Below are 72,089 nucleotides of genomic sequence, written 5' to 3' on the forward strand. Positions count from 1 at the left end.
TGTTCCCCAAACACCAAAGAGCGTCATCAGAATAAGCAATGAATTCTTGAAGAAGTTGAGGAGTACAACTACTTGGGACAAATACTAAAATTAACGAAAGATCATGATAGCGAAATAAAAAGACGCATTACAATTAGTTGGAAATCTTTCGGTAAACATAGAGACATTATGAAAAGTAGCTTGCCAGTTTGTATGAAACGAAAAGTATATAACGAATGTATAATTCCAGCTATGACTTATGGTTGTGAGACCTGGAAACTGACAAATTCAATGAAAAATAAATTAATCCGTTCCCAGAGAGCAATGGAAAGGTCAATGTTAGGAATATCTTTAAGAGACAGGAAAAGATCAACTTGGGTGAGAGAGCAGACTAAAGTCAAAGATATTGTGGAGGTTATAAAGGAACAGAAATGGAGTTGGGCAGGCCATATAGCAAGAATAAGGCATAACCGATGAAGCAAGAGGCTGACTGACTGGACACCAAGAGAATGTAAGCGAAGCAGAAAAAGGCCAGACAGGAGATGGAGAGATGAGATAGAGAAATTTGCAGGGAAAACGTGGCAAAGATTGGCTCAGTCAAGGAATTCGTGGAAAAGGTTGGGGAGGCCTTTGTTCAGCAGTGGACTAGTTATGGCTGATGATGGGGATGATGATATATATATATATATATATATATATATATATATATATATATATATATATATATAGAGAGAGAGAGAGAGAGAGAGAGAGAGAGAGAGCAGGGCAGTACTCCCAAGGTGGATGGAAAGCTGATGACAGGGAGTGCTGGAGCTCCCGTTTCATCAGCCCTCAGGAGTAGTTCCCGACCATCCCCCTTTGCTGAACTTTTTCAGTGTCTCAGTTACACAGAGAGTAGGCAAGCATGCTCTCCAGTACAAATTTCTCTAACTATCTTCACCAAACTACATGCACAGTACACACTACACTTCCTATTCAAAATTCACCAAAAATGGCGTCGATTCATCAAGCCTCGGAGTCCCCAGGTGGGGGGACCATAAATGCCCCCGCCATCTGCCCCTCTCCCGGTGATGACTCGAGGTGCCTGGAACCACTGTCTGACTTCTTCTTCATTTCTGCAACATTCGCGGCCTTTCATCTAACTTTCGCTCTGTTGAGCACCACCTCTCCTCCTCTAAACCTCACCTTCTTTTTCTAACGGAGACTCAGCTGTCTGAGACAAATGACAGCAAACCCTTTTCTGTATCCTCCTACTTTCTCTATACTCATTTCAAAGCCAAAGGTGGTTGTTGTGTATACATATGCAACGACTTATCTTGCTCTCGTGTTCCTGAACTTGATTCTTCTGAATTCTCCACACTCTGGCTTCGGCTTTCCTGTCATTCTCTGACTAAATATATCTGTGCTGTTTACTTATCCCCTAATTCTAATGACTATCAAAAATTCTTCGACTATCTTACTTCTACGATGGAACACATTCTGTCCATTTCTTCTTTCTCTGAAATCTCCATTCTTGGAGATTTAAATGTTCACCACCACCTTTGGCTCTCCTCTCCTTTCACAGATCCACCTGGTGAACAAGCCTACATCTTTTCTATCCTTAATGACCTAGAGCAGCTTGTACAGCACCCTACCCGTATCCCTGACCGCCTTGGAGAGAGCTCCAACATACTTGACCTCTTCCTCAAATCTAATCCTTCTGCTTACTCTGTTAATCTTTTCTCTCCTTTGAGCTCCTCCGATCACAACCTTATTACCTTAACCTGTCCTATCACTCCGGTACGGCCTGTGGACCCTCCAGGGAAACGTCGTCTGTGGCATTTTGGAGCCGCGGACTGGGAGGCCCTCAGGCAGTACTTCTTTGATTTTCCCTGGAATGATTATTGCTTCCATGGCCGTGAGCCATCTCAGTGTGCCTTGCGCATTACGGAGGTTATTCTCTCGGGCATGGAAGCATACATTCCTTTCTCATATCCTTTGACTAATGCAAGAAAGCCTTGGTTTAATCACGCTTGTTCTAATGCTGTCTGCAACAAGGAGAAGACCTACAAAAGGTACCGGAGCCAACCCACCCCTGAATCACATCATCTTTAAGTTTCTGCCCGGAATCGTGCAAAGTCTGTTCTTCACTCTACTAAAAATAATTTCATCCATACTATATGCTCTCAACTCTCCAACTCGAATTCTTCCCGCTCCTTCTGGCACCTTGCCAAAAATCTTTCTAACAACTTTACCTCATCATCCTTCCCTCCTCTTTTCTACTCTGATGATTCTGTAGGTATTTCTTCTACTGATAAAGCAGATCTCTTCGCACAGACTTTCTCCTCCAATTCCACCTTAGACGATTCCGGTGCTGTTCCTCCATCACTTCCCCCCTCTGACTTCCTCATGGCTGACATTAAAATTTCTTCATTGGATGTATTTTCTGCCATCACTGGCCTCAGTACTAACAAGGCATATGGGCCTGATGGGGTCCCTCCTGTTGTTCTCAAGAACTGTGCTTCTGTGCTTACACCCTGCCTAGGCAAACTCTTTCACCTTTGTCTGTCAACTTGTACCTTTCCTTCTTGCTGGAAGTTTGCTCTCATTCAGCAAGTCCCAAAGAAGGGTGACCACTCCCAACCCTCCAACTATCGTCCAATTGCTTTAAAGTCCTGTATTTCAAAAGTTTTCGAGTCAATTCTTAATAGAAAAATTTTAAGGCATCTTTCCTATCACAACCTTCTTTCCGATCATCAGTATGGGTTCCGTCAGGGATGCTCCACTGGCGATCTTCTCACCTACCTTTCAGACTCCTGGTCATCCTCCTTTCGGCACTTTGGCGAAAGCTTTGCTATTGCACTTGACATCTCAAAGGCTTTCGATCGAGTCTGACATAAATCTTTAATTTCCAAACTGCCCTCCTACGGTTTCTATCCTTCTATCTGTGCCTTCATCGCTAGCTTCCTTTCTGGTCGTTCTATAGCCGCTGTTGTAGACGGCCATCGTTCTTCTAGATCTATCAACAATGGTGTTCCTCAGGGCTCTGTCCTATCACCAACTCTCTTCCTTTTATTCATCAATGATCTTCTAAGCTGTACATCTAACCCTATCCACTCATACGCTGATGACTCCACCCGTCACCTTTCCATTCGGTTCCCGCAACGCCCATCTCAGCAGTAACTTCAACAAACAAGGGATGAGGCTATGGCACACCTAATGTCTGACTTGGCTTGTATCTCTGACTGGGGTAAAAATAATATGGTTGTCTTTAATGCATCTAAGACTCAGTTCTTACACCTATCAACTCGACAGAATCTTCCACAGGTATACCCACTAATGTTTAATAATATTCAACTTAATTCTGCATCATCCTTGAACATGCTTGGAGTTTCGTTTACTCGGGACTTATCTTGGAAAGATCATATTACATCTCTTGTAAAATCTGCTTCCAAGAGATTGGGTGTGCTAAGCCGACTCCGCTCTTTCTTTACCCCTGCACAACTGTTGACTCTATACAGGGGTTTTATCCGCCCCTGTGTGGAGTACAACTCTCATCTGTGGGGACGCTCCGCACATACAGCTCTTCTCAATAGGGTGGAGTCAAAGGCTTTTCGTCTCATTAACGCTCCTCCTCTTACTGACTCCCTTCAACCTCTGTCTCTTCGCCGCACTGTTGCATCTTTATCTCTTTTCTATCGCTACTTTAATGGTCACTGCTCCTCTGAACTATCTGCTTGCATTCCTCCACCTCTACGACGGGCGCGTAGCACCCGTCTGGCAGCAAACTCTCATCCCTTTTCTGTCCAACTCTCTAATGCAAGAGTTAACCGTTACTCCCAGTCTTTCATTTATGCAACAGGTCAGCTCTGGAACTGTCTCTCTCTGTCTTTATTTCCTGCTGCCTATGATCTCCAGTCTTTGAAACGCAGTTTGTTCAGGGATCTCAAAATGATCGAATCTTGAATTTGGCTCTCTATTGTATTTTGGTTTTCTCTTGGAGGGAACTGTTACTGCGGGCTCATAGCCTTTGGTTCCTTCTTCCTCGCATAAAAAAAAAAAAAATATTAGGGTTGTCCTTAGCTATAGGGGCAAAAGTAAGTTTTGATTTTTTCCATCTCCCACTCCTCATTTTTTTTCTTTTAGGGATGAAATTGATGTGTGTAAAATATTGTACGAATCAAATAATATTTAGAGGTTGCACAATGACCTTTAACCCCTACACCGCGGGCTTGTTTACCAATGACTTGCGTGTGCCGCGGGGTTATTTGGGCTCCGACAGACTCTCAAAAAATATTTGCCAAAAATCAGTTATTAGTCCTAGAATAATACAATTACATATGCTTATGGCACATACCTTCAGCTTTCTCCTGGAATGTTTGTTGAGCCTTCGTCGGTTACCGTAGGACTTGTGGAGACCTCTGAAGTAGGGTAACGAAGTCTCCACTTTACACTTCCCGACAACCCGTAATATGATTACCACAGCCAGATACAAACACTATAAACACTATTCTACAATTTTCAAGTAGTTTGGGAAACATACTAAAAAAAAAAAACACTGTGAAAGCAATGGAAATTACGAGCGCGTCTGATCGTCGCACTGGCACTAGTTCGCTCTTGGTACTCTGTCATTTATTATTCATAAAACCCCTCACACTTTATATTTCTATTACTATATAACACTTACATATATCTACAGTCTTTATCCATAAGTTTCCTTCAGTAGTATTAGTTTATTGTCACTGTAGGGATTCAATTTTTTTCAGTAAAATACGTAGCATTCACTTTCTCGTCCTGTATACTGGCATTGAGAGTGAATGTCACTTTCATCTTCACTCTCATAACTCATAGCATTCAGAGATGCTAGAGTGAAACTTTCACTTTCATTACTCCTAGGGTATATACTCGTATTCTTATAATACTACTCATTTACATTTCTATTTACGTTCTCTATTTTATTTACGTTATTTACATTTCTATTTTATTTACACTGTGTTGTGCACTGTCACTTGAAATAACTTATAAAACTATTTTCCATTGTTCACCTATATTTACATTCATTACTTTCACTTGCTGTTTACACATTATTTACACATTATTTACAATTCCACTTGCACTGTTTTACTCAATAGAAAGATCGTAGTCACTCTTTTATCAATTTTCAGCCCTTTACCTCTTTCCACACGAGGTTTAGTAGGGGGTAAAGGTCACAGGGCCATTTGCATGGGGGTGAAAAAAGGCCTTGAAGTCAGCAAGAAGAAACATACGTACCCTCGCTTCGGAAGATGAGAGTAAACTGATAACGGAGGGCCAGCGTGGAGGCATGGTTAGGGGTTATTCAGAGTTACCAATATTAGTTCTTGAAACAGCTAAGTCTAGCACTGAAATGATTGGCAGGAAATCTAGACAATACATTATAAATTTGGTAGTTCCAGGTGAATGTAAATATCACTTAGGCTTCTCCCTTCCCTCCTTACATGTATATTTATTACGGAAATAGATTAGAGGCCTACTTAGGGGATATATATTCAGAGCTACCAATGTTAGATCTCGAAACAACTTTGTCTAGCACTGAAATGATTGGCAGGAAATCTAGACAATACATTATAAATCAGGTAGTTCCAGGTGAATGTAAATATCACTTAGGCTTCTCCCTTCCCTCCTTACATGTATATTTATTACGAAAGTAGATTATACGGCATATTTCAAGGGGAAAAAAACAGCGAAAATTAGCGAACGAGTGCACGTGAGGTGTTGTCAGGTGATAATTAGCCAGTTCCAGGTGTATGGCACTCTCACTTACCTTATTTCTTTCTTGTATATATTATTTGGTATAAGAATAGGACATAGGGCTTATTTCAATGGATGAAATCAGTGAAAAATTCCAGGTAAGATTTACTTAGCTTAGCACGGCCGGGCAGGCGAGAGGATAGGGTAATGGAGGGAGGGTAGGGAGGGGAGTCAAGAACGGGGAGAAATGGCTAAATTGTCAACAATGGATGGGAGTACAGATGAGATTAGGAGTGCTGACTAGTGTTGGACATTGGCAGTACTGACAGATGATACAAGCCCCCACTTGGAAGCCCGGGTGAATTCAAAATAACACAGAATCACAAAAGCAACGCCCCACGGTATGATCCCTTGCTCCCAAGCCTCACGAAAGTGACGCCCCGCGGTTAAGGGGTTAAGTTTCACCCTATTATCAATTTCCGCATACACATTTAAATATAGGCAAACCTTACTAATAGCTATCAAACTTTATATAAACTGTTAAACAAAATTACTAAAAGTATTTCTAGGAGTTTTAGCCACAGATAATTGTGATTTTAAGATATTACACTACATAAAGAACATAATTATGCTTTATTGTACAGGTTATAAAGCCATAAATAAATCAATAACATTCTTTAGTAAACTTAATTATCTGTGTTACCAGGGTACTGGACGAGGACCCAACTCTCGTACCCCACCAACCTCGCTCTGCATTGTCATTGGTAACTTTAATTCCTTGAACAATACTAAATGCCATCTGAAAGTCATCTCGTGAGCTCCAGGAGTCAGGGGATTCACAAAGGTATCCAATCGGGAGACTCATCTTCTTGAAGAAAGCCAGTGGTCACAAAGTCTTCCAAACCATGTTCCTTGATAGCTTCAGCTGCGACTGTCACTCGTTTTGGCGGGTCTTCAGTTGCAGGTTGCTCACTCATGGCCTTTGCTATCAAGCTCTTGGTAGTAGATGGAACAAACCAAGTGCAACTAGTTCTCCTGAAAAAATACCATTGGTGGGAGCTGAATTTTTCCAATGTGGCTTATGAGACTTCGTTATCAATATTTCTATAGGCATGGAGAGTTTACAGAAGCTCCAAGTCATTTCGGAGCAGACATGGGAAGGGGAGCCTCAATCCAGTATTTCACATACACAGTAGGAACAAAGATTGACATCCTATGCAAGCCCTGCTCCTCTCTTTGAGTTAACTTGAATTGTCCACGGAACACCCACACTTTCAGCGAGCATATTTCCTTTGCCATCCACTGAGCATGATGCATTGGTCCAGGACGAATAAAGTGAACTCCTCTAGATGGAGTTCCTCCAAGGAAAATCAATGAGAGCTCCAGAAGTTCTCAGTAGTCATCCCTCAGATCATGTAGCTCTTCCAAATCCTTTTCAACCCAGGAAATCACTTTGGTGTGGGTATCTTTGATGAGAAGTGCGACCTCTTCATAATCAGAGCCGGTTTCATATTTTGGTTGATGGACTCCCATTTTGCCTGGAAACATTTAAATAGCAGCTCATCCGGGCCTTTTGTTGGTGTCATCAGTTTTTATAAGCAACTTTGGCAACCAGTTCCAGCATATGGTGTCTGCAGGCAAAGTACACGAGATTCTTTTCAAATTTCTGCTCTATGAGTGTACACACAGCAAAAAAACTATCGTTACAGGGGGGTCCGATGTGTTTCATACTGAACAACCTGGCTGTCTCGCTAGGGTTGGTAAGCCTGACAGTGGGTGAGTTGCCAAATAGGACGAGGTAGAAATATGCATGGGAGAAGCAATGGATATAGCTTATAATAAATACGCAACAAATACACGCAGGGATACCAATGGAGGAGGCTGTTATCAAAAACCTTCATTCGTGTGTCATTTTATATAGTGCAGAAGGTGTAATGATAGTTTTTTGTTGTGTTTACATGCACCATTGATACGGCTTGTATTAGATGCTGTAGTATCAAAAACCATGCCAACTACTTTTTCAACTAGACCCCACTCTTCTAATGCTTCAACAACTGCCTTGGCTTGTTCCTTTCCAGTGCCATTTGTGATTTTGCAACTTTGAGAAGCTGGCTGACTCCATTGCCCGATACAAGGATGGGAAGTTGATCAACATGTTCCTGTGTTGTCAGATCCTTCATTAGTTTACCATCCCAGTGTACACTTAATGGTATGTCAGCAGAAGATTCTACTTTCAAAAACAACGTAATTTTCTTTCTTTGCAGCTGTCTTTGCCGTCGGATGGAGGATCGATTGATGTTGAGCTCATCAAGGTTTTGCCCAAAAGACCGTGCAACTTCTGCAAGTATAAGCGTTGCCTTACGGTCTGTTACTTTTGACCTATCCAGAACTGCTGCAAGGGATGGAGTTACAATGTTCTTTGTCACCCTTCGACGTTTAGAAGAACCAGGAGTGGCTTCCTCATCTGCACTTGTTCTCACTCTACCTTCATCATGTTCAATGGACACGTCTTGACTACTGCTACTTCCTGTACTTGACGGCTCCATCTGCTGAACTTGGAAAGAGGCTGATGCTGCCTGTTCAGATCGAATATTCCTTTCTTCTTGTAGTGTCTTTTGCTTGGACTCTCTATTTTCTTTCTTAGTCAGGGAGACTTCCAATGGACCTATAGTTCTTCTGCGGCCTGGTTCTCTTTGGGCAAGTAGAAAATCTTTGTCCTCCTGAATACGCATGGTTGATAGAGCATCAGCAGCAGCTACATCAAACAAGTCATTTAATGTTTTCTTGAAAGCCTCTTCTTTCTCAATTTAGGGAGCCGATCTGCGACTTTTTCCCTTCTTCAGCTGCTGATATTCTGAATACAGTTTCTCTACTTTAGCAATGGAATCATCTTTTCTAATCATCGGGATGCGGGCTTTCGCCCAAAACTTCACTCCATCAACTGCGGCAGCAGCATTAGAACGAATTATTAGCTTTTTCTTTTGATGGTAGTAAAGGAAGTTGCTGAGGACTTCCACCTTTTGATGCCAGCTTGGATCCTGTCAGGTCTTCTTTAGTACTGACTAGGTCAATATTACGTCTACTTTTCATAGCCATGTTGTCACTCATTCAGTGCGTAGTCCTAATCACTCGTACACTTTTAGTCTTATGCACATACTACTCGTACTCCATGCACCAATACTCTTCACTTTCCAGTTTCAAAACACTATTATTGTATGTTCTCAAGGATGTGTGATTGATAACCTGCAAGAAAAGAATGACTCATCAGTAAGTGCGATTTTTTGATATTTGACAACAAATTAGCAAAAATTCATGGTCTATGTGCAACATCTAAATATTGTTCCATTTTTTGATATTTTTTCCTTGGGAGTTAAGAACCGAAAGGCACACTTCTGAGGGGTGGGAGCACAATATATTAAAAAAAAATATATATATATATATGTGTGTGTGTGTGTGTGTGTGTGCGTGTATGAATGTATGTATTTATATAATTAACCATTACAAGGCTGCATTCTCAGGCCGTATTTTATAGGTGACCATGTACCTGAGCTATACCTTCTATATTGTCTTAGGTTCAGTGATTTTTTTATGACATTTTCATAATGAACTCATTTTCAGTCCTTGGTAGAAAAATAATTGACATCAGAGAATATAAATATTTTTGGCGAACATTTTCTGAGAAAGTAAAAGAGCTTTTATGAAATAGTAAAACAAAAAAATAGTAACCCTCAGAATTTCTATGAAGGCAATCTACCAACACAGCAGATAAGCCTGCTGAGTAAGTTTACATCCATGTTCTGTAAATCCACAACAAAACTTGCCCTACAACTAACTTTTACTGTAAGAATATGTAAATTGCGTGAAATCGAGGCTAAAAAATACCTGTTAACATAGAAAAACCTTTGTATTTCTGAAACTATTGGGAGTAACTTCCAAATCTGGACAGCTTCAGTATGAGCTATAAACAGTGAATTGCTCCAAGTTACACTCTTTATTTCTGCCTCTTCCTTCCCCCCGTCTCTCTCTCTCTCTCTCTCTCTCTCTCTCTCTCTCAGCCAGTGAGAACTGAGGATATCCATCATAATCAGGCAATCACTGAACAAAGTATTCCTATTCTCTGAACAGCAAGCATAAGAGAAAACTTCTGTACATGAGTTTTTTGGGGGATATAGGTAAAATATGGAAGCTGTCCATATCAGTCGCCTGCCACACGATATTTTTTCGCTTACGTCATATGATTGCAAATGAATACTAAAACAACCTATTTGCACATATATAAGGCATTTAATGGTAGATTTAGCTAAACATTACGGCGGATATAATGCAATAATATCTGAATACACTGCTCCAAAATATCTTCAAGCCACAGATTTTATTTCTGAAGTCGCATACGAGGCACACCAGGTAAGACGCTGTCAGAGCGTAACTTTAAAAACCGAAATAAATTATATGGAGTTTTGATTTCAGCTATTTTGATGGTAGGAAATGGAAATATAGGAATTAAACTTGAGAGATAGTTCAAAACCTGAATTTCGAAAATATGATAGAAATACGACCCAGAACCTTCTCTTACAAGTCCACTACTGAACAGAGGCCTCCCCCAGCCCTCTCCACGAATTCCTTGACTGACCCAATCTTTGCCACCTTTTCCCTGCAAAGTTCTCTATCTCATCGCTCCATCTCCTGTTTGGCCTTTACTGCTACGCTTACAATCTGTTGGTGTCCAATCAGTCAGCCTCTTGCTCCATCGGTTATCCCTTATCCTTGCTACACGGCCTGCCCACCCCCATTTCTGTTCCATTATAACTCCTGTAATATCTTTGACTTTAGTCTGCTCTCTCACCCAAGTTGATCTTTTCCTGTTTCTTGAAGATATTCCCATTATTGATGAAGAAATAGAAACACTCTATGACATCTCCCAGATCATGGAAGAAGAAAAGACAACATATACTATACTCATGGGAGACTTCAATGCAAAAGTTGGGATACCGAAAAATGGAAAAGCACGCATGGGAAAATTTGGAGTGGGAGAAAGGAATGCAAGAGGAGAAATAGTGGTAAATTTTGCCGAAATGTACAGTATAACATGAGAATAATGAGCACATTTTCACAGAAGAACAGGGAGAAAGTGGACCTGGAGAAACCCACGTGGAGAAAACAAGAACGAAATCGACTTTATTATTGAAGATAAGAAGAAAGAGATAAAAGATGTCACAGTTATCAACGAAGTAAATATAGGAGTGGCCACAGAATGATGGGTTGCACAGCCAGATTCATTTTCAGAGGTGAAAGAAAGAAGATGATTAAAGGTAAAAAGATATGCCAAATGAAAGTGAACGAAAACAAAGCAACCTTCGCGTTGGAAAAAAAAAAAAAAAAAACAGATATCAGGCTTTAAGTAATGCTGATTGTGACAATGATCAGCTGAATGACAGACTAACAAACGTGCTAAGAGCATCAGCGGAGGTAGTAGGAAAACCTAATATATCCAAAACCAAGAAGTATTCAGAAAAGTAATTCGAGCTTATGAAAGAAAAAAAAATGAAAGTAAAAACAAAGACGAAATAGAACGAGCGGGATTAAATAAGCTTATCAACAAGAGACAAAGAAAAGAAAAAAGAAAGAGAAACATGGCTAAATTAAATGGCACGAGGAAAGCAATAAATTACATCACTGGAAGACAAAAACGGTGAAGTCATTAAATGCAAAGATAAGATAGTAAAGAAACTTGAAGAATTCTTACAAAGAACTGTATGTATCAAAGACAGTAGTACCAATAGCTAAATTTTCAGCTGACAGAGATGAAACACTTGAGGTAACACCAGGCGAATTAAATATTTCACTTAAAAATATGAGGAAAGGCTCCAGGAGAAGAAGGAATAGTAGCAGATTTACTGTTGGAATCAGCAGTAGAAGTACGAAACAGGCTTGCTTACTTGTTTACTCAATGTATGAAAAAGAAGAAAACTCCTACATCATGGTGGAATGCGAGTTATTTTACTTTACAAATAATTTACTCAAAAGATATTAGTAACTATCGACCCATTAGCTTATTAAGTCTCGGACCATCACTTACTGATGGCAAAGATAAAGCTGCAAAGAAAATGGTTGATGACACGAAGGAGAAGACAGGAGGAAACAGCTCCTGTGAGAAGAGTGGAGAAGTTGCAAGATCGTGAGAAAATAGCAGAGTATAAGAGCATAGTGGAAGAAAGATTGGGAAGATATGAGTTAGAGCAGATGGAAGGGGTGGAAGACGTATGTAAGATATTCACGGAAGAGATAGGCGCAGCGTGTGAGGTGGTTTGTGGAGTGAGGAGGAGATGCAGGGGTGTGCAAGGGACAGCATAGTGGAATGATGTGGTGAAACGACTGTGGAACAAAAGAAGAAGGCATGTGGTGAATGGCTAGTGAGTAGAGGTAGGAGAGAAGATTAGAGAGAGAGAGGAGAGAGGTATATGTAAGCAGGAGAGGGGAGGTGAAGAGACTGGTGAAGGAGAGTAAGAAGATGGATGAATAATTTTATTTTTTTTATGCGAGGAAGAAGGAACCAAAGGCCATGAGCCAGCAGTAACAGTTCCCTCCAAGAGAAAAACAAAATACAATAGAGAGCCAAATTCAAGATCCGATCATTTTGAGATGCCTGGACACACTGCGCTTGAAAGACTGGAGATCATAGGCAGCAGGAAATACAGACAGAGGGAGACAGTTCCAGAGTTGACCTGTTGCATAAATGAAAGACTGGGAGTAACGGTTAACTCTTGCATTAGAGAGTTGGACAGAAAAGGGATGAGAGTTTGCTGCCAGACGGGTGCTACGCGCCCGTCGTAGAGGTGGAGGAATGCAAGCAGACAGTTCAGAGGAGCAGTGACCATTAAAGTAGCGATAGAAAAGAGATAAAGATGCAACAGTGCGGCGAAGGGACAGAGGTTGAAGGGAGTCAGTAAGAGGAGCAGAGTTAATGAGACGAAAAGCCTTTGACTCCACCCTATTGAGAAGAGCTGTATGTGGGGAGCCTCCCCACACATGAGAGTTGTACTCCACACAGGGGCGGATAAAACCCCTGTATAGAGTCAACAGTTGTGCAGGGGTAAAGAAAGAGAGGAGTCGGCTTAGCACACCCAATCTCTTGGAAGCAGATTTTACAAGAGATGTAATATGATCTTTCCAAGATAAGTCCCGAGTAAATGAAACCCCAAGCATGTTCAAGGATGATGCAGGATTAAGCTGAACATTATTAAACATTAATGGGTATACCTGTGGAAGATTTTGTCTGGTTGATAGGTGTAAGAACTGAGTCTTAGATGCATTAAAAACAACCATATTATTTTTACCCCAGTCAGAGATACGAGCCAAGTCAGACATTAGGTGTGCCATAGCCTCATCCCTTGTTTGTTGAAGTAACTGTTGAGATGGGCGTTGCGGGAACCGAATGGAAAGGTGAAGGGTGGAGTCATCAGCATATGAGTGGATAGGGTTAGATGTACAGCTTAGAAGATCATTGATGAATAAAAGGAAGAGAGTTGGTTATAGGACAGAGCCCTGAGGAACACCACTGTTGAAAGATCTAGGAGAAGAACGATGGCTGTCTACAACAGTGGCTATAGAACGACCAGAAAGGAAGCTAGCGATGAAGGCACAGATAGAAGGAGAGAAACCGTGGGAGGGCAGTTTGGAAATTAAAGATTTATGCCAGACTCGATCGAAAGCCTTTGAGATGTCAAGTGCAATGGCAAAGCTTTCGCCAAAGTGCCGAAAGGAGGATAACCAGGTGTCTGAAAGGTAGGTAAGAAGATCGCCAATGGAGCGTCCCTGACGGAACCCGTACTGACGATCAGAAAGAAGGTCGTGAAAGGAAAGATGCCTTAAAATTTTTCTATTGAGAATTGACTCGAAAACTTTTAAAATACAGGACGTTAAAGCAATTGGACGATAGTTGGAGGGTTGGGAGTGGTCACCCTTCTTTGGGACTGGCTGAATGAGAGCAAACTTCCAGCAAGAAGGAAAGGTACAAGTTGAGAGACAAAGGCGAAAGAGTTTACCTAGGCAGGGTGTAAGAAGAGAAGCACAGTTCTTGAGAACAACAGGAGGGACCCCATCAGGCCCATATGCCTTGTTAGTACTGAGGCCAATGATGGCAGAATATACATCAGCTGAAGAAATTTTAATGTCAGCCATGAGGAACTCAGAGGGGGGAAGTGATGGAGGAACAGCACCAGAATCGTCTAAGGTGGAATTGGAGGAGAAAGTCTGTGTGAAGAGATCTTCTTTATCAGTAGAAGAAATAGCTACAGAACCATCAGAGTAGAAAAGAGGAGGGAAGGATGATGAGGTAAAGTTGTTAGAAAGGTTTTTGGCAAGGTGCCAGAAGGAGCAGGAAGAATTCGAGTTGGAGAGTTGAGAACATTTAGTACAGATGAAATTATTTTTAGCAGAGCGAAGAACAGACTTAGCACGATTCCGGGCAGAAACGTAAAGATGATGTGATTCAGGGGTGGATTGGCTCCGGTACCTTTTGTAGGCCCTCTCCTTGTTGCGGACAGCATTAGAACAAACATGTTTAAACCAAGGCTTTCTTGCATTAGTCAAAGGATATGAGAAAGGAATGTATGCTTCCATGCCCGAGAGAATAACCTCCGTAATGTGCAAGGCACACTGAGATGGCTCACGGCCATGGGAGCAATAATCATTCCAGGGAAAATGAAAGAAGTAGTGCTGGGGCCTCCCAGTCTGCGGCTCCAAAATGCCACAGACGACGTTTCCCTGGAAGGTCCACGGGCCGTACCGGAGTGATAGGACAGGTTAAGGTGAGAAGGTTGTGATTGGAGGAGCCCAACGGAGAGAAAAGATTAACAGAGTAAGCAGAAGGATTAGATTTGAGGAAGAGGTCAAGTATGTTGGAGCTCTCTCCAAGGCGGTCAGGGATACGGGTAGGGTGCTGTACAAGCTGCTCTAGGTCATTAAGGATAGAAAAGATGTAGGCTTGTTCACCAGGTGGATCAGTGAAAGGAGAGGAGAGCCAAAGGTGGTGGTGAACATTGAAATCTCCTAGAATGGAGATTTCTGAGAAAGGAGAAATGGATAGAATGTGATCCATCGTAGACGTAAGATAGTCGAATAGTCAGTAGAATTAGGGGATAAGTAAACAGCACAGATATATTTAGTCAGAGAATGACAGGAAAGCCAAAGCCAGAGTGTAGAGAATTCAGAAGAATCGAATTCAGGAACACGAGAGCAAGATAAGTCGTTGCGTATACATACACAACAGCCACCTTTGGCTTTGAAATGAGTACAGAGAAAGTAGGTGGATACAGAAAAGGGTTTGCTGTCAGTTGCCTCAGACAGCTGAGTCTCAGTTAGAAAAAAATGAGGTTTAGAGGAGGAGAGGTGGTGCTCAACAGAGCGAAAGTTAGAGGAAAGGCCGCGAATGTTGCAGAAATGAAGAAGTGAGTCAGACAGTGGTTCCAGGCACCTCGAGTCGTCACCGGGAGAGGGGCGGATGGTGGGGGCATTTATGGCCCCCCCCCCTGGGGACTCCGAGGCTTCGTGAAGAGACGCCATAATTTTTTACATTTTGGAAAGGGAAGTGTAGTGTGTACTGTGCATGTAGTTTGGTGTAGATATTTAGAGAAATTTGTACAGGAGAGCTTGCTGGCCTACTCTCTATGTAATTGAGACACTGAAAAAGTTCAGCAAAGGGGGATGGTCAGGAACTAGTCCCGAGGGCTGATGAAACGGGAGCTCCAGCACTCCCTGTCAGCTTTCCATCCACCTCGGGAGTACTGCCCTGCTCGACAGGTGCTACAGTCTACTCCTCCGGGAGCAATCTGAGTGTGAAATGGAGGGAGAGTGAGAAATTGTTTTGGAAGGAGGTAAAGAAAGTTAGGCAGTGTGAAAGGGGAAATAGTAGGGGAGTGAAAGGTAGGAATAATAGATTGCTGGTGGAGAAGAGAGAGAAATTGAGGAGATGGAAGGAGCACATTGAGGATTTGCTGAATGTAGAGAGTGACAGCAGTGCAAGTATAAGTGGTTGGGTAACGGCTGGGAAAAGAAGAGATGAGAGGAGGGAGGAAGAGATCAGTAGGGCGGAAGTAGTGGAAGCAATGAAGAAGATAAAGATGGGAAAGGCCCCAGAAATTAATGGAGTGTGTGATGAAATGCTGAGGTATGGGAGTGAGATTGCTGTGGAGTGGATATGAAAGTTGTGTAGATTGGCTTGGGAGGAGGGAAGGGTTCCAGAGGACTGGAAATCAGGTATAATTGTTCCTTTATACAAAGGAAAAGGAGAGAGAGAAGTATGTGGTAACCATAGGGGTTTTTGCCTTCTTAGTGTGACTGGAAAAATATATGGTAGAATACTCATTGATAGGGTTAGGCATATGACAGAGGAGCTAGTTGGAGAAGAACAAGGGGGATTTAGGAAGGGAAAAGGGTGTGTAGATCAGATATTTGTTCTAAGATGTTTAGTGGAGAAGTATCTAGAGAAGGGAAACAGAGTGTATGTTGCTTTCATGGACTTGGAGAAAGCTTATGACAGAATAGATATGCAAGGTATGTGGAAAGTAATAAGGATATATGGAGAGGAGGGAAAATTGTTGAGTGCTGTGAAGAGTACTGTATGTTCGAAGGAGCTAGGGCTACGGTGCAAGTAGATGGCGAGCTGAGTGAGTTCTTTGATCTCAATGCGGGACTGAAACAGGGTTGTGTGATGTTTCCATGGCTGTTCAATATTTACATGGATGGGGTTGTAAAGGAGGTGCAAGGTAGGGCAGTGGATGTGGGGGTGGCTCTAATGAATGAGGGTGAGATTTGGAAGATTCCGGTGTTGCTGTTTGCTGATGATACAGTATTGTTGAGTGAAAATGAATGGAGTTGCAAGGTTTGGTGAGTGAATTTGGGACAGTCTGTAGGAAGAGGAATCTGAAAGTAGATGTAAACAAGTGTAAAGTTGTGGTGTTTGAGAGGAATGAAGTCACGGTATGTACAGTGAGGTTGGATGGTGAGGATATGGAGAATGTGAGTGCATTCATGTACTTGGGTAGTGTGATGAGTAAGGATGGAACTCTGGGGGATGAAGTGCGTGAAAGGGTACAGCAGGTAAGGAAGGTTGTTGGTTCACTGAAAACAGTGATGAGAAATAGGGAGGTGAGTATGAAAGTTAAGAAGTCACTGAATGATAGTATTGTAATCCGTACCCTGACGTATGGAAATGAGGCGTGGACCTTGCAAGAGGGGAACAAGTCAAGAGTGAGAGCAGTGGAAATGAGTTACTTGAGGGGAGCATATGGAGTGACATGGAGGGACAAGTTGACGAATGAAAAAGTGAAGGAATGTTGTGGGGTGGATGTGGATGTGGTTGAGAAGATTAGGAGAAATACACTGAGGTGGTTTGGACATGTGGAGAGAATGGAGAATGAAAGATTGACTAAGAGGGTGTATGTAGGTGAGGTGGAGAGAGGGAGGGAGAGGGGTAGACCAAGGATGAGGTGGAGGGATGGAGTTGAGAGGTATATGAGGAAGGGGGGAGTGAGTTGGGGGTAGGGTAGTCAAATGGTGGGTGACAGAGCGACTTGGAGGCGTTTTGTCTGCGGCCACCCATTGCGGGATTAGGAAGTCGGGCTATAGATAGGTAGATAGATAAACTTCAGTAAAGTCCTTACGAACAGAATAACAAAAAAAATGGGGGAAAACCAACCTCATGAACATGGAGGATTACGAATCGGGTATTCTACTACGGTTTTACGGTAACCATTAGGCCTAGGGGACAGATTGGCATTTTCAGGTACGTAAATTCAAGCTCGCCAAATCTGTAAGAAAAATTTTACCTTGGTAAAAGTTGAACAATCGACCCCGAATTGCTGCTGGAGTGAAATACTGCTTCAGAAATAATGTGGTCTTTAGGGGATAGTGATGTCTTCATTTCCCGGGATTGTCTTCGTGACCAGTGAACAGAACAGAGTATTCTCATGTTGCAAACTGTTGGGCTGTTCGTCCACGGTGTAGAAGGGAGCAGAGGAAGGGGAGTGGGGACTTGGAAATGAAGAACAGAAAGGAAACTCAAGATAAAGTACAACAGGAAGACGTAGAGAAAGTTAAACAGAGGCGACAGTAAGAGGAAATGCAGGGAAGGAAAGAGAAAGAAAACAGGACCGGCTAATGGAAGGCATAAAATTCGGGAGAATTGCAAGGGAGAGCTTACATCAGTGATAATGAGGCCATCTGTATTCTACCCTTCCAGACTATTTTTTTTTCTGTCTCCCATTTTCTGTTTTTCATAATATCTTTTAACTTCTGTGCTTTGTGTTTTTAGGCTGATTTTATATGAGTTGATGTTCTTCCCTGAGCAGCTGCCAATTTGTTATCCATTTGGAAATTTATTGAGAACTTACCTTGTATGAATTTGCTGTACTGTTTTTGTATTACCACACCTTATCCTCAGACAGAAAAAAAAAAATAGTGATGATGCTTGTGATGATGATAATGATGATGATGATGGTTTCACATTACTAAAGAGAAACTCTATATCAAAGAGTGAAATTCAATTATCGTAAAACTGCGGCTCGTTTTTGTGAAGCTGATAAGAACAGACGGTGAGGCTTAATTATAGTCTGAAAAAGAATATACAGTGCAGTGCTTTACTGTCGCCCATATAGTAAGGCGATAATGTAATCACCTGCGTCTGTGTGTGTATGTGTCTGTGAGTCTGGCTGTTACCAAAATATCTCAAAATCAAGAAGGCAAATTGTATCCAAACTTTATAGGATGTACCCTGGGATACATGGCTTCCCTGACAATAATTTTAGTGAAGCTGCGATGATATGGCTATGATTGCCAAAGGACTTTGCAAGAAAAAATACATTCTATTTTCTTCTTTTAACTTGAGCTGCGATGATATGCCTACGATTGGCCAACGATTTTGCAAGAAAAATACCCTCTGATTTTCTTCCTTTAACTTGCTTTTCATTTTCAATCATACCCTCACCGCAGGGAATGGCTAGTTAAAGGCTATCTATTAGATAATCTTCAAAGGACTGTTATGCATAATGACCTTCACCAACATAATACCCGTAAATTCTACCTTCTGAATGCAAGTGTGATATTTAACGTAGTAGGATTATATAGCAAAATCCTAAGATTTTTTTTTTTTTTTCGGTTTTGGCAAACCTACAATAATATGGCTCTGATTGCCAGAGGATAACCGATTTTTTTTTTTTTTAGTAATGGCAGGGAATACTTATTCGAGGGCGAATGCTTTTTTTTTTTTTTTCATTTGATATAAACTTTAATATTGATGTATTATGCTGCTGTTGTAAAACTGCTGTAAGATATAATGTATATTATTAGTACAATAGTAGCATCAGTTTTCTCTGTAGCATATATGTACAGTATACATATATGCTACAGATAAAACCAACGGGGGGCGGTTGCTGAATCGACAGAGTAGTGGTCTGGAGTCCAATGGACCCAGGTTCGAATCCCGGCTGGGGCAGGGATCAGTTTAAGGATCTGAATGTCATAAAAGCAGACTTTACTGATCTACCATAAGACCCGCAGACTTGTCATATGATCTATCTATCTATCTATATACCTAGGCTGCTTCCCCCAAGGAAATGGAGGTAGCCGAGACAGGACGACACACTCCCCATTTACTCATCCATTCAAACACATTCATTCGCATCTTAGCCCCAAAGGGGAGAACGGACAGATCTTCTCCGCACCACACCGCACAAGGGTCAACTGCGCAATGCAATCAGTGACATCCGCAGCAGGGCCCGACAGCAGAACTGGTTTACCCCTGCCACATCATAACAGACCCATCCCCTTACCCGCACCTGACCTGACTAGCTGATCAGACCAAATGCGGGAGAATATCCCCTGAGGGCTGCGTCATCACTTATTCATTCACAATTTCTCTCCATTTATTTCTGTCACGCACAGCCACTCTTCCTTGCTCAACAGACATCCCTCTCGCATCCAGCGCTCTCTTCACAATGTCCATTCATCCTATTCGTGGTCTTCCTCTCAGCCTTACACCTCTCACATCAGATCTAGTTATCTTTTTCACCAATCGCTCATTATCCATTCTCTCCATAAGCCCAAACCATCGCAACACCCTCTGCTCAACTCTACCAGCCATCTCCCGAACAACTCCAGTTCTCCTTCGCACTTCATCATTTGGCACCCGATCCATATGCGTCACTCCACACAAACTCCTCAGACACCTCATCTCCATTACATTCAAACTTATCCTCTCTGCTACACCCATATTCCATGTTTCATCCCCATATAATGCAGTCGGTACCACAACACCCTCATACAGCCTTCTCTTTACATCCATTCTAAGTGAACGACATTTAAACACTTTTTTCATTCCTCCCAGCACCTTTACCCCCTGTGGCGGGGGGGGATACAACCTGGCCACACTATGGGGTGGTACTACTACTCTGCGGCCAGGTTGTGTTAGGAAGAATACTGCCACCATATTCCCTGCGTGTCGTAAAAGACGACTAAAAGGGGCGGGGTGAGGGAACTAGGGACCCCCTCCTCTGTTTTTTAGGTCCTAAAAAGAGACAGGCCAGACAGGACAGGTCATATGATACCCCTGCTAATAACAATACACCATTTCGGTGTGAGATAGACACTACGCTTGGTGTTAGCGCCGAAGTGTGACGTGTGGAGGTGTATGAAATGTAGGAGGACCACTTGGCCCGAGGAACAGGCTCTGAACTCTATGCACAGAACCAGAACCAGAATCGGCCATATTATATATATATATATATGAGGTGTCTGAGGAGTATGTTTGGAGTGACGCGTATGGATCGAGTGCGAAATGAAGTGCAAAGGAGAACTGGAGTTGTTCGGGAGATGGCTGATAGAGTTGAGCAGAGGGTGTTGCGATGGTTTGGTCATATGGAGAGAATGGATAATGAGTGATTGGTGAAAAAGATAACTAGGTCTGATGTGAGAGGTGCAAGGCTGAGAGGGAGACCACGAATAGGATGGATGGACAATGTGAAGAGAGCGCTGGTTGTGAGAGGGATGTCTGTTGAGCAAGGAAGAGTGGCTGTGCGTGACAGAAATATGGAGAGAAATTGTGAGTGAATAAATGATGATGCAGCCCTGAGGGGATATTCTCCCGCATTTGGTCTGATCAGCTAGTCAGGTCAGGTGCGGGTAAGGGGATGGGTCTATTATGATGTGGCAGGGGTAAAGCAGCTCTGCTGTCGGGCCCTGATGCGGATGTCACTGATTGCACTGCGCAGGTGACCCTTGTGGGGTGTGGTGCAGTGAGGATCTGTCCCTTCTACCCTTTGGGGCTAAGATGCGAATGAATGTGTTTGAATCGATGTGTAAATGGGGAGTGTGTCGTCCTGTCTCGGCTACCTCCCTTTCCTTGGGGGAAGCAGCCTAGGTATATATATATATATATATATATATATATATATATATATATATATATATATAGATATATATATATATATATATATATATATATATAACGCAAGTCAAGAGTGAGGGCAGTGGAAATGAGTTATTTAAGAGGAGCCTGTGGAGTCACATGGAGAGACAAGCTGATGAATGAGGATATAAAGAAGCGTTGTGGTGTCGATGTGGATGTGATAGGAAGCGTTATAAGGAACACACTGAGGTGGTTTGGCCATGTGGAGAGGATGGAGGGTGAAAAACTGACGAAGAGAGTGTATGTGAGTGAGATGTAGGGGGGAAGAGGGAGTGGGAGGCCGAGGATGAGATGGAGGGATGGGGTGGAGAGGTATATGAGAGAGGGGGTGTGTGAGTTGGGAGCAGGGCAGTGAAATGGCGGGGGACAGGGCGACATGGAGGCTATTTGTTTGTGGCCACCCCAAACGGGATTGAGGCGTCTGGCAATAAATATATACAGTATATATATATATATATATATATATATATATATATATATATATATATATATATATATATATATATATATATATATATATAGATAGATAGATAGATAGATATAGATATATATAATATCATCAGCCATTACAAGGCTCCATCTTCGGGCCGTGTTTTACAGGTGACACATACCTTCTATATCGTCTTAGATTCAGAGATTTTTTATGGCATTTTCATAATGAACTAATTTTCAGTCCTTGGTAGAAAAATAAGTGACATCAGAGAATATAAATATTTTTGGTGAATATTTTCTGAGAAAGTAAAAGAGTTTTTATGAAATATTCAGAAGAAAAGAATAACCTCTTAAATTTCTATAAAGGATACCTACCAACACAGCAAACAAGTCTGCTGAGTAACTTTATATCCATGCTTTGTAAATCCACCACAAAACTTGCCCTACAACTAACTTTCACTGTAAGAATATGTAAATTGCATGAAATCGAGGCTAAAAAATAAACATAGAACAACCTCTGTATTTCTGAAACTATTGGGAATAACTGTACCAAATTTGAACAGCTTCAGTATGAGCCATAAACAGTGAATTTCTCCAAGTTACACTCTTTATTCCTGCCTCTTCCCCCCCCCCTCCTCTCTCTCTCTCTCTCTCTCTCTCTCTCTCTCTCTCTCTCTCTCTCTCTCTCTCTCTCTCTCTCAGCCAGTGAGAATTGAGGATATCCATCAGAATCAGCCAATCAGTGAACAGAGTATTCCCATTCTCTGAACACTAAGCATTAGAGAAAACTTCTCTATCTGAGTTTTTTTTCGTGGATATAGGTAAAACATGGAAGCTGTCCTTATCAGTCGCCTGCCGCACGGTATTTTTTCGCTCACGTCATATGACTGCAAATGAATACTAAACCAGCCTATGTATACATATATAAGGCATTTTATGGTAGATCTAGCTAAATATGACAGCAAAACTAACAGAATAATATCTGAGTAAACTGCTCCAAATTACCCTCTAGCCACAGAATTGATTTTTTTTTTTTTAAGTCCCATCCGACGCACATCAGGAAAGACGCTGTCAAAGCATAACTTTAAATATCGAAAAAAAAAAAAAAAATGACTTTTATTTCAGCTATTTTGATGGTAGGAAATGGAATAGGAATTAAACTTGATACTTCAATAACTGAAATTCGAATATTTGACCAAAATATGAAAGAATCTTCCCTTACAATTCTACTGCTGAGCAATGGCCTCCCCCAGTCTTCTCCACGAAGTCCTTGACTGAGCCAATCTTTGTCACGTTGTCCCTGCAAAGTTCTCTGTTTCATCTCTACACCTTTTGTTTGGCCTTTTCTGCTATGCATACAATCTGTTGGTGTCCAATCAGTCAGCCTCTTGCTCCATCAGTTATCCCTTATCCTTTCTACACAGACTGTCCATCCCAATTTCTGTTCTTTTATAACTTCTATAATATCTTTGATTTTAATCTGTTTTCTCACCCAAGTTGATCGTTTCCTGTTTCTTGAAGATATTCCCATCATTGATGAAGAAATAGAAACACTCTATGACGACATCTCCCAGATCACGGAAAGAGAAAAGACCACATATACTATGCTCATGAGAGACTTCAATGCAAAAGTTGTAAAGTCGAAAAATGGAGAAGCATGCATGGGAAAATTTGGAGTGGGAGAAAGGAATGAATGAGGAGAAATAGTGGTAAATTTAGCTGAAATGTATAACATGAGTATAATGAGAACATTCTTTCACAAAAGAACGAGGAGAAAGTGGACCTGGAGAAGCACAAGTGGGGAAACAAAGAACGAAATCGACTTCATTATAGCAGATAAGAATAACACTATCACAAATGTCACAGCTATCAACGATGAAAGTATAGAAAGTGACCATAGAATGGTGAGTTGCACAACCAGATTCAGAAGTGAAAGAAATAAGACCATTAAAGATAAAAAGATATGCCAAATAAAATCGAATGAAAACAAAGCAGCCTTCGAGCTGGAAGTAAAGAACAAATTTCAGGCTTTAAGTAATGCTGAATGTGACATTGATGAGTTGAATGACAGACTAACAAACGTGCTAAGAGAATCAGCGGAGGTAGTAGGAAAACCTAATGCAACCAAAGCCAAGGAGTATTCAGAAAAGACGCTCGAGCTTGTGAAAAAAAAAAAAAAAATAGCAATGAAAATAAAAACAAAGATGCACTAGAACGAGCGGGATTAAATAAGCTTATCAACAAGAGACAAAGAGAAGAAAATAGAAAGAGAAACATGGCTCAGATAAAAGAAACCATCAAAAAAGGATAACGTCTGAAAAAGGCCTGAAGTAAAATGGCACGAGGAAAGCAACAGATTACATCACTGAAAGACGAAAACGGTGATTCATTAAATGCAGACATAAGATGGTGAAGAGATTTGAAGAATTCTTACAAAGAACTGTATGCATCAAGGACAGGAGTACCAATAGCTAACTTTTCAGTTGACACAAGACTAGTAAAATATCCTGAGGTAACACCAGACGAATTAAATATTTTGCTTAAAAATATGAAAAGAGGAAAGGCTCCGGGAGAAGAAGGAATAGTAGCAGATTTACTGTTGAAATCATAGGAAGTACAAAACAGCCTTCCTCAGTTATTACCTTAATGTATAAAAAAAAAAAAAAATCCCAAAACATGGTGTAATGCAGTAGTTATTATATTTTATAACAAAAGTGACTCAAAAGATGTTAGTAACTATCGACCCATTAGCTTATTAACAGTCATTTATATGGTCCAGTAAAGTCAGTACGAACAGAATAACAACAAATCTGAAGGAAAACCAATCTCGTGAACAGGCAGGAATACGAAGTGGGTATTGGACTACGGTTTTCCGGTAACAATTAGGCCTTGGGGACTGAGATAGACATTTTCAGGTATGTAAATTCAAGCCCTCCAAATCTGTAAGAAAAATTTTACCTTGGTAAAAGTTGAAAAATGTACACCGAATTGCTGCTGGGGTGAAATATTGCTTCAGAAAAAAACAAAACTGTGGGCATTAGGGGATAGTGAAGTCTTCATTTCCCGGGATTGTCTTCGTGACCAGTGAACAGAACAGTGTAAAAACAGAAATAAAATTCCTTCGTTGCAAACTGTTGGGCTGCCCTGATCCACGGTGTGCAAGGGAGCGGAGGAATAGGAAGGGGGACCTGGAAATGAAGAACAGAAAGGAAACGTCAAAGTACAACAGGAAGACGTAGAGAAAGTTAAAATGAAGCGACAGTGAGAGGAAATGGGGGGAAAGAAAAAGAGAGAGAAAACAGGACTAACCAATGAAGGCATAAAATTAGGGAGAAATGCAAGGGAGAGCTTACATCAGTGATAATGAGGTCATCTGTATTCTACCCTTCTATACTCTAATTATTTTCTTTCTCCCACTTTCTGTTTTTCATAATATCTCTTAACGTCGGTGCTTTGTGTTTTTCGGCAGATTTTATATCTGTTGATGTTGTTCCCTGAGCAGGTGCCAATTTGTTATCCATTTGGAAAATTATTGAGAACTTACCTTGTATGAGTTTGTTGTACTGTTTTTGTATTACCACGCCTTGTGTGGGCCCTCACCGTCCACTCACTGGATGTAGTGCTGCTCTCGGGTGTCTGCCATTTCCTCTCCTCTATCTTTCTTTCCTTCCGTCGTCTTCTGTCTTTCTTTCCATCAGTCTTTCCTCATCCATTTGCCTACGGGTGACTTTACACTCCCTCTTCTTTCTTTCTTTCATTCGTTCCTATTCCTTCTGCCTGTGGGTGACTCTACACTGAGTGACAAGCCAAATGGTTTCCTGTACACCAGGAAACCATTTACTACGCAGGGTGGTAACGATATAACCAAATTTTGGCACCTGGTGGATTGATGTGTAATTATTGCACTGCAATCGGATTGAGCAGGTGAAATTTTCTACCAAAGGGGTGGTTGGAGTTTATTGCTCACGTAATGCCACTCAGGGATAAGTGAGGCTGGTCACTCTCATCTTATATGTCAGGACCAACTGCCTAGCCCATAGCTCCTACGCTCCTCATGGGGCAACGTAGGATTGGCTGATGGATGGATGGAAATCTCTCTCTCTCTCTCTCTCTCTCTCTATATCTCTCTCTCTCTCTCTCTCTCTCTCTCTCTCTCTCTCTATATATATATATATATATATATATATATATATATATATATATATATATATATATAATGTATCATTACACCACAGTTTACTTGTAACCAAAATATTCAGCAGTTTCACATACATTGGTTCTCATATATAATTATCATTTGACATTTGGAATACTTCAGAGGACGGAATATCTGTGCAAATTGCTTCATAACGAGTGTTTGGAACTTCATGAAACGTCATGATTATAATAATATAAAACAGCGTTTATTAGTGATAACATGAATCGCCCCTCTATTTCCTGTCACACAACATAGAAAACTGAATGACCATGAAGATATGACTATATGCTGGTGGGTGTATATCTTTGTTTCATCACCTTGCATCACTCCTGTGACTAGAGTTCCCGCACTCCCTTACCAAAACACTAACAAGTTGTAGAAACAAATGTTTTTCTCGTTATTACTGTGAAGGCACAGCATGCCTCTGTGCCACACCACGCCTGGTATATAATATATCCTGTCATGTTCAGGAGGTAAACATGCAGTAATAACACAGCTATCTGTCCTTTATTTCGATGTGACGACTAGCAGCCTAGTTGATACCCGGCATAGGGGATGTTGCAGGAAGGTGGTGAGGGGGTTGGGTTAACATCTTGTCATTTCTCCTAACGCATGTTTGGCTACACGTTCTAGGCATTATTTCACCATGCACAGGTGAAATACCACCCGCGATAAAACACAACCAGGAGGGCGTGACTCCTCACCCCAGGAGGAGACTACGGAGGGGCTTCGAGGGTGCGCACACTACCAAGGTAGTATGTACCTATGTCCCCTACTAACTTGCGCCCTTATGCCCTGCAACAGACCCAACCAGGAGTACTCAGTACTAGGGCATTACCCTCCAGCTGGACCAGCCCTCGCCAGGTTAGGGATGGGGCTGAATATTCAGTCCCAGACAGCACATGAGTGACGGCCACTAGCTGTACAAGTGGAGGGATGGCCACTATCTGCACAATAGCTGCATCCTCCACCCCCTCTGCAGCGAACAGTGATGGCCACTAGCTGCACAAATGCAGAGGTGGCCACTAGCTGCTCCCCTACTGTAGGTTCCACAGGGAGTGAGAACTCAGTGATGGCCGTTAGCTGCACCAGCAGGCAGGTGACAGCCACAAGCTGCACTGTGCCTGCCGAACCCTCTTCTCCCAGGACCTCGGTGACAGCCATTAGTCACACCAGTGAACAGGTGATGGCCACTAGCCACACTCAGCTCACAGTCCATCCGGAGAACAGGGCCCTGGCAATGGCCACTAGCCGTGCCAGAGGACGGGCAATGACCACTAGCCATGCTTCCCCTCAAAGGACCTTGATGATGGCCACTGGCTGCACCTGTGGACAGTTGATGGCCATTAGCTGCACCTTGCCCTCAGTCTTGCCAAGAAGTCGGGCCCCGGTGACGGCCATTAGCTGCACTGATGGGAGAGTGATGACCAGTAGGTACCCTACCCCTGTTGCCCTTAGGACCTCGACGATGGCCACTAGCCACGTCAGGGAGAGACCACCAATGACCTGTCTCGCCCCCTGTGACTTCCCCTTCGGAGGACATCCCTTGCTCAGCCCACCCTTCCTGTGGCCGAGTGGAATGCCCCTCCTGTTCTCCCCACAGAGGCAGCCCCCAGCAGGAACTACCCTGTCTGAAGGATGTCTGGCAAGGTCCCATCGTGAACCCAGGAGTGAGAGCAGTCCAGCTGGCGCCCAGGCGAGATCACCCACTGTCGGATTCCTGGAGGAAAGGACGCCACAGCCCACATCTGATGGTAACCTGACCCGAGGGAGACCGCAATCCTCAAACTCCCTGAGGCGCCCCTTGAACCCCGGGGTATGACCTCCCCAGCCCCAAAGGATGATGACCCTCTCTCCAGGGCAGGTGCAGTCAAGCACGCCTGCTCGCCCTACTTGGTCCCAGCCCTAGGGACCGAACACCCCGCTGAGGCCCCACTAGAGAAGGGTCTTCCTCCATGCCTCCCAGCAGCCCTCTCCAGACGACGCAGACCCTGAGGACGGTCCTGTCCCCTCTGAGAGAAGGCACACCTGATGGGACCCCTCCCCACACCCGGCCGACACCTGTAGCAGCCCAGAATTTCAGCAGCCCTGTATAAATCCTCCTGTCCCGAGACTGACTTTGTACCCAGACAGAGTATTGTGTCTTTGTTATTGTAAAAACCCTCCTGTCCCAAGATTGGCCTTGTACCCAGACAGTATATTGTATCTTTGTCATATCCACATTGTATCTAGTGGTTTGTCAATATAAGATAATACATGTGTAAGGTTGTTTGACGAGAGTTTTTATGCCCTGTTCCTCTCGTAGTGTACAGCAAGCTCGCCCCCAACACGTGGGTGTCGTCCCTAACGTGGCACGTTTGGTGCGAAACTGCGTAAGTTTCAACTCCTTATTTTGCTCCCTAAATCTCCTAAACATGGTCTTTGCTGTTATCTGCCATTGGTAATCAATATGAAGCACTTAAGTGGTTAGAAGGTTTATTTAATGTTATAACTTACAAATACAGTACTGCACGCAAAGCTTCAACATACAATTACGTAAACACAAAGCAACATTCAGATGCCGAAACCAATCGGCTTCGGAATGTTGCCTTGTGTTTACATATTTGTATGTCAAAGTTTTGCTGTGCAGTACTGTATTTGTAAGTTATAACATCAAATAAACCTTCTAACCACTTAACCTGCAGCGTCCCATCGACGTACTTCCACGTCCTGCAATTGCAAGGTTCATAATTTCCACAATTTTCAAAATTCGCGCGAGATTTTCGATTCGCCCACGTACCCAAGCCTCCCCTACCTGCCCCCAGGCGGGCAGCGTCCCAGACCCCGCGTGACCTGCGCTCGCCCTTGTCTCGGTCACTCACCTGTTAGCAGTGACCCAGGTCAGACATGGCGCGTAAAGGTCTCTCAGACGACGAAATACAACCCGCCCTGGATGCCTTCACTGGAGATAGTGATTCTCCACTTGATGATGATGTGGTGGATCGAGATTATGTGCAGCCTGAGGAGGAAATAACAAGCAGTGATGAGGAGGTCCCTTCGCCCCGGAAAAAGCGGTATGTCACGTATCGTAAGGCAAGGGAAGGCCAGCCTGCACCCAAAACACCTGCATGGACCTCTCTCCATCCCCTAGAGAGAGATTCTGATGAGGACGAGGATGAGGACGATGACGATGACGGCGGCTTAGGACGTGATGTTGCCTCGTGGTTGGGGAAGGAAAAACTCTCACCTCGAGGATCAGAAGGTGGGGCGAGAAGGCAAATAAAGTATGGCCTAGTGTTTTGTCTGGGGAAGGTGAAAGTGGTGTGGTGGGAGTGTGGGGTGAAAGGGAAGTGGTGTGAGGGAGGAAGCACGAGCACGTGGTGCACGTAGGCCTAGGGGAGAGGAGGTGGAGCCACTCCCCAGCACGTCTTTCGCCATACAATATTCCCAAACTTCCTCCACACAGCCCCAGGATGTGGGGAAAGGAAGGAAAGGGAAGGGAAAGGGTAAAGGAAAAGGGAGAGGGAAGAGAAGTGCGAGTGATAAAAGGCGCCGCTCTCCACCTCCCCCACCACCACCAATGTTGCGTTGTGCCTTCAGCCATGTTTCAGAGAGTACCATAACTTCCTGCACTACTGAAACTGTGTGGGATGGCGATATGGCGCTCAGTATAATGGTAAGGCCAGTCAGTATGTGCCAAGTCTTATATAAACTTGAAACGGGTGTAATGTTTGCAGGAAAGTAATGTATAAGTTGAGAAATAGTGTAAGTTGAACGAAGTGATATGAAAACTACACCCACTGTATAAATCTGCGAAAATATGACGCTCAGTATAACACTCTGGTCAGTAAATATGTGATAGCAAGAATATAAAGTGGAAACGGGTGTAATGTTAGCATGAATAAAACGTATAAGTTGAACAGTAGTGTAAGTTGTAATATTTGATGTCATGAGTACACCCACATTCTGGTCAGTAAGTATGTGATAGGAATTATATAAAGTGGAATTTGTTGTAATGTTAGTAGTAAGGTATTTTATAAGTTGAATACTAGTGTAAGATGAAACAAATGATATCGCGATAACACTCCCTGTGTAAGTACACGCTAATATGACGCTCAGTTGCATCGTAGGTTCTGAAATTATGTGATATCAATTATATCAAGTGTAAACATGTGCAATGTTAGTGGAGAATTATTATATAAGTACAAAAATAGGTTGTAAGTTGAAATAGTAGTCATAGCGACTTTACCGTGTGTGTTATTATGAGCTATTATTACGCCATATATTTACGTAAGGCCTGAAATTATCTCAAAACAGTTCTATAAAGTTGAAAAGTGTATAATGTTATTAGAAAAGTATTATGTAAGTAGAAAAAACACAATACGAGTTGAAACAACAGTCACAGCGAGTTCACTCACTACGTAAATAAGCGCTAACATTACGCTAAATGTTATCAAAAGGCCTGTGAATACGTAAAAACAGTTCAATAAAATGTAAAATGGTATAATATTATTGTAGAAGTATTATGTAAGTAAAAAAAATGATATGTATCATGATTTTCGAATGTTAGCGATTCATGGTGACCAAGTTGCCCGATTTTGCTCGTTTCGCACAATGGTACAATGCTTATTTCTGCTCTATTTTTGTATAAAATCCAATATACTCTTTTATCACATGTTTTTATGTTTGTAATAAATACATATCTACTTACTTTCATTGGTTTCCCAGACTTATAATACCATAGAAAACGTTAGAGGCTCAGACCGCCTACGGAGAACATGGGGCCAGGTGGGACCAAGGCATACCTGTTTAGGGTAATTATGGACCCCGGGGAACAACTTCTTTGTCACTGACCATTGTTTCTGACCAAAAGCGAAAGTTTTAGCAAAAAAAAAAAAAAAAAAATGGTCGAAAAATGGTCGGGATTGGGGGGTACCAGTGGTGAAAAAGTGGTCGGGACGGGGCGGGTTAAAGTGCTTCATATTGATTACCAATGGCAGATAACAGGAAAATACCACGCTTAGGGAGTCTAGGGAACAAAATGGTTTCGGGACTACTCGCTGTCAAGCCAGTTCGCCATCACAACAATAACAAGACAACATAGACTTTGATGGATCCCCCTGAAATATAGTTATTAAAGTAATGATTAATTAATAATAAGTATATTTATAAAAGTACTGATTAATTAATATAAGCATATTTATCTGATCAGCTAGTCAGGTCAGGTGCAGGTAAGGGGATGGGTCTGATATGATGTTGCAGGGGTAAACCAGCTCTGCTGTCGGGCCCTGCTGCAAATGCCACTGATTGCATTGCGCAGTTGACCCTTGTGTGATGTGGTGCGGTGAGGATCTGTCCATTCTCCCTTTTGGGGCTAAGATGTGAATGAATGTGTTTGAATGGATGAGTAAATGGGGAGTATGTTGTCCTGTCTCGGCTACCTCCCTTTCCTTGGGGGAAGCAGCATAGGTATATAGATAGATAGATACATAGATATTTATAGAATGACGGGGAATCATTTGGGGTGCGAATTGTCCTGACGGGGAATCGTCCATGTTTTGACGGGGAATTGACATGATGGCGAATTGTCTTGGAACCCACCGATCGTGTGTAATCTATAAATCAGGTTAACTGGTTACAAGGCTTTATTTAATGCTTTAAATTTCTTTAAGTGCTTTAACTTACACGTACATACCAGAAGAGTAAATATTTAACTTACAAATACAGTACTGCGGAAAAGCAGTGCAGCAAATATTTAACAAACAAATAAAAAAGGTAATATTCTGACACCTATCAGAAAACTGGTTATAAGGCTTTATTTCTTGCTTGAACGTTATTTAATAATACTTTAACTTGCACATAAACTTACCAGAACAGTACTGTAAATATTTAACTTACAAATACAGCACTGAGGAAAAGCAGTACAGCGAATCACATCACGTGATCAAAACAAACCATGAGTGCTGAGGTAATGTTTGAGGATATGGCCTTTCAAAGGCCTCGTGCGTAAATTTATAGTTTTCGTAATGGTTCTTTAATCTTACGTTGTCTTATATGTATCCCAGCACTAACCGTATATAATTGCGAGCGCGTTCGGCGAGAACATGTTCAGGGCGAGTTTACTGTATTCTAGTTCCAGTCTCGAAAGAACCCCGGCTCAACAGCTAGTGCTCTTAAGGCAAGGAGTCGACCTAAAATCACTTAGCATAACACTGGTGGCCAGCGGTGGTTCTTGACCCAAGCAGAATACAGGGAGGAGCAAACAGGGAAATTAACAAAATGGCAATCAAACCACACGTGTAATTACTCAAATTCGACCCCGAGGAATGTGATATTAACACATATCTGTCCATGGTCAAACCATTCCTGGACATAGGGTTTGAAGATGGCAGACAGAAAATAGCAGTTACCTTGCCTCACCTGGGCAAAGCAGTGGCCAGTATTGCACCTAAGATCGTCCCAGACCTGACATGGGCTTATTTCACTCAAATAGTGACCCAGACCATAACGCCATCCCTGGGAAAAGTTGTGCCATTGTCACAGTTTGATGCTCTAACCTACGACAGCAACCTGGTCGATACACTCATCCAGACAAGGTAACTCGTCACCACTGCATACCCGGAGACTGATGAAGAAACCCAGAAGCAACACATGTTTAATGTACTACTAAGGATCCCCCTCAGTGTCATCAGAAAACATTTCACAATACATGACCAGACAGGGGACCTAGACCAAGACATCCAGCTGGTGTGACATCTCCTAGCCGCCCGCTCCACCCAGCAACACATCGGTGCCGTGAGTAGATTCCTCACTCAAAAGACAGCACCTCACCACAAACCCCGGCTGCCTCCAGCCCATGCAAGCTCCCCACCAACACCCAACTTACCCAGGGCATGTCCCACCAACAGGCGCCCCAACCCCAAGGAAAACACAAACCTCATTTCAATCAATCCTTGGGATTTTCCACCTGCAGCCACAGATGTCCCCTCCACGACATCTGAGAGCAGCTGAAAGCCACCCGGCGCAGGGCAACCACACAGGGGCACCAAACTCTTTCCTCCCTGGATACCAAGGGCACCGAGGTCAACTCCTCATCAGCCGAATGCACTGACCCCAGGGTAGTGGAGTCAGAAGAAGATGAAATTCTGCAGCAGCTGAATTTTTAGGCCTGCCCTTGCACCTGCATACGGTGGCGGGAGCCACCTCACAGAAATACCGCCCCCAGTCTACGACAAAATGAGAATGAATGGGGTGAAGGCGAGGCTGCTGGTCAATATGGTAGCAGCCAGGTCTTGCTTCTACAGCCATTTTTCCTCCCGTCACAAATCGGCTTTCGACCCGCCTTTCCCTACTTCCCCTATACATGGGGAAACCCGGGCCCTGCGTGCTGACACCCACTAGCAAGTCTCTGCTCAACACAAGTTTATCGTGTTTAACTCAACCTGCTGTGCATATGATGGTTATTTGGGACTGGACATCCTGCAGAAGCTACGAACAAGCATCGATTGTCACAAACAATGCCTCCAGCTCCAGAAGCCACCAGACCCCCTCTCCCAGTCACTCTGCATGTGCATGCACCCCCCTCCCCCTCTCTAACCCTACCCTCCCATGTCCTTAACCCCACTCCCCACCTTCCGAGCAACTACTACCTCCGCCCTGACAATTCCCCCCCAGCACGAGGCCTGGCTACACCTGAACAGGCCCACAAGAGCCTCTGTCCTGTTCTCCCCCAACCTGCCGCCTGGAACCCTCTTGGCCTGCCTACTGTCCCCCACCTTCCTCCACCCTCACATCAGGACAGAACGAATCACAAATATCTCCACCACTCCTCTCACCCTGTCTAAAGGATTAGTGGTGGGTAAAATGGAAGAAACTGAGCCTTGTGCTACCCCTCAGTCCCCCCTCCCTGCTGCCCTACCCCCACTACCTGAACAGCTCTCACTTCACCAAGCAGACAGCTTCCACCACCTCCTCCTGGACTACCAAGACCTTTCATGTCAGGACCCACCGACATCGGCCACACCACGTACCTGACATCAGAAATTCACACCGCAGAACCACCAATTTGCCAACCATCATGGCAGAAAAACCCCAAACAATGAGCTGAGGAAGACCGGCAAGTCCAGTAAATGCTTGATGCCAGCGTCATATCACCTTCCACCAGCCCGTGGTACTCCCTGGCCATTCTAATAAAAAAGAAAGACGGCACCATGCATTTCTGTGTGGATTACAGATAACTGAACAATGTGACCACCAAAGATGCCACCCCGCTTCCTAGGATAGATTACTCCCTTGACTTCCTGTATGGAGCATCCTGGTTCTTCACCCTGGACCTCCAGTCGGGATACTGGCAAGCCCCCATACACCCAGAGGACAGGGGGAAAATGGCCTTCTCTACCATCAATGGAAAACACTATGAGTTCAACATACTACCATTTGAACTCCGTAATGCCTCCGCTACATTTTCCAGACTAATGGAGTCGACCCTCAATGGCCTCACCTGGGAAATTTGTCTTGCATACCTAGACAACGTAATCATTTTCAGCCAGACATGGGCCGACCACCTCCAGTGCCTTAAAAATCTTCCTGTGCATCCGCCATGCTGGCCTCAAATTCAGACCATCAAAATGTGTCCTGGCTGCCCGAACCGTCTCCTTCCTGGGGCACATTATCTCGAAGGAAGGAATATCACCTGACCCTGACAAGCTCTATGCCATTCCAGATCTTCCCCTACCCCGAGATGTTCACAAAATCTGTGCCTTCCTAGGGCTCACCTCATACTACTGACATTTTGTGAAAGGATTTGCAATCATTGCCAAGCCCCTCCATGACATGACCAAGAAGGGCGAACCTTTCTCCTGGACCGACGAATGAAGGGCGGCATTCTACGACCTAAAAGCCAAGCTTGTCACCAATCCGATCGTTGCATTCCCCGACTACACCCTACAATTCCGCCTATATATGAATGTGACCCTGGCAGCAATCGGTGCCGTCCTCGCCCAGGTGCAAGAAGGGTGGGAGCAGATCATCGCCTGCACCAGTCGCACACTCAACCAAGCCAAGAGAAACTACGCCACCACCAAACGAGAATGCCTAGGCATCGTATGGGCACTGGAGCATTTTCGTGCCTACCTCTCAGGTATTCACGTTACCATCATCACTGACTATCAATCGCTCTAATGGTTACGTCAGTCTAGCACCCACATTGCCCAACTCATCAGATGGAGAGAACTCTTCGGGGAGTTCAACTACAAGATATCCTATCGCCCCAGCAAGCTACACACCAATGCTGACACCCTGTCCCAACTACCTATTAACTCAGTCTACGTTGACCCCACCCTTGTACAACAGTCGTGCAATAAGGATTGCCCCCACTGGATACCGCCACAGGTATTCTCCAAGCTCCACCAACAAGGCAATCACCTGTTCACCCGGTCAGGGCATATAGTGCTCGACCCCGAAACCGCCCTTGACGCAATGACCCACCTCCACTCCAACAACGTGATTCATTTCAGGACTAAGAAACTTTTACAAGTATTCAACGATGCCTATTGGATGTCCAACCCATCCAACCTGGCCAAGCAAGTCACCCAGGCCTGCCGAGGCTGTGTGCCAGGCAAGGTCATCACCTGCACACCTGGCCCTTCGGGAAGCATCACTGTCCACAAGCCATGGCAATTGTTGTCTGTGGACGTAGTGGGCCCCCTACCACCTAAAGCCGGCTACAAATATATCATCACCTTTGTGAACACACACTCAAAGCTCTTCATCGTCTGCCTGGCCAAGGAACATCATGCCCTTGCCATGGCCGACGCCCTCGTCTGGCACATCTTCCTGTACTTTGGCATTTCCCAAGCCCTGCACTCAGACAACACCCCCGAGTTCACCAGCGCAATATGACAAGAACTCGCCACCATCTTCGGCTACTGCATCTCACACTCTTCCCCCTACTTGCCCCAGGGGAGCAGAATATCTGAAAGGTGTCATCACACCCTCCTCAACCAGGTGCAGGCTTGGATAGAAGAGACAAAGAATGAGGACTGGCCAGACCATGTCAAGATTGTGCAGCGGGGGATGAATTCCTACCCTCGGGATGAAAGCATCTCTTCTCATGAACGAGGATTCGGGGAGGCCCCCCTCCTCCTACTGTTGCGACAACACCTACAGCCCTCTTCCACGTCTCCTACATCCGACCCCCTTCACCACCTCAAGCGGCGACAGCACCACTTGCAGAAGCATCAGGACCTACAATCAGATGTCGCTCCCTCCACCCCCTACAAACTGGGTGATTTGGTAGTAGTGGCCAAACTACCAACACCCAACAAAGTCTCACCCTGGTTCGTGGGACCATACACCATCACCCACATCCCCAACCCCTACCAAGTCACCATCAATTACCATACCACAACACGCCATACACTTACCGTAACCACCACATATGCCCATTCCTCACAAAACCTCCCCCTGCCCCTCCCTACCCCTGCCCACCATACTATCTCACGACCAACCGTTGCTTCAAGTTCCCCGTCAGACGCATACTCCTACTACTTCACACCCTCCTCTTCCCCACCATCCACTCCCACCCCCTCCCCTCCAGTCAACTCCCTCACTACACCTCACACCCCACCACCACACCTCCACCACAAATCCAGGCAGCCGGCCCCTGGACCCCCAGCCCACCCCCGGCCACCAGACCGCATCTCCAAAACCTCACACTATCCTTGGCCATATCTACACCCACACCATCTCCCCCCCTTCTCCCCTCTCACCCCACAGCCCACACCAAACCAACTACCCATTCCTCAACCACCACCCCTGCTGCATCATCACAACACACCTGGACCACCTCAGCGTGCTCCGCCACCACATCATGAATCCGCACTCCCCTCTCGTCACTTACACCCACTCTCACCAACACCACCATCACCTGATCTGGCCACCTCTCGCACCCACCGGCCAGATATTCCACCACACCATCACCCACTCCCACAAACTCACCCACCATTAGGACAGCCCACTCCTACCCCTCACATACCCAACACATCCCCCGTAACATTACCTCTATACCAGGCCCAGTGGAATCTCCCACCAGCTTCATCCCCCAGGGAGAAGAGCTGCACGTACCTGCTATGGCAGCATAAAACCCCTATCATCTCCCCAGTTGCCAGCATTCAGGTAGGGAGCACTGGTTGCCCACCACCACCCTCCATGAAGGTACGATGCATCATCCGGGCCCCAGCCCGTGGGAAAAAACGGCACATCTGTGGGACACACCACCTCCTCCACCTCCTTCAGGAAACACCCCAGACCTCCACCTGGTATATCACATATGCCTACCACGAAGACCCAGACACAAACACCCCCCACTGGACCGCCCTCCTCCATCACCTCACACCAGCCCACAGTACAACCACCACGGACACCCACTACCTCCAGTCAGGGGGACGTGATTCTTCCCCCCCAAGACGGTGGTGAAACACCACTCGCGACGAAACACCACCAGGACAGTGTGACCCCCACCCCAGGGGGAGACCAAGGAGGGGCTTCGAGGGTGCATGCACTACCCAGGCAGTATGGGTCTATGTCCCCTACTACCTTGAGCCCTTATTCCCCGCAATGGACCAAACCAGGAGTACTCAGTGCGAGTGCATTACCCTTCAGCTGGACCAGCCCTCACCAGGTTAGCGGTGGGGCTGAATAGTCAGTCCCAGACAGTGCCCAAGTGACGGTCACTAGCCGCACAAGTGGAGAGATGGTTACTAGTTGCTCCCCTCCTGCAGCTGCCACAGGAAGCAAGACCTCGGTGACAGCCATTAGCTTCACCAGCAGGCAGGTGATGGCTACTAGCTGCATTGTGCCTGCCGTGCCCTCTCTTCCCAGGAACTCAGTGACGGCCATTAGCCTAACCAGTGAACGGGTGAGGGTCACTAGCTGCACTCAGTTCACAGTCCGCCTAGAGAACAGGGCCCTGGCAACGGCCACTAGATGTGCCAGAGGAAGGCGATGGCCACTAGCCATGCCTCCCTTCACAGGACCTCAGTGACAGCCACTAGGTGCACCTGTAGACAGGTGACGGCCATTAGCCGCACCTTGCCCTCAGTCCTGCCAAGAAGTCGGGCCCCAGTGATGCCATGTACGCATAATATAACACAATACTATATGTAACTACTGTATATAGATATAGGTAACAATATGTAGAACAGGTAGTTATGTCTGAGTCCTCCAGGACGAGTTAAAGAACACATTCCCTTGCCTAGACGAACCAGGAATGTCAATTCACACAATGTATATCCACAATCCTGGTTGTCCCAGACCATCAAGAATTCTTAGCCATACGATGTATCTTAAACTTCCTCATAGGCCAGATAAACAAAAATTTCATGACGTATAGAAACACATGGAGTAACCAGCCCTAGCCAGTTAGTCCTCGTGATAGGAAATTTACCATGCACATCCTCCCCATGCTCTGTATAATGTTGGAGAGATTCCCTTCAGATCAGAAGATGGTTAGAGAGAGAAAGGGGAGAGAAGGCTGGTGAGAAGGTCCAGTGTTAGTATCACACTCTACTAAACTGTAGCTCATCTTTTTCATAACTTTGTGCAATAAACTTTGTAACCCGAGAGTGCTGTAACTCACCTTGTTGACACTACATCTCACTTCTTAATTCCTGTTGAGCTTAACGATCCATAATCAAGTGCCCTATCTCATTACAAGTACCTAAAACTATGCTATCAAGATTGGTGGCCAGATAACCTTCTCTGTATAATTACACCCCTCAGCTACGTCTACTTACACTGGTGAGCAGTGGTAAAAATGAACCTACTACCCTCACTTACATTGGTGAGCAGCGGTAAAAACGAACCTACTACCCTCACTTTCATTGGTTAGCAGTGGTAAAAACGAACCACAGTCAAGCTACGCCTTACAAGTATACAGGTAAACTATGACAAACTACGCCATACGAGTTTACACAACCGGTGCAACGGTAAACTACGATATCTATATCACTACGTTCACTGAAAGTGGTGGTGAGCTGCAAACGAAGCCGATTAACGTCTCAATCACAGCAATCTACGACTACGGTCTATTTGGTGACTTCACACAATCAAACAAAAAACAAACAAGCAAAACAGAGAGCGAGAGCCGGCGTCACATCAACGCAGCTTAATTTCGTCCCTAATCGCTCCTAAACCACAACTCCACAATTACGAGAAACACTACCAATGATAAAATACGTCAATCAACAACTCTACAAGCCTACAAGTTAGTCTCAACGAGTAAGGAAAATCAAACACTACAAGTGAACAAGGAAAGTGTGAAAGGAGGAAGTGCATCTGTGTGTTGACCCAAACTGCTGATGTAACATCAGCACATTTTCTCCCTCCTTGAACCTCCACCACCGTCCACCACGACCTCCACCTTCTCCATCCCCAACAACCCCAACCATCTTCTTCCCCACCACAGCTACCACAGTGAGGCAAGCAGGTCAGTATTGTCATCATTTGCTTAAGTCATCATAACCCGTCAATCAGTCAGAGTGCTTGACAACACCAGCCTGCCATCCAACAACTGCCAGCCTGCCAGCCTGTCTGCCTACATTAGCAATGACACCGAATGCTGACTCTGTCATACCAGGACCTGACCTACCTCAACCAAACCCTAAGTGACGTGTGTGACATTTGACCTCCACCACCAGGAAGAGGAGAGCAAGAGTCTTGACCCGAGATGTAATCAACAATCAACAAACACCATGACTGTATCTCCACTGCTATTCTAGCGAGTTGATATATTCTAACCAAGGTTGTATTATTTAACACTTCACCACTTACATAACTATCCATAAAACACTATCACTTAGTTAACGAAGCAAGCAATCTGCTCAGGAAGATTTAAATATAGAAACAGGAGAGTTGAGGCTTGCAGAAGTGGAGAAAGCAGTAAAACAGTTAAAGAATAATAAGGCACCAGGGGAGGATGGTTTATTTCCGGAAATGTTTAAAGTGGAGGGGGATAGATTAATAATGATCTTGACCAAGCTATTCAATAAGATATGGGTGACGGGGTTACTACCATCAGTTTGGAAGAATGGTGTAATTGTTAAAGTTCCGAAGAAAGGAGACCTGAGTGAATGTGGTAATTGGAGGGGAATCTCTTTGTCACCGATAGCTTTGAAAGTTTTCAGTAGAGTGTTGTTAAATAGGTTGGAGCCGGTGGTTGAGGGTATTCTGAGGGATGAACAGGCTGGTTTTAGAAAGGGACGTGGTTGCAATGATCAGATCTTTATAGTTAGGCATTTGATGCAGCAAGTTAATGAAATGAGAGTACCGTTAAGTCTTTGTTTTGTTGATTTTGAAAAGGCTTTTGATAGTGTTTCGAGAGAGTCTATGGGGAAGATCATGAGACATTATGGAATACCAGAGGAGTTTGTGAGGGTCATTATGAACATGCATGAGGACACATTTTGTAAAGTGATGGTTGATGGTTGTCTGAGTGATTCGTTTGAAGTCAAGTCCGGAGTAATTCAAGGTGGTGTTCTATCGCCTTTACTATTTATATTGGTCATTGATTACATTATGAAACGTGTTGGAACAGAAACCGGTGCAGGTATACTTTGGGAAGAGAACAGGAAACTTTTGGATTTAGATTATGCAGATGATATAGTTTTGATTTGTGATGGGCCAGAAGAGATGCAGAGAGTGTTGGACTGTTTGGTGAGTGAAGGTCGCAAGGTGGGTTTGGTTATTAATTGTGGAAAAACTGAAATAATCAATATGAATATGGAAAATGCGCAGGAATGTGTAATTGGAGGTATGGTTGTAAAGCAAGTTGATAGGTTTAAATATTTAGGTACTTATTTAGCCAAGGATGGTTCTTTGAACTTTGAATTCGAGGAAAGGTTAAAGAAGGCTAATCAGGCAATGGGAATGCTTAAAAATATTTGGAATATATATATATATTTCTCTGTGCATACAAAAATCAAACTTTATAAGGTAATGGTTAGGAGTATCTTAATTTATGGACACGAGTCTTGGTACAACACAGTGACTATGGAAAATAAATTCTTGGTGTTTGAAAATAAAGCACTTAGAAGAATATTAGGAGTTAAGTGGTGGGAAAGGATACCAAATAGTAGAATTAGAGAAATAACGGGAGTGCAGCCGATCGATGAATATGTTAGATTCTCACGATGGAAGTGGCTAGGACATGTGTATGGGAGACAGGGAATAGTACGAGGTACACCAGGGTGGGTGGCACCTGGTAGGAGAGGTAGAGGAAGGCCAAAAGAGACGTGGGTGAGGACAATGAGACGGGAAGCTGGAGATGAGTGTTGGGGAGATCTTGAGGAGTTAGCACAAGATAGGATGTGGTGGTGTGAGTTCATCGAGGCCCTATGCATCCCCGAGGGTGCCACAGGAAATGATTGATTGATTGATTGATTGATAAATTCATCATCATAAATATTACAAATTACACAATGAGAAACAATTACACAATTTACACTTACATATTTGTTTTAGAATTTTAATTTTATAAGCAATCAAAAGTAAAATATGATTCATTGTGTGATCCTGTTATGCTAAGTAAAGTTCCACAATTAATATCCAATGGGTCAACATTATCAGTGACAAATACCCTAACACAAACACCAGAAAACGATCAACAAAATTTAAATTCCGAAACACCATCAGAAACACATGGACAAGCGGAAAACCAGACTCAGGAAACAAAACACACATTAGAAAAAGAACACCAAACAGACGAAATTTACGCTAGAGTAAATGACAATGACACTTGGTAAGAAATTTCAGATGCAGATAGTGAACTTTATACAAATTCGCTTCCATTTTACAATAACTTAGACCACAGAGTATTAAGATCAGGACAAGGGAAAAAAAGTGAGCTGATGGAGAGAACATATTAAGGAATTGTTGAACATACAGGATGGAAGTAATGCGACTATAAGTGTTATGAGTCCATATTATATTTACAAATCATAATAGATAGATAGATAAATAGATAGATAGACAGCTCTATGCGAGCCTGGGAATGGGAAATGATCTTGCAAGTTACACTGAGGAAAAACTGACGACAGATTACGAAGTAGCCAGTCAGGAGATGATGCAGTTAGTTTGTCAGTGATACACCAGGTGAACAAAGCCTAGTGACCATACACACACATACACACATACTCACACACAGGCTTCTAGAACTTTCCAACCACAGGGAACACATGTGACACGACTCCTGTTTCACCAGAATTTAGGAAAGAGAGCTCAGAAGGAGACAGGCCACAGAACAGGCAGGTAGTAGGGAGAAGGGCTTAACAACATGGAAGAGAGAGAGAGCAAGACTGGAAGTAGCTAGCGGGACTCTACTTAACTTCACTCGTGTGTGAGAGACTGTTAACATTATCAAGACAAATAAAAATAGTCCCATACTATTCTTTACCTCTCCTGTCATTGCATGAAAATGGGAACCAAGATTATCAACGTACAAAAAACTCAAGTATAACAACCGCTCGTCCACAAGTCTAATATATATAAATTCTCTACAAGTAACTACAAAGTCTTTTTATGACATAAGTGGCTGGGGAATGGATGGGAGCAGGAGGGAGGTGAGAAGACAGGAAGAAATCAGTAGGTTAGAAGTCGTGGAAGCAATGAAGAAAGTTAAAATGGGGAAAGCCCCGGGAATTGATGAAGTGTGTGGTGAGTGAAATGCTGAAGCATGGGGAAGAGATTGTTGTAGAATAGATGTGGAAGATGTGTAGATTGGCCTGGGAGGAAGGTAGAGTCCCGGAGGATTGGAAGTCAGATATAATTATTCCCTTGTACAAAGGGAAAGGGGAAAAAGAAATGTGTAGTAATCATAAGATCATTTGTCTTTTTAGTATAATAGGAAAAGTGTATGGTAGGATACTTGTTGACAGAGTTAGAGAAAGAACAGATGAATTAGTTGGAGAAGAACAGGGAGGCTTTAGGAAGGGAAGAGGTTGTCTAAATCAGATATTCATTCTTAGATCTTTAGTGGAAAAGTTTCTAGAGAAGGGAAAGAAGTTGTATGCAGCTTTCATGGATTTGGAGAAAGCATATGATAGGGTGGATAGACAAGGATTGTGGAAAGTATTAAGAATATATGGAGTAGATGGGAAGTTATTGAATGCTGTGAAGAGTATGTATGATGGTGCTAAGGCTGCAGTGCATGTGGATGGTGAACTAAGTGAATTATTCTCTTTGAAGTTTGGGTTGAAACGGGGATGTGTCATGTCTCAATGGTTGTTCAATCTGTACATGGATGGGGTAATAAAAGAGGTACAAGGTAGGATAGTGGATGTTGGAGTGGCCCTGGTGAGAGAGGATAGTGTTTGGAAATTCCCTGTACTGCTGTTTGCAGATGATATTGTGTTGTTGAGTGAAGACAAAGGGGAGCTGCAAGGCTTGGTGGATGAGTCTGGGAGAGTGTGTAAGAAACGGAATCAAAGGTGAATGTAGAGAAGAGTAAAGTGATGGTCTTTGAGAGAGGTGAAGTCAGTGAATGTACAGCGAGGTTGGATGGTGAGGAATTGGAAAATGTGAGTACGTTTAAGTACTTGGGTAGTGTGATGAGTAAGGATGGAGGTTTGGAAGGTGAAGTGCTTGAAAGGGTACAACAGGGAAGAAAGGTTGCTGGTTCTTTGAAAGCAGTGATAAGAAACAGGGAAGTGAGCATGGAAGTGAAAAAGTTACTACATGACAGTATTGTGATACCAACTCTAACGTATGGAAGTGAAGCTTGGACGTTGTTGGAAAGACACAAGTCAAGAGTGAGAGCAGTGGAAATGAGTTATTTAGGAGGAGCCTGTGAAGTCACATGGAGAGACAGGCTGACGAATGAGGATATAAAGGAGCGTTTTTGTGTGGATGTGGATGTGATAGGAAGCGTTATAAGAACACACTGAAGTGGTTTGGCCATGTGGAGAGGATGGAGGGTGAAAGACTGACGAAGAGAGTGTATGTGAGTGAGGTGGAAGGGGGAAGAGGGAGGGGGAGGCCGAAGATGAGATGGAGGGATGGGGTGGAGAGGTACATGAGAGAGGGGGATGTGAGTTGGGAGCGGGGCAGTGAAATGGCGGGGGACAGGGCGACATGGAGGCGTTTTGTCTGTGGCCACCCCAAACGGGAGAGAGGCGTCTGGATATATATATATATATATATATATATATATATATATATATATATATATATATATATATATATATATATATATATATATATATATATATATATATATATATATATATATATATATATATATATATATATATATATATTGCCTATAAGTGACGATTGCAAGAAAAGCACGGTAAAGATGGCTATGTAGGTGAAGTAAGTAGGCTACTAGTGCAGTAACTTCTCCACAAAATTCCAGTAATACTCCATTTCCAGTGTATATCTGTCACGAAGACAATGAACTACCAAAATTCTCTGGTACGAAAAAGATAAGATTGACATAAACACACTTATTGAACAATGTCAGCAATATTTCATTAGGAGACACATTACAGATGAGAAAGGAAAAATGGCTGTTTTTATTTTCAGCTAGAATAAATCAAGAACGATGCCCAGCGGGCCATTTGCTACGGTCAGAGAAGTTGTTGAGAGCTTCAACTTTTGAATAGTTTAAGACAGAAGTCCGTAGGAAATTCTCTGGAGGCAAGAATTTCCTTGGTGATGTAATCCCAGAATTACACAAAATTTTAGACCTACTTAGGCAAACACACTCAGGCTCAGATCTAGGGGAGATTACAGCAGATATTTCCACAATTAAGAAGAACCTTTATGTAGCTAGAAAACTCAGACTGGGTCACAAAGGGTGGTATTATATCACCAGTGCATGTCGTTGACATTATTGGCTACATAGCAGCTCTATGCCAATTTCCTGACAAGATATTAAGAATTTCAAAAACCATCCCATATAATCCAGGGATGAGTATACTTGATTTCATTTATTATGTGGAATTAATCTGCAGTAAAGCTGGCGTGACTGACACATCACAGGCAAACAGGACAGGGATCAAAGTGCCAGAAATCGTAGTAGGGATAAATAAGTCAAGTCTTGGCAAGGACCAGAGACAATCTCGACCACTTCAGAAACAAGCACACAGTCAGGTTAGCTCAAGGACTCGTTCCCGCACACCAGGTAACAGAGCGGTACAAAAGCCTGGGCTAAGTCCCATTAGACATCGATCGGCACAAAGACAACGAATGGAAGATCACCTCATAGGTCGAACCCAAGTAACACTCTGTTATTATTGTGCAAAGCCTGGTCACACAAAATAGGAGTGTTATATTAAAACGAAAGAAGATAGGCAAAATCCAAGAGGTTTCGTGGCATTTTGCAGATATAATAGGTCCACCAGACATTGGATCTCAGATTGTAGGACTACAGAAAAAATTTTATCCTTCTATAGGTCGGGGGAAGATCGTACCAGCACAAAAGACGACGACACATAAAACACCCAAATAAACAAACAGTCAACATAGGAAATCTCTTTGGAAATGAATGCATTTTGGTCTTTGCTTTATGTGAGGAGGAAGAGATTTCATTATTTTTGAATTCAGGGTCACCAGTGAATTTAATAACGCAAGATGAGTTACCAAGAATTTTTAGAAATAGAAGAAAAGTGACGTTTTCGGAAAGCTCAGACTTAAATTTATACACAGTGGATGGTAAAGAAATACCAGTTACTGGTATGATTGAGTTAAACATGAATTTCACAGAGACCACAAAATCATTCACTATACCACCTTTTACGTGGTAGAAAAATTATCAATTAGAGGAGAAATGCTGCTTGGACTTAACACAATGAGAACACAAAATATAATATTGATGCCACATTTCAATGGAATTCATTATGACAGCGAATTCATAGAGGAAATTTCATCTCCTGATAATACAACCAGCAATTATAGGAAAACTAGCGTCACAAGAACGATTACACACAAAACCAAAATGCGGGAGTTCGACGTACAACTTCTCAAAGAAAATGGGCGCGTAGACCAGCTGCCACAGCCCAAACCCCCACTCCTCACTCACTCACAGCGCAAACGTGACTCACCCACGTACCCAGCCAGCATTTATTATGAAATAAATTTACCACCAAAATCATTCATGCAAGTTACGATTAGGAGTAAATTGAGAAATTGTAATGTCATTGCACTACAAGAGACTGTTAGAATAAATGGCCTTTTGATAGAGAGCGCCCTGTGCTGCATGAATGACACGGGTGAGACGAATGTTATTTTAGTTAACACCATGAATGAAGATGTGAAGATTAAGAAAGGAACCTGTATTTGTAGGTTAGAAATTTGCCCAACTCCTATATGCGAAGTGACAGTAGCAGGGCGTCGAGCAGAGTAAACTCGTCAGACAGAGAGTGCATAAAAGAGAATTTGATTCACTCGTCAGTTCAACGTAGAAAAAAGATCTCTTAGACCTGTTAGAGAAACAGACAAACGGTAGCATTACCTGGAGATCATTTAGGGTGTACTCTCCTGATTACACACAAGATTAACGTACACCCAGACATACAACCAATATTGATACCAGCTTATAGCGTTGCGCATTCTCAACGCACCCTGGCAAATCAGTATGTTGAGGAAATGTTAAAACTAGGTATTATTGAACCATCTATCTCCCCGTGGAATGCCCCATTATTTTTCGTATCCAAACGAAACGGAGAATGCGTGCGGTAGTAGATTACCGTGAATTAAATCAGCACACAATCCCTGACCGGTTTCCTATGCCATTGTTAAGTGACGTCTTACAAAATACCGGACCAGAAAATAATGTATTTTCCACAATCGATATGCTCAATAGCTATTACCAAATTAGCTTCGAGCAAGAATCACGCAAATACACTGCTTTCTCCACAAATACAGGGCACTACCAATACAAACGAATGCCTATGGGGCTGAAGACAGCACCAGGCACTTTCCAGAGACTGATGAATTACGAATAGTCTGGAATGCTGGGAAAAGGAATATTTGTCTATCTAAATAACATTATTAAAGTTACTCCAAGTATAGACGAACATCTACAGAAACTTGACCAGCTCTTACAAAAGCTTGCTGATGCTGGCTTAAAAATTAAGCTGTCTAAATGCAAATTTTGCTTTAAGGAAATAAAATTCTTAGGCCGTAGATTAGATCCATGAGGTATTAACATCTGAGGACAAAATACATGCGGTAAGGAATTTCCCAGAACGAACAAGAATAGACGAGGTAAGACAATTTTGGGGGCCAGCGGGATATTACCGCTCCTTTATTAACCAATTCTCTCATATAGCACAACTGCTATATATTCTACTAAAAAAGGGTGCTGTATTCCAGTGGGAAGAGGAACAAAAATTAGCATTTCATGAATAGAAAGATAAACTTACATGTGCACCATGCCTTGCCTATCCTAGTTTAACAAAACCATTCATAATTTACACAGATGCTTCCCTCAAAGGTTTAGGTGCTGTACTGATGCAAGAGGATAAACGAGGAAATTACAACCCATTGCTTTTGCCAGTAGACAAATAAAGGGAGCAGAGAAAAATTACTGCACAACAGACTTACAAGCCCTAGCAGTAGTATTTGCTCTACAGAAATTTCGTGATCTCGTGTACGGATACGAAATTCACCTATACTCAGACCACAAGCCTCTCGTGAGCATGATCCAAGAAAAGCTCCTCTCTGGGAGGAGAGCACGATAGAAATGTAAAATCCAGAATTACAGTGTAAATATTCACTACATAAAAGATAAAGTAAATTTAGCTGCCGATGCCTTATCACGAAATCCGTTAGCCAATGTTGCTACAATAAGTCCTCAGGAATCACTTTCCAACAATGATAAAACGATCCCTACAAATCCAATTTTCACACGCACAAAGACAGGAACCAGCATGGTCTAAAGTAACATATCATCTCGAGTCAGGCGATGATGTACCATTACCCAAGGTACAGGTACCACTTGAGCAATTCACAATGGTAAACAATGCCTTATATAGGGTATATCCAGGATATACAAATCACATAAAAAATAATAGACAGTAATTCCTAGTACAATGATACTTCACATATTAAGGGTAATACACGATAGTCCACATGCAGGGCATCCTAAACAGGGCAGTCAGGCAGGCCCGGGTGTCATATTGTTGGCCAACGTTACGCAAAGACATACATAATCACATAGATGCAAGTCATGTGCGAAACATAAAGGTTACACGTTATAGCCTGCACCTATAGGACAATATCCTGTACCTAGACAACCGTGGGACACTGTCGCGGTTGATTTACTTAAATTACCCTTAACAACCAATCACAGTCAATATCTCTTTGTTGTAGCTGATAACTTCTCATGATTTGTTATCTTGGTTCCAATTAAGGACAAAACAGCAGAAACATTCACACGAGTATTCATTGATAGTGCGATCTGTAGGTTCACCACACCAAAGGTGCTAAGAAGCGACAATGGTGGTGAATTTAACTCTGAAATTTTACAAAAAATATGTCAATCTATCTATCGATCTATAGCCCGACGCCCTATTCCCGCAAAGGGTGGCCGCAGACAAAACGCCTCCAAGTCGCTCTGTCACCCACCATTTGACTACCCTCCTTCCTCCCTCATATACCTCTCAACTCCATCCCTCCACCTTATCCTCGGTCTACCTCTTCCTCTCCCTCCCTCCACCTCACCTACATACATCCTCTTAGTCAGTCTTTCATTCTTCATTCTCTCCACATGTCCAAACCACCTCAGTGTATTTCTCTTTATCTTCTCAACCACCCATCAACGTTCCTTCACTTCTTCATTCGTCAACCTGTCCCTCCATGTCACTCCACATGCTCCTCTCAAGTAACTCATTTCCACAGCTCTCACTCTTGACTTATTCCCCTCTTGCAAGGTCCACGCCTCGCTTCCATACGTCAGGGTAGGAATCACAATACTATCATGCAGTGACTTCTTAACTTCTGTGCTCACCTCCCTATTTCTCATCGCTGGTTTCAGTGAACCAACAACCTTCCTTACCTGCTGTACCCTTTCAAGCACTTCATCCCCCAACGTTCCATCCTTACTCATCACACTACCCAAGTACTTGAATGCATTCACATTCTCCATATCCTCACCATCTAACCTCACTGTACATTCTGTTACTTCATTCCTCTCAAACACCATAACTTTACTCTTGTTTACATTAACTTTCAGATTCCTCTTCCTACACTCTGTCCCAAATTCATTCACCAAACCTTGCAACGCCCATTCATTTTCACTCAACAATACGGTATCATCAGCAAACAGCAACACCGGAATCTTCCAAATCTCACCCTCATTCATTAGAGCCAGCCTCACATCCACTTGCACCTCCTTTACAACCTCATCCATGTATATATTGAACAGCCATGGAGACATCACACAACCCTGTTTCAGTCCCACATTGAGATCAAAGAACTTACTCAGCACACCATCCACTCACACCGTAGCCCTAGCTCCTTCGTACATATTCTTCACAGCACTCAACAATTTCCCCTCCACTCCATATATTCTTAATACCCTCCACATACCTTGCCTATCTATTCTGTCATAAGCATTCTCCAAGTCCAGGCAGCATACACTTTCTTTCCCTTCTCTAGATACTTCTCCACTAAACATCTTAGAACGAATATCTGATCTACACACCCTTTTCCCTTCCTAAATCCCCCTTGTTCTTCTCCAACTAGCTCCTCTGTCATATGCCTAACCCTATCAATGAGTATTCTACCATATATTTTTCCAGTCACACTAAGAAGGCAAAAAAACCCTATGGTTACCACATACTTCTCTCTCCCCTTTTCCTTTGTATAAAGGAACAATTATACCTGATTTCCAGTCCTCTGGAACCCTTCCCTCTTCCCAAGCCAATCTACACAACTTCCATATCCACTCCACAACAATTTCACCCCCATACCTCAACATTTCACCACACACTCCATCAATTCCTGAGGTCTTTCCCATCTAGATCTTCTTCATTGCTTCCACTACTTCAGCCCTACTGATCTCTTCCTCCCTCCACTCATCTCTTTGTCTCCCAGCCATTCCCCAACCACTTATACTCGCACTGCTCTCACTCTCAACATTGAACAAATCCTCAAAGTGCTCCTTCCAATGCAATATAAAGAAAGCTATTATTTTGGCCTACCATCCAGCTTCCGATGGATTGGTGGAAAGGCAGAATAAAAAAATATTAGATGTACTACGGCAAATTCTCAATGAAAATTACGCAAACTGGGATGACTGGATCCCCAAAGTCGAAGCATCACTTATCTGTGCAATTAATAAATCAATAGGAGATACACACCATTTCATCATTTACGGGTCAGACAAACGCCTCCCTTATGAGACGTTAGAGGGCGAGCAAATTCCCATATATAATTATGACTATTATCCTAAACTTCGCTTACGTGAATTTCAAGAATACACACAAAGGTAAAGAAACAGTTAGCAATGTCCAAGGAAGAAATGACAGAATCATTTAATAAGAAGGGGAGTTGGTGGAGGATTAGTGCCCCTCCCTGTAAAACAATTAACTCTAAGCCCTTGGCCATCCCGTTTGGGATACATGGCATCTGGCAATGAATGAAAAAATGAAAAAGAATCAAATATAGGCATAGGTGATATTGTTTATAGCCTCATTCACACTAGAATTAACAAACTGTCACCTAAATATGAGGGCCAATACAGAACAGGTAGTGATTAAGTCACTATTAAGTGAGGCAGAAAAAGAAACACATATTGATCACTTATAAAAGGTCTCAAGAAATTTAGCTTCAAACCATAGAACACCAGAAACGACCTAAAACCCAAGTACACACGGTGAAAATAAGCCTGAAGCAATCAACACATATCGGAATAAAGTGCGGTCGCATAGCAAACAGACAAACATAGGTGCAACCAATACAGCTCTCACCATAACAAGGCATTTACATGACTTAGGAATCGATTTAGACTCCTTTTATAGGTCTATCTATCTATCTATTGCCAGACGCCATAATCCCGTAAGGGGTGGCCATTTGACTTTGAGTTATATGTTTTACAGGGAGGGACATTAACCCTCCACCAACCCACTTGTTCACAAGTAGGGAACACGTATGGTTTGGTTATATGGTTACCACCTAGCGTTGTAAATGGTTTCTTGGCTTACAGGAAACCATTTGGTTTGTCACTCAATGTAAAGCCACCTGTAAAGGAAAGAAAAGCAATAAGAAGTGACAGGAAAGATGGGAAAAATATGAAGAGAGGAGGGGAGGCACAGAAAAATAATGATAAAGACTAAGGAAGAAGTAGGCAGCACTACATCAAGTGAGTGGTAATAGGATAAAACAGACCAAGATATCTGTATTATTCATCATCACTATCATCACCCTTAGCATAACTTGCTAACAACAGTGGATTAGATCTCTAATACAGTTGTTCTTTCGGTAGGTAAAGATGAGGCGAATATTTCCATGAATCATGTCCCTGTTGATATCAAGAGGATCACCTCACTTACATCCTCAACATCTAGCCCGACAGGGGTGCCTGATAGCCCCAACAGCCTCAACAGCAATTGTACAGTACATAATAAGTACCGAAGCTAGTTTGGACGTACTGCAAGACATACCAGTAATGTTACAGAAGATATCAGGACTACTCAGAACTCTGGAAGCGGTATTAAAACACCCTTCTTCACCTAATCACCCCACACAGGAAGTAGTTGAATTAATTTAATTAACTGACTAGAAGCTAGAACATGATAAGCACGTAATGATCACCATGATCCAGGATATCCCATCAGCTGGGAGTAACACACTTGAGACAAGAAACGACATCACACATACACGTAACAGACGCGATTTGTTCGACCTAGGTGGAGCAATTTTAGGCAACATTTTTGGACTAGCTACAGAAAATGATCTAGAGGAAATAAATAACAAATTTAACAAAATAGCACAAATTCTCTCATACCGACATAAGTTAGCTGATACTCAGAACACCTTACTGTTGACGATTGTAAAGAACCTAAGGAAGGTAGAAGATCAACTCTGGGAATTGTGGAGAAAGTAAATGCACTAGAAGGTAACAATACACTATTCCAACACCCCTGTGTGATCATAGAACATATTTACGTAATAATACTACAGTTAGACAATACTAGAGCTCAGTATCAGGCCTTCATGAATGGAATTGCTAATGCTGGTAACGGAAAGATCACGATTAATTTACTACCCATTCACAACCTCCGGCAAATAATTAGTCAAGGCATACATAAGCATGGATTGAAACCTTTGTTTGAGGAAATAAATCTGATGTTATGTTATCCATATTTGGAAGCAACACTTACAACAACATCAATAGTAGGAACGAATGATTTTTTCACGATCTATCAAATATACCCTTTTCCTTCTGAGAAAGATGATTCGTTTGTCACCATCAACATCAAAACAGAAGTCATCATCGTCTCCAAGAAACAGGACGCTGTCACTTTAACTAGTGAAACAACAACTGAACACAAATGTCGCACATTATTACTTTGATTTCACCTTTTTCCTGCGTACATCTTCTCGTTTCAGCCAGCTGAGACAGTCCCTTGTGAAATGGCCATCATAAAAGATCATGACATCCCTCATCATTGCAACTCCAAATTTGCTCCTGATAAACCCATTCATCATCAATGCACTGGATATTCACAGGTCTTCTACTTCACTCAAAATACATAAGTTTTTGTGACTTGGCCAGACACACCTCCAGCCCATACATCAGCATCCGGTTTATACATCTCACCAGATTACTATGCAGTCCTGACACCTACGCTATCCACCTTGCCCACTAAAAACCATTATGCCATTCTCAACCACACACACAAATACTTCCAGCCATTGCCTAGGATGAACGTATCTGTAAGTGCACACATTAAGTTGACTTCACCGAAGTACGAAGCCATGCAACTGATAAACCAGACAATAGAACCTTGGGAAGAATACAGTAGGATTATGTTTAATCCATTTTATGAATACAGCCAAGCTCCAGTCATCTTTGTAATTTTCCCCATCATATTTACTGTATTAATTTCGGCCATGCACAGAATGCAAGCAAGGATTGCTAGCCTGGAATCAGTGTTTAACAAGTGTTCTGTACAAGTGAGACAAACGAAGTAAATATTGTATATATATTTTATATAAAATAACAAAATATGGATTACAAATAATATAGGTTTACTTTAATTATTATCTCATATATATATATATATATATATATATATATATATATATATATATATATATATATATATATATATATATATATATAGCAAGTCCTTCTCATATATATTGCATAATTGACTACAGTATATATATATATATATATATATATATATAGCAAGTCCTTCTCATATATATATTGTATAACTGACTACAGTAAACTTGCAATTGTATTATTTTAACGTTACTGTTATATTATAAATGTACTGTACTATTTCATAACTACAATAACTACATTATCCCAATTATGTAACCTTCACCATATTATGTATTTCACCTACAAATTGACTGTAATGTGTATCTAGTATCCATTAATGTGTTATGACTATTTACTGTCGATGGTACTCCGGATTCGCGTGACCGAGCTATATGTAGGCATAATATAACACAATACTATATGTAACTACTGTATATAGATATAGGTAACAATATGTAGAACAGGTAGTTATGTCTGAGTCCTCCAGGATGAGTTAAAGAACACATCCCCTTGCCTAGATGAACCAGGAATGTCAATTCACACAATGTATACCCACAACCCTGGTTGTCCCAGACCATCAAGAATTCTTAACCATACAATGTATCTCAAACTTCCTTGTAGGCCAGACGAACAAGAATTTCATGACGTATCCAAACACGTGGAGTAACCAGCCCTAGCCAGTTAGTCCACGTGATAAGAAATTTACCACACACATCCTCCCCACGCTCAATATAATGTCGGAGAGATTCCCTTCAGATCAGAAGGGGGTTAGAGAGAGAAAGGGGAGAGAAGGCTCGTGAGAAGGTCTAATGTTAGTATCACATTCTACTAAACTGTAACTCATCTTTTTTATAACTTTGTGCAATAAACTTTGTAACCCAAGAGTGCTGTAACTCACCTCATTGACTCTACGTCTCATTACTTAATTCTGGCTGAGCTTAACTATCCATAATCAAGTGCCCTATCTCACTACAAGTACCTAAAACTATGCTATCGAGATTAGTGGCCAGATAACCTTCTCTGTAGAATTACACTCCTCAGCTACGTCTACTTACAGCTGCACTGACAGGAGAGAGACAGCCACTAGCCACCCGACCCCTCTTGCCCTTTGGACCTCGATGATGGCCACTAGCTGCGTCAGGGAGAGACTACCTACCACTCATCTCTCGCTCCCTGTGACTTCCCCTTTGGAGGACGTCCCTTGCTCAGCTCGTCCTTCCTGTGGCCGAATGGGACACCCCTCCTGTTCTCCCAAGAGAGGCAGCCCCCAGGAGGAACTACCCTGTCTGAAGGAGGTCTGGAAAGGCCCCATTGTGACCTTGGAAGTGAGAGCAGTCCAGCTGGCGCCCAGGCAAGAGCACCCACTGTTGGATTCCTGGAGGAATTGATTGATTGATTGATTGATTGACTTCAAATAAGCAAAATCTGGCGGCGCAACTGCCAGGGTCATATGCCGCTGGATGACAAGGTAAAACACACAGCAAAAGAAAATGTGCATATTCAAACTGAAGTTAATATTTGTTAGTAGGAATAAAACACTGACAATAATATAAGAATAGCTTATATCAGTTACTTATAAAAGTGGAAGGAGGCCCACCTCCTGAAGAAACCTAAAAACATCACTAAAATCGCTAGAGGCTTCACCAAGCACCGAGGACAAACAGTAGGCACCAGGCACCATCTGCCCCCTTATGCCTATGGAGGAAATTCTGACGCAGGTCCCTCAGACTCGGACACTTAACCAGCAAATGATGGACAGTAAGGGGAACAAGGCAGTCATCACAGCACAGTTGAGTTTCACCATTCATCAGGAACCCATGTGTAAGCTGCGAATGCCCTATGTCAAGCCTAGTAAGAGCCACCTCCAATCGCCGAGACATAGAGGGAAAAACCCTTGGCACAACCACTCTTTCAAAGATTTCTTTTAGTTTATTGTGAGAAACAACATCCCACTGTCTCCACCAACATGTACGAATTGCGTACCACAAGTAAGGTGTTACATCAGAAACAGGAAGTGGGTAGTCGGTTGGGGGCTGTTGATAAGATGCAGCTTTAGCTAAAGTATCTGCCCTCTCATTGCCCACCACACCAACAGAAGTTTACACGGCGGCCACGACGGCCAAGAAGAAAAAGCCACTCTAAAATTGATAAAACCAATGGATGGGATGTATTAAAACACTCCGGTGCAGACAAAGCACTACATGAGTCACTAAAAATAAAAAAAAAAAAAAATTGGGGAAGAGTAAAAATAATTTTAACAGCATATAAAATTGCAGTCAGTTCCACCGTATACACTGAAGTAATGCCAGGAAGGCTACCGCCTCTACTAAAGGAAGGGAATACAACACCAAATCCTGCTCCTGTATCAGTCTTAGACCCGTCTGTATAGACAGGGACAGAACCCTCATGAACGGAGGCATGTTCTAAAAACAGGGAGAGGAACACCTAAGAGGGAAGTGAGCCCTATTTTTCAAGAACGGACCTACAGAATGTCATGCAAGGGAGCAGCCAAGAACTCACCCTTGGGATCTGATGTGGACAAATTGCCAGTCTCGGAACAGAGAGGGCTAACATAACAGATCAAATGGCTTTGGGAAATTAAGATGGATGTCAAAAACAGAAGATCGGGAATCCTGGGAGACAGTGGCACAAGAAACTGAGTCTGGAATGTGGTGAAGACGATACCAACATCTCATCATTAGCAACTGGCGTCGCAGATCCAAGGAGAGTACACCAGCATCCACCAACAAGCTTGAAATCGGGGATGATCTGAATGCCCCAGTTGCCAGACATACACCGGCACGATGAACAGAATTTAACAACCGCAGATGGGCATCTGTTGCGGAGTAGACCTCACACCCATATTCAAGTTTAGGAAGAATAAGAGACCTATGCAAGAGGAGGAGGGTCTGGCGGTCAGCACCGCAAGAAGTATGAGCTAAAACCCTCAAAAGACTCAGAGCTTTAAGACAAGGTGCCTTAACAGAACGAATATGAGGGACCCAGGTTAGTCGTCTATCAAACAGAAGACCCAGAAACCGCGTCTCGTCCACACAGGATATTCTTCTACCATAGAGATACAAGTCAGGGTCTGGGTGAACCCCTCGAAGATGACAAAAATGCATGGCCACTGTCTTTGTTGAAGAAAAATGGAAACCGTGAGTTTCTGCCCAGTCAGAAATTCGATTGAGAGCCAGCTGCAACTTCCTCTCTATCAGAGACATTCTAGACTTGGTGAGGGAAATCGAGAGGTCATCAACATATAGTGATCCTCGTACACCATCAGGAAGTACACTAATGACACTGTTAATGGCTACAGCAAACAGAGTATCACTAAGGATGCTCCCCTGTGGTACTCCGTCTTCTAGTGCTCGGGCAGTAGAAAGCACTCCTCCCACTCTCACCCTTAAAATTCGGTTAAATAAAAACTGTTGAATAAAAATAGGCAAGTGTCCACAAAGACCAAACTCATGAAGAGAGAGTAAAATACCATGACGCCAGGCAGTGTCATATGCCTTCTCCAGATCGAAGAAGACCGTAACCTGGTGTTGGTTAGTGGAGAAAACCTCACAAACAGAAGATTCAAAGGACAACAGTGCATCGGAGGTAGATCATATTTTTCGAAAACCATATTGGGCAGGTGATAAGAAGTCACCTCTCTCTAAAAACCACACAAGCCTAACATTGACCATCTTTTCCAAAACTTTACATATACAAGACGTCAAAGAAATAGGCTGATAATTCATTGCCTGTAGGTGGTCCTTACCTGGTTTGGGGATTGGGATAACTAGAGCAACACCCCAACAAGCCGGAAACTCCCCAGAACACCAGATCTTATTAAACAGTGAAAGCAAAAACAACAGGGACTCATCAGACAGGTGGCATAAAAAGGCATAAGGAATATCATCATAACAAGGAGAGGAATCATGGCACTGCAACAGTGCTGCCTGGAGTTCAGAAATAGAAAATGGAACATTGTAAGGCTCTCCCACAGCAGAGGCAAAACTGAGACCATGAGACTCTAGGCGCCGATGGTGGCAAGCTGAAGGCGTATCTGCAACCTTCTTTGACACACTGGCAAAATGATCAGCAAGCAACTCTGCAACATCAAGTGGATTAGCCGCAGTTCCATCTGCTGCAGATAAAACAGGAGGGGAGGGAACAGTAAGTTTTCCTGAAATTTTCCTTACCCGGTTCCACACCTGGGTGATGGAAGTCCTCGAATTGATGGAGGAAACATAACCCTTCCAGGATAATCGCCTGGCCTCCTTTAAAACTTGCCTGATATGAGCCCGTGCCCTCTGAAATGCCACCAAATACTGAGGATCCCCATGGTGACGACGAAAGTCGAGAGAAGGCGACTCGTTTGGCTTTCACTGCAGAACTGCACTCAGAGTTCCACCAAGGAACCAGACGTGTAGGAAACTGACCCTTCGTTTTTGGAACAGATAACAGAGCTAATGAGTGCAACACGGTATTGAAATATGGCACAGCCTCGGTAAGACAGCCAAACTCGTTGACAGAAAGGGAAATGGAACTTAATTCCCTGAAACTTGGCCAGTCAGCCTTATCCAGAAGCCAGCGAGGAAGACGTGGCTGAGGTCCACCAGCAGTATCAGTTAAAAGTAATGGAAAATGGTCGCTGCCATACAGGTCTGGCAACACATCCCAGGTAAAATCTAAAACAGCATCAGCTGAGCATAAAGACAAATCAGTGGCAGTAAAAGTTCCAGTCTGACTATGGAAATAAGTCATTTTATTGGTAATGAGAATGTCTAACTCCTCAGCTTCCACTAAAGAGGCCAGCGTTACACCCCGAGGGTTGGCCTCACTGTTTCCCCATAGCGGATGGTGACCATTCATATCTCCTAGTAACAGAGAGGGAGAAGGAAGGCCATGAATAAGGTGTTCCAGATCCGCCCTTTCAAAAGTAGCACTAGGAGGAAGATAAAGACTGCAAACTGTATACTGCCGACGTAAAAGCATCCGGAGAGCAACAGCCCGCAGGGGAGTGGAGATGTCCAGATGATTGTATGGAATATCCTTGCAAAGGAAGATGGCAGCACCTCCATGATGACCCTGGCCCAGCACAGGATTAGAATAAAAGGCATATTCCCGGAGAAAAGGACGCCGCGGTCCTCACCTGACGGCAACCCGACCCGAGGGAGACCGCAGTCCTCAAACTCCCCGAGGTGCCCCTCGAACCCCGGGGCGTGACCTCCCCAACCGTAAAGGACGAGAACCCTCTCTCCAGGGTGGGTGCAGATAAGCACACCTGCTACTACTGCTTGGTCCCAGCTCTAGGGACCAAACGTCCCACTGAGGCCCCAGTAGAGATGGGTCTGTCCCCACGCTGCCCAGCAGCCCACTCCAGACGACGCAGACCCTGAGGACGGTCCCGCGCCCTCTGAGGGAAGGCACACCTGAAGGGACCCCTTCCACACCCAGCCAATACCTATAGGAGCCCAGGATTTCAGCAGCCCTGTATAAACCCTGCTGTCCCGAGATTGACTGTACCCAGACAATGTATTGTGTTTTAGGTATTGTATAAACCCTCCTGTCCCGAGATTGAATTTGTACGCAGACAGTGTATTGTGTCTTCATCATCTTTACATTATATCCAGTGGTTTGTGAATGTACAAAGATACACGTGTAAGGTTGTTTGACCAGAGTTTTTATGCCCTATTCCTCTCATAGTGTATTCTAGTCCCGTTCTCAAAAAAGAACCCCGGCTCAACAGCTAGTGTTCTTAGGGCGAGGAGTCAACCTAAAAACACCCAGCATAACAACAGGTATTAAATCAGATGTAATATCACTTTTACCACCTATACGCTGTAGTGTATTCCTAGACTACACTGCCAAAAGTAACTACAGCACACACATCCTCCACTACCCTACCTCCATCCCCAAACCACTCATCTCCACCACCGTCTGATCTGACACAGTTGTCAGACTTGTGAAGCTGTCCCTGCTGCTTCGATTCATCTGTTCGAATATTTGCGGGATTCGGAACAAAGGCACGACTTTTTTGACTGACTATACCTAAGCAATTCCTTCTATATCGTCTTAGATTCAAAGATTTTTTTGTGACATTTTCATAATGAACTCATTTTCAGTCCTTGGTAGAAAAATAATTGACATCAAATAATATAAATATTTTTGGTGAATAGTTTGTGCGAAAGTAAGCTTTTATAAAATAATCAGAATAAATAATATAATCTTATGAATTTCTATAAAGGCGATCTACCAACACAGCAGATATAGCCTGCTGATTAAGTTTTTATCCATGCTTTGTAAATCCACCACAAAACTTGCCCTACAAATAACTTTTACTGTAAGGGTATGTAAATTGCGAGAAATCGAGGCTAAAAAATACCTGTAAACATAAAAAAAAAAAACTTAATTTCTGAAACTATTGGGAATAATTATACCAAATTTGGGCAGCTTCAGTATGAGCCATAAACAGTGAATTTCTCGAAGATACACTCTTCATTCCTGCCTCTTCCCTCGCCACGCTCTCTCTCTCTCTCTTTCTCTCTCTCAGTCCACACTGAGCTTTGGCGAGGTGCGGACGTCTCTGCCTGCCTCTCTTAGTCAGACCTCATTTTGGCATTCGAGGCAGAGAATGCAGGGGCTTCGGGAGGGGCCCCCTTACCACTACCTCCCATGCCTAATTCGTTGACGACCTCTGAACAGCTTATGGACACTTCTCTTGATGAACACTTACCAACTACATCAACTATGCCTACCGACTACCACATTACACCCGCCGTCACTGTCTCAGTTGCTCCCCCTGTATCCAACCCTTCCAACATTGCCACTCTACAACCTTACGAACCTTTCTCTGCCTCGAAACCGAGCTCCTCTGTTTCAAATCTCCATCACCCAGAGTCCACAGCTACTGTTTTTTCCTCACGCATTCGTCCTTCCATTTTATCTAAAACCAGTCATTCATATTCATCTTCGTTATTTGACCGCCAGAACTGGACCAAATATTTCACCATTCCCCCTCATGCTCCTCTAGCCTCAGATGATTTGGAGTTCCATCTACTTTTACTCCATCATGTTGGGAAGGATGTGACATTTCGTTCCCTACGTGATGGGTCTCGTATAGTTACTGTTCAGAATAAAGCCCAGGCTGATGCCATGACTACCTTATTAGATAACACTGGTGCTCCCATTCTGGCTTCCAGGGATTTACGCCTAAATTCTGTTGTTGGTACTGTCGCTGTCCCCCCATATGTACGATTAGGTGACAGGGAATTTTCTGACTGTTCGTCACATATCCAAGCCGCTCTTCAGGAGTTGGGGCATGATGTTCAGTCTGTCCTATGTTACACCATTCCACCGAGAGGAAACCGTACACGTCCAGTTAATATAGCTAAGGTCACGTTTGATTCACGATCTCCCCCTGACTATGTGATTATTGGTGGCATTAAGTTATCAGTGAGAGAGTATATTGATTCTCCTCGACAGTGCGGATCATGTTGGCGCTATGGCCATCCCTGTAAGTGGTGTCGCTCCGTGGCTGTTTGCCCCAGGTGTGCTCAGCCTGATCATGCCGAAGCAGACTGCCCTGCTGCTGCATGTCGTTCTCCCAATTGTGGAGGTGGCCATCCCGCCTACATACGTTCTTGTCCCACATACCTATTTGAGTTCGAGGTTTCTCGTACTCGTGCCCGTGATCCAATGTCACTTAGGGAGGCCCGCCAGATTGTCCAAAGTATGGGATTTGATGATTGTTCCACGTATGCAGGCCGTATCCGTTGGTCGGTCAGGACCCCTTCCTGCTCCTCGACCCCTGCTCCTAGTACAGCTTCACATGTACAGCCGACAGCAGAAGTTCGCTGCAAGCCTAGGTGAGTGCTGAGGGTCAGTTGGTCTGGCAACAGTGTGTATAGATGAGTTGCCACTGGTGCAAATACTGCTATTGTATTCTTCAGTATTATTGTCATTAATAAAGGAATCAGAAGGGGAAATTATATCATGTATAAATTATGTATTTAGCAAAAAATAACGTAAACACCGTCGGATCATATTATAAGTAATACTATGATTCAGAATATTTATGGCTGTAAACTCGTCCTCCCTCTCTCTCCTTCCACCATCCTGGTGTTCCTCCCTCCTCCCTCCATTCCTATTACTTCTCTCTCTCTCTCTCTCTCTCTCTCTCTCTCTCTCTCTCTCTCTTTTATACAGTCGGTGGGGTCTCCACAAATCAATGAAAGTAAAGTAGTTCAACTGTATTATTTTCCATTTCCTACCCACCCTTATCTTAATCCATTCATAAACGTAGCAGCCGTTACTTTTTTATTACAAAATATATCTGTTTAAATCTTCGTTAGCAAATGACTTCACTCCTTAAGTTCTCATGCACCCATTCCATTTGTCTTGTTTTTCAATTGATGCCGTCCCCAGCATTTTGCGAGTGATATTGTCCTTGTGTTCGGCTTATACTGGTGTATGCTTTTAGTGACCTCCTGATAGTTATAAAATATGCCGACTATATGAATACGATTTGTAAATTTATAATTTAACATTTCTTCTTCGAAAGCGTAGCAAAAATAATTTTATGTCTTAGCATCGCCTACTTACAGTTGCATAGATTACTTTCACCAAAAGTTATGATAAACACGATGATACTGAAATTATGTATACTGTAAGGATAACGTATTACATATGGTGCCAAGCATGAATATTGCCATTGTGTATAGGTCTGAATCAAAATCACCGATAATTTATGTCCATTTATTACATATAATAACATGCAAAAATAAACAAAATGTTTCAGTTACCCTTCTAAATACAGCAATACATTCTTTTGAGTAAAGTAATACACGTAATTAACTTATTCCTAACCAGGTTAATGAACAGGCCATTAACAAAATAAAAATATAATAATAGGAACTAGTACTCAATATGAGCTAACTGAAAACATTGTTTTTTTACTAGACAGCTACGACATCTTATACCAGACTACACTTCATTTTTCCATTAGTACCCAATCCACCAACCGCCGTTTGCAATGATTTTCTGAAGCCTGTCCCTCATTGAACCAACTGTGTTGTAAATATCTTCTTGCCTCCCCTGGAATCTTTCCCACTCGACTTTCGTGTACTGAAGGAGTTGACGAGAACTTCTTTCTTCTCCAGGTATCCACGAGTTGACAATGCTGCCCCAAATGTTCTCAATAGGATTCATGTCACAGCCCTTGCTTGGCCACTCCAACAAGTCTATGTCCCGTTGCTCGGCAAACCAGTGTTGGACGATGCGAGCAGTATGGACTGGGCAATTATCCTGTGAGGGGAAAAAATATATATTCTGTATATCTATTTATCTTTGACACATGTTCCTAACAACTCCCTCTATGGGAATGGACACTGTTTGCGTTTCCTTAGCTATGTTATCTGAACACCTCGCCAGATAGTTGCAGTTTCGCAGTAGGCAGCTAACTTGCCTGTTTACCCGCACCCACCACGCCTAGCTATGCTAAAGCCAGGCGCCTGCCGGCGTGCTCTCTAGCTATTACACTCTCAAGCAGATTATCTGCCTGGAAAAGCATCCCCCCCCCCTGCTTCCGATATATAAATATATATATATATATAAAACTAAAAGCTACATATATTCATAAATCTAAAAACCAAATGTATAACATTACAATCTATGAAAGTATGTTTTATTGGCGTCATTAGAGTAATTCTGTATTTACCTGCATAAACTGAATCCGCTCTGGGTAAGGAAGCGCCATTGCTCGCACAGTGGGGACCATCACCTCCTCAAGCAGTTCCAAATACTTTTCAGAAGTAAATCTACCTTCGATTTCAGCTAGTTCTCCAATGCTGTACAGATGGATCCAGCCCCAAACATTACAGGTCACATGGCTGCTTCTGGCAATTTCACATATGTTCTCAGGAGAATATCTGGTGCCAGCTGGGCGGTAGCAGTGAAGTTGGCCATGTGTTGTTGAGGCAAAGGTCTTCTCCTCTGAAAAAATTGTCGTTCCCCAGAATGCAAGGTCCTTGTTCACATGGGTTTCTGCAAATCTTAGTCGTAGTTCACGATGTCTTGCAGTCAATTTTTCTTTTTCAGCAGGAATTCTGTGTTTTATGCCCCTCGCCTTCAAACGACGTCGCACTGTATCACTTGATACTTCTAGTTGGAGGTTGTCCCTAATTGCCACAGCATTCGTAATCGGATTCCTTGTTGCTTCCTCAATGATGCCATTGTCTTCCACAGGGGTAGTTCTTCTAGGTGCCCCTGACCTTGGTCGATCTCGCAAACCTCCCTCTGCTCTCCACCTTCTCCACCATTTATCCACAGTTGTGTGAGACACTCCAAGTTCATGACAGACTTCAGCAGTGGTGTGACCTGCTTCATTCATACCAATAATACGTCCGCGGAGGACAATCTTATTGTGTATCTGGGCCATGATCTTGTAGATATTAACTGTGCGAGGTTTAGTGGTGTTCTTATGAAAGTCTTAGCAGCCATTATGACTACACTTCTGATAGGGTTTATGATACTGTTCACTGACTCACGAAGCAGAACATGTAATGATTCCGAACACTGCATTATCAGTGCGTCACTGTTTAACGATTCCGAACACTGCATTATCAGTGCGTCACTGTTGTGTATGCAAAAATGACAAAGGGAGGGGAGGAATAGGGAAAGAAATACAGCTGAATTACTATATTTCCATTAATTTGTGGAAATTCCCACCGAGATATACCGAATTCAACTGTGGCTACAGATTACACAAAAGAGAGTGAGAGAGAGAGAGAGAGAGAGAGAGAGAGTGAGAGAGAGTGGAGGGAAGTGGGCGTGGTAGAAGTAATAGGAATGGAGAGAGGGGGGAGGAACACCAGGATGGTGGAAGAAGAGGGAGGGAGGACGAGTTTACAGCCATAAATATTCTGAATCATAGTATTACTTATAATATGATCCGACGGTGTTTACGTTATTTTTTGCTAAAAACATAATTTATACATGATATAATTTCCCCTTCTGATTCCATTATTAATGACAATAATACTGAAGAATACAATAGCAGTATTTGCACCAGTGGCAACTCATCTATACACACTGTTGCCAGACCAACTGACCCTCAGCATTCACCTAGGCTTGCAGAGAACTTCTGCTGTCGGCTGTACCAGCATTGACTTCCTCTGTCGCCACAACTGTCCTCTCGACCCCTTCGCCCGTTGCCCAAAATTGTCCACCTTCTACCTCACCGACTTTGTCCACAGATGGCCAATTGCCTATGGCCACCAACGGAGTTCACGCTCAGCCTGCCACGTTCAGTCAATCCTTGTTTGTTCCACCGAAACAATCTCTCCGCCCTCCCCGTCATGTCCCCCCTTCCCCTGCTTCATACTCCAGTAAACAGCCTTCTAACCACCGTTCTGGTACTACTCGAATCCCTCATTTTCACCCTACCTCATCCTCGTCCTTTGCCCTTCACTTGCGACCTGGTTTTTCCCAGACAACAACACCTCCCTATCTAAACAATCTGAAACGGCAGTGTTCGCCGCCTGCGTGTGTTCTCGACCCATCAAGTCTAGTATGGGGATATCATCTGTCAGAAGTTCTACTCAAAATTTGTGTCTCCCCTCAACACCAGTTGTTTCGGGGTGTTCTCCACGGGTCATGCAGACATGTGTGGAAGTACATCCAGTGCCAGATCCCCTACCACCTACTCCTGTTCCTCCCTCCCCTAATCCGTCAATAACTCCCTCCCTTTCTGTTGTTCCCAGTGATGCTCCTCCAGTCATTTTGCCTTCCCCCACTTCTGTTCCTTCTCCCATACTATCCTGTCGCGAATTGTGATTGCCCCTTCCTGGTTATTGTGTTTCACAATTAGTTTCTGATGTCCTTGGTTTTACCTTTTTTTTTTAGTGCTTTTATATTTGTTTTATTGGATTTTATTTTATTTTATCTGTTAGTATTATGGCTTCCGTACTTCAGTGGAACATTCAAAGTTTTAATATGAATCGCTTTGAACTTACATGCCTCCTTGCCAAGTATTGCCCATTGGTTGTGTGTCTCCAAGAAACCCATCTTTCCATCCCTCCTGCTCAAATCCCAGGTTATGTTTTTATTAGTACGCCTTCTTCGATTTCTGAATCATCGACCCTCATTCACAGTACAGTCCCCCATGAACTTTCTTCAGTTTCTTCGACACTTAAGTGCACTATAGTGAGGGTTTTCTTCCATCGCTGGATTACTATTATTTCACTCTATTTGTCACCTTCCTTCCCCATAGATTTCCCCAAGCTTTCACGTCTTTTATCACTTGTGCCTCCGCCTATATTGCTACTGGGCGACTTCAATTGCAGGCATCCCTTATGGGGTGGTAATGCCATTTCTACTAGAGGCTGCCTACTTGATTTTTTTCTGTCTAATCACGATCCCCACATTCTTAATTCTGGCTCATTTACACATCATGATCCTCGCACTCATACATTTTCTTGTCTTGATATTTCTCTTTGCTCACCATCTCTGTCTTTAGATTTTACCTGGTCTGTACTGGATACCTGTTTGGTTAGCGATCACTTCCCCAATTTACTCACTAGTTCATCCTATTTACCTGTTCTTCATCTCTCGCGCTGGCGTTTTGACCGTGCGAAATGGGATGAGTTCTCTTCATTTTTCCACTCACTTTTAGTCCCCTCTTCCGCCCCAAGCGTGAATGATATAGTTGCCTATTTTACTGACTTGGTGCTGGCCGCCTCATTGGAATCCATTCCCCAGACTACACACCCCTTTGCATCCAAATGCGTTCCATGGTGGTCCCCTGATTGTACTAGAGCCCTTCAGATCAAAAGGGCTCGATGGAGAACGTACCGACGAAGAATGCATACTCCAGGCCGCCAATCTGCCTTCCTTGCATTGAAACGGGCTGGTGCCATTTTACGTAGGACAATAAAGGCTGCCAGAAAGGCAAGTTGGTCGTCTTATGTGTCCAATGTCACGTCTTCCACGCCGGTTACTGTCCTGTGGAATTATATTCACAAAATTTCAATCAAATACTCTCCCCCACCAGCTCCAGTACTTCATGTCGATGGTGAGTCTGTTGCTGATCCTTCTAGGGTTGCAAATATACTGGGAGACCATTTCAGTGAGATCACCAAGGGAGTCCATCTCTCTCGGGAGTTCCATCACTATAAACACGAGGTTGAACGTACCCCAGTGTGTTTTACTCTATCATCTGCAGTCATATAATGTCCCATTTTCTATGTCCGAGCTTCTGTCTGGGATCCAGTCTTGTGGCAACACTTGTGAGGGCCCCGATAGTATTCATTACCAAATGATAAAACACCTACCCCGACCAGCATTATCCTTTCTCCTGTCACTTTATAATTCAATCTGGACGGATGGTGAGTTCCCTGACGCCTGGCGCACGGCATATTTGCTTCCCTTTTTAAAACCTGGTAGGACCGGTCACTCTCCACAGGATTACAGACCTATTGCTCTTGTCAGCTGCTTTGATAAGTTACTGGAACGGATGGTCAATGCTCGTTTGATGTGGTATTTAGAATCTAAGAATCTCCTTTCCTATTTTCAATATGGGTTTCGTAAGGGGCGTAGTACTTTAGATCCCTTAGTGAAGCTAGAGTCTTATATCCATCAGGCTTTTTGTTGAAAGCAATCAGTTCTCCGTGTCTTTTTTGATCTTGAGAAACATACGACACTTCGTGGAAGCATCATATTCTCTGTACTTTAGTCCATTTTGGAGTAGTTGGTAATATGGGTGTTTTTCTCGACAATTTTTTGAAAGCTCGAACCTTTCGGGTGCGTGTTTCTGGCAGTTTATCGGCCACCTTTGCACAGGTGAAGGGCGTTCCACAGGGGTGTGTTGTGAGTACGACTTTGTTCCTTGTTGCAATAAATGGTATTGTCTCTTCTCTTCCTCCTAGAGTCCATGCTTCCCTATATGTAGATGATTTAGCAATTTACCTTGCTGATGCTGACCCTTCTCGTCTCGGTCAATGTATGCAGTCAGCTGTGAGTGTTTTGTCGACTTAGGCAACTTCTCATGGATTCCGCTTTTCGCCATCTAAATCACGAGCTATGATGTTTTCCAGACAGCGTGTTATTCCACAGCCATCACTATATCTATATGACACCCTTCTTCCATATCATCCTACTACTACATTCTTGGGTTTGTCTTTTGACTCTCGGTTGACTTGGTCTTCACATATAGCTACCATGAAAACATCTGCCTTTCGATGACTTCAACTCCTACGGACACTGAGCCATCTCAGTTGGGGCTCTGATCGCACTCTACTCCTACGTTTACTTATTGCCGTAGTTATTTCTGTTCTTGATTATGGTTGTCAAGTCTATGCCTCTGCATCCCCTGCCACTCTTCGCAGGTTGGATGCAATCCATCACGAAGGCATTCGTCTTGCTTTAGGGGCATTCCGTTCCACTCCTGTTCAGAGCTTGTATGCTGAGTCTGGTTTGCCCTCCTTATCGCATCGTCGTGATGAACTGACCCTTCATTATTATTACAGACTTAATCAACATTCCTCGTCCGGTTTTCTTTCTATATCCATTCCATCCAATCCATCCCGGACACCTTTCTACCAACGGTAGTCCTTTTTACATAGAGTAGATGATTTGTCCCACTCTTTATCTCTTCCTCCTCCTCGCGTTTTTCCATATCACCTTTGTACGTTTCCTCCGTGGCTTATTCCACCCCCAAGTATATGTTCCTCTGTTCTCCCTGCAACTAAATCCTCTACCTCCCCGTCTCACCTACGATCTCTCTTCATTTGTCTTGTCATTCGTCAGCCACACCCATTTATACGGACGGCTCGAAATCCTCTGGTGGCAAAAGTTTTGCAGTTTTGTTTCCCAATAGTTCATATCAATCCCGTCTCCCTGATGTTGCCAGTATTTTCAGTGCACAATTATTTGCTCTTTTGATTGCTGTTTGATATATTTTTTCTTCACAGATCTCATCTTTTGTTATATTCACGGACTCCTTTAGTGCCCTTTTTAGCCTCCAGACCATTCCCGCAGCCAACCAACTTGTTCTTAAAATTCAGGAGTGGTTGTACAGGATTGCTACCAGGAAGAAAGTAGTCACCTTTTGTTGGGTTCCGAGCCATGTTGGTATTGCAGGAAATGAGCAGGTGGATTTTTTGGCCAGGTCAGCAGCGTCTAACACATTATCCTCCAGCTGTCTCCCAGTAGGTGACTTTTTTCTATCTCTCTCTTTGTCGCTTAAGCGTCGATGGCAATTGGAGTGGTCCCATGTTACTAATAATAAGCTGCGTTTCATTAAGCCCACTGTTTCGCCTTGGTCATTTTCCTCCTATCCTAACAGACGGTGGGAGACAGCGTTAGCACGTTTGCCTTTAGGCCATACCCATCTTACACATGGCTATTTGACGGCTGGTGGAGTACCTCCTTTTTGCTCCTACTGTCAGGTTCTACTTACTGTGGAGCATCTCCTACTGGACTGCCCTCGATACTCTGCTGAGCGTCACCGTGCTTTCCCTTTCCTTGATAACTTACGCCATCCACATTCACTTGCTGATCTTCTAGGTGAATCCACCCACGTTTTGGTTACCGCTCTCATATCCTTTTTGTCACGTATCTGTATGCTTTCCTCCATATGATTGCTTTACCTGACCGATATCAATGATTTCTTCTTGAGTGCCATATGGCCTTTGCTGCCTGGCACTAGTTTTCCTATTCAATCTCTCTCTCTCTCTCTCTCTCTCTCTCTCTCTCTCTCTCTCTCTCTCTCATATATATATATATATTCCCGCCTCTTCCCTTGCCAAGCTCTCTCTCTCTCTCTCTCTCTCTCTCTCTCTCTCTCTCTCTCTCTCTCTCTCTCTCTCTCTCAGCCAATGAGAACTGAGGCTATCCTTCAGAATCAGCCAATCACTGAACACAGTATTCCCATTCTCTGAACACTAAGCGTTAGAGAAAAACTTCTGTACGTGAAGTTTTGGGGGGATATAGGTAAAATATGGATGATGTCCATATCAGTAGCCTGCCGGACGATATTTTTTCGCTCACGTCATATGATTGCAAATGAATACTAAACAACCTATTTATACATTTATTACGCATTTTTATGGTAGCTCTAGCTAAACATGACGGTTAAAATAGCACTGTAATAGCTGAATACACTGCTCCAAATTACCCTCTAGCCCCATTTTTTTTTTTTTTTAAGTCCCATCCGACGCACGCCAGGAAAGACCCTGTCAAAGCATAACTTTAAAAATCGAGCTAAAATACTTTATATGGAGTTTTCTTTCAGCTATTTTGATGGTAGGAAACCGAAATACAGGAATTAATCTTGAGAGATAGTTTAAAACCTGAAATTCGAAAATTTGATCAAAATACGACCGAGAACCTTCTCTTAAGTCCACTGCTGAACAAAGGCCTCCCCCAACCTCCATGCATTCCTGGACTGAACCAATCTTTGCCACGTTGTCCCTGCAAAGTTCTCTATCTCATCTCTCCACCTCCTGTCTGGCCTTTTCTGCTACACTTACAAGCTATTTGTGTCCAATCAGTCAGCCTCTTGCTCCATCGGTTAGTCTTATCCCTGCTACATGGCCTGTCCACCCCCATTTCTGTTTGTTATAACTTCTGTAATATCTTCGACTTTAGTCTACTCTCTCACCCAATGATCTTTTTCTGTCTCTTAAAGATATTCCCATCATTGATGAAGAAATAGAAACACTCATACTATACTCATGGGAGACTTCAGTGCAAAAGTTGGGATATCAAAAAATGAAGAAGCATGCATGGGAAAATATGGAGTGGGAGAAAGGAATGAAAGAGGAGAAATAGTGGTAAATTTTGCTGAAATGTATAACATGAGAATTATGAACACATCCTTTCACAAAAGAAAAGGGAGAAAGTGGACCTGGAGAAGCCCAAGTCGAGAAACGAGGAACGAAATCGACTTCATTTTAGCAGATAAAAATAACAATCACAAATGGCACAGTTATCAACGAAGTAAATATAGAAAACAACCACAGAATGGTGGGTTGCACAGCTAGATTCAGTTTCAAAAGTGAAAGAAAGATGATTAAAGGTAAAAAGATATGCCAAATAAAAGTGAATGAAAACAAAGCAGCCTTCCAGTTGGAAATAAAGAACAGATTTCAGGCTCTAAGTAATGTTGATTGTGACATTGATGAGCTGAATGACAGACTAACAAACGTGCTGAAAGATTCAGCGGTGGTAGTAGGAAAACCTAATACACCCAAAGCCAAAAAGTATTCAGAAAAGACATTCGAGCTTATGAAAATAAAAAGAAAGGAAATGAAAGTAAAAACAAAGATGGAACAGAACAAGCGGGATTGAATGAGCTTATCAAGACAAAAAAAAAAAAAAAAACATGAAACAGAAACATGGATCAGATCAAAGAATCTATCAAAAAATGAAAATGTCTGGAACAGCTCTGAAGTAAAATGGCACGAGGAAAGCAACAAATTATATCATTGGAAGACAAAATCGGTGAAGTCATTAATTGCAGAAATAAGGTGGTGAAAAGAGTTGAAGAATTCTTACAGAGAACTGCATGCATCAAAGACAGTAGTACTAATAGCTAACTTTTCAGTTGACACAAGACACTAAAATACCCTTAGGTAACACCAGACGAATTAAGTATTTCTCTTAAAGTATGAAAAGAGGAAAGGCTTCGGAAGAAGATGGAATAGTAGCAGATATACTGTTGGAGTCAGGATTAGAAGTACAAAATAGGCATGCACACTTATTTACTCGATGTTTATAAAAAAAAATCCCAAAACATGTTGTAATGCAATAGTTATTATACTTTACAAAAAAAAAGAGACTCAAAAGATCTTAGCAACTAACGATCCATTGGCTTATTACCAGTCATTTAAAAACTCATCACTAAAGTTCTTAAAAGAGAATAACAACAAATTTGGAGGAAAACCAGCCTCGTGGACAGGCAGAATTACGAAGCGAGTATTCGACTGCTGATCATCTACACACAATGAATCAGCTAACTGAGAAAACTACAGAATATAATCTACAACATAAGGACTCGGTGGTGCACACACAATAGCAATTATAAATCCACTGCGAGAAGAAGGAGTGAATGAGTACATTGTAAAACTGCTCGAAAACATATACAAAGAGGGACTACGATAGTTAAATTATATAAGGACCCGGAAAAAGTTAAGCTTGACAAGGGCGTGCGTCAGGGAAATACAGTTTCACCAAAATTATTTACTGCATGACTAGAAAGTATTTTCAGAAAGGTAGACTGGACAAAAAAACAAAAAACAAAGAAACAGTGAATATGGAGAAAAGATAAACCATTTAAGATTTGCAGATGACATTGTCCTAACCTCAGCAACAGCAGAAACATTGCAAGAAATGTTAAGTGACCTGAACAAAGTCTTAAAGTACGGTTAATGATGAACCAGAGTTACACTAATATTTAATTTAAAAAAAAACAAAGAGCGTCATCAGAATAAGGGAAGAAATTCTTGAAGAAATCGAGGAGTACGGTTACTTGAGGGAAATACAAAAATTAACGAAAGACCATGATAGCGAAATAAAAAGATGTTACAGCTGGACAGACAGCTTCTGGTAAACATGCAAACATTACGAAGTGTGGTTTGCCAGTTTGTATGGAACGAAAAGCATATAACGAATGTATAATTCCACCTATGACGTATGGTTGTGAGACCTGGAAACTGACAAAATCGATGGAAAATAAATTTATCCGTTCTTAGAGGGCAACGGAAAGGTCAGTGTTAGGAATATATATATATATATATATATATATATATATATATATATATATATATATATATATATATGGTAGATAGATATGCTGGTATCGTGCAGAAGTGTTAGTGTATGGTGTAACAATACTACATACTCAAAAATTAGTGTTAAATTGATGAGTTTGTGTAATGTTGGTATTTAGTGTTGCATTATTGTGCTGTAGTAGTAGTAGTAGTAGTGGTTGTAGTAGTAGTAGCTCAAATATAGTCCGATCAAGTAGACCCATCAACTGCAGGTAAGCAATTGCTCCTGTAGGG

The sequence above is a fragment of the Coenobita brevimanus genome, chromosome 43 (genome assembly GCF_032717465.1).
Source record: "Coenobita brevimanus isolate Jiangsu-jjx chromosome 43, ASM3271746v2, whole genome shotgun sequence".
Lineage (NCBI taxonomy): Eukaryota > Metazoa > Arthropoda > Malacostraca > Decapoda > Coenobitidae > Coenobita > Coenobita brevimanus.